Source organism: Grampus griseus (assembly GCF_964374135.1).
Source record: "Grampus griseus genome assembly, chromosome: 6".
In the NCBI taxonomy this organism is placed as follows: domain Eukaryota; kingdom Metazoa; phylum Chordata; class Mammalia; order Artiodactyla; family Delphinidae; genus Grampus; species Grampus griseus.
Genome location: NC_139000.1, coordinates 31879726 through 31951814, shown reverse-complemented (window position 1 = coordinate 31951814; position 72089 = coordinate 31879726). Strand labels below are relative to the sequence as shown.

General features: G+C 41.6%; 1 protein-coding gene and 1 pseudogene across 3 annotated transcripts; both read left to right on the top strand.

Moving 5' to 3' along the window:
- Positions 1-12311: 12311 nt before the first annotated feature.
- On the top strand, positions 12312-12982 carry LOC309824607 (transmembrane emp24 domain-containing protein 2-like; annotated as a pseudogene). The gene has a single exon. The product of its transcript is annotated as a transmembrane emp24 domain-containing protein 2-like (transcript).
- An 18670-nt stretch (positions 12983-31652) lies between these two features.
- NR4A3 (nuclear receptor subfamily 4 group A member 3) lies at positions 31653-71319 on the top strand. Of its 2 annotated transcripts, none has more exons than XM_082657367.1 (8): positions 31653-32161; positions 35399-35572; positions 37816-38780; positions 42391-42520; positions 42983-43155; positions 52801-53000; positions 55223-55401; positions 68070-71319. In XM_082657367.1, exons 3-8 carry the CDS (start codon positions 37818-37820, stop codon positions 68315-68317), a joined length of 1893 nt encoding a protein of 630 aa, XP_082513493.1. In that variant the 5' UTR covers positions 31653-32161; positions 35399-35572; positions 37816-37817; the 3' UTR covers positions 68318-71319. The 2 variants fall into 2 exon arrangements, with proteins under 2 accessions (XP_082513493.1, XP_082513494.1); XM_082657368.1 differs by lacking the exon at positions 31653-32161 and adding an exon at positions 36440-36511 and having other exon boundaries at positions 35404-35572.
- Positions 71320-72089: the final 770 nt, after the last annotated feature.

Sequence of the window (72089 nt, the reverse complement as noted above, 5' to 3'; positions counted from 1 at the left end):
CAATATTTCAGTGCTAAATACGATGCTGCTACAGGTGTTTTATAGATGCTCTTCAACAAGTTAAAGAAATTTCTTTCTATTCCTGATTTGCTGAGTCAAAAATTATTGAATTTTGTGAAATGCTCTTTCTGTATGTATTGAAAGGATTATATAGGTTTTCTCCTTTATTATGTTAAAATGTGAAATACATTAATTTTTGGGTTAAGCAATTTTGTTTCCTGGACTAATCCCCACTTGATCATGATGTATTAACATTTTTATACAGTCCTGGATTCAACCTGATGATATTTTTTAAGGATTTTTATTTCTGTTTTGGTATCTGGATAATACTCACCTCATAAAATGAGTTAAAAAATGTTCCCTCCTCTATTTTCTGAATTTGTTTAACATTCATATTATTGCTTCTTTAAATGTTTGATAGTATTCACCAGAGAGACCATCTGGGCCTGTAGTTTTCTTCACAGGAACGTTTTTTACCACACATTCAAAATTTTAAATACATATAGGGCTATTCAGATTTTCTATTCCATCTTGTATTAGCTTTAGTAAGTTGTGTTTTAAAGAAATTTCAAAACATCTAATTTCTTGAATTTACTGGCATCAAATTTCCATAATATTTCTTTATTAATCTTTCAATGTCAGTATGATCTATAGTGATATTCCTCTTTCATTCCTAATTACAGTAATTTCTGTTTTCTCTCCTTATCAGTCATGGTAAGAGTTCATCAATTTTATTGTACTTTCAAAGGAAAAACTTTTGGCTTTGTTAATTTTCTCTATTAATTGTCTCTTTTCTATTTTTCTATTTCTGCTCTTTATTGAGTTGCTTTGGGTTTAATTGGTCTTCTTTTTCTAATTTCTTAAGGAGGTTTGGAGACAGAGCAAGCTATGAACGAGATTTATGTGTGAAGGACACCAAATTCAAGCCTGAGTATCACTTTCTCTTGAAGTCTTGGAGACGACCTCCAGGTGGCAGACACACACACACACACACACACACACACACACACACACACACGATACTTGGTCTCTAGTAGCAGATATTCAGATGTTCTTCATCTTTGGACACAGATTGAGTGTTTCTGCATATTGCAGTACATCGTTTGTAATCCAGGGCCAATCAAAGTCCTGAAGGACCAGTTTGACTGCTTTGAACATGTCTGGACAGTCTACTGGTGCATCATCATGGCCCAGACTAACATAAGTCTGGACTTTCAGGCAAGGATAAGGTCCTAAAGTTTAAGCCTCTGTTTCGCATTTCTAAAGGTTTTCCTAGGAAACCAGTGAAATGAGAGTTGCCTCAGTATCACTGTCTACCTATATTTGAGTTCTTTATAGGTACCAGAATTATGAAGGTTATTTATTCTGGACTGTGGTCCCAGATATCTACAGCTACAATTTTTCAGGTTTTAGCACCCTGATAAACAAGTGATGTCAACCAATTTGAACTAATTAAAATTCTAAAACGTTATCAGGTTATCAGAGTGGTGGGAGAAAAGGTATATGCGAGGGTTGAAGTGAAAGAAAACAAGGGGAAAAGATTATTACAGTTTCAAATATAACTGACGATGTAAGCAAGAGGTTCAAAAACTGGAAACTAAGAGAATTAGATATGCTGCCCTCCAGGATGGAAGTCTGTGGAAGCCAGTGATTTCCAAGGAGGCTTTAGACCTAAAAAGTGGGTTGTTTGGGCTTTCTGGATATCTTCTACTTTCCTCAGATTATTTTCTCCTACCCCTTTCTAACAGTAAGTAGTATGTCTTCCTATGATCTGTTTATTTCCCTGATGAACTTAAATCTGTGGAAACTTTTCCATTGTGAAGTCATGAAATTGCAAAAGAACTTGGAAAAAATAACCAATCCCATTGGAGATAGACCTGCCTCCAACCCGGAGATCTCCTCCCGAATTTGTGGGGCATCCATTCAGTTTCTTTACCACCAGAGCTATATTCAGGGTAACTGAATAAATCTAGAAGTTGTGGGAGCTCTAATGTGGCAGTGGAGGTGAAGGTGGGGCCCACTTGCTAAGAACAGTCTGCTCTCATAAAACATTTAAAGCAAGGCAATATTTTTGCACATTTTTCTGTAATTGAATATCATTAAGATACTGAATATACAATGCATCTTGTTTTTTTTTATTCTTTCAAAAACTATTTATTGAATGCCTACTATATACCAGGCATTGGGCATTGTGCAAGGGATAGAGGGATACAATGGTGAGCAAAAAAACAGAGAAAAGAAAGCTAAAATACATTCATGAGTGGAAAGGGTAGGAATGGAGGTGGAATGTTGGTGTGCTCCTTTATTACCAAAGACTTTGCATATTCTTGGGTCCTTGAGTCAGAAAAAAGTAGTTACACTGGATCCCTCTGACATGTATAGCAAGGAGAGAGAGAGTGTGTGTGTGTTTGTGTGTGTGCTTGTGTGTGTGTATGTGTGGTGGTGGTGGTGGATTTTGGAGAAGATGAGGGACCATAAGGAGAATACCTCAATTTCTGCCCAATAGAAGTGGGAGGATGGAATCACTGATGTTCCAGAAGCTAAGAAAGGAAAAATGTAAATTATTTTCTTTACGCATGTGGTTTGCACAACATCCTCCAACATAAGACTCCCACTTGGGTCCTAAAGTTGGAAAAATCTAGGGAGTATGGAGATGGTGAACAGAGCAACAAGACTTGACATGGTATTCCAGGTGTCAGCACTAGTAGATCAACTCCGAGAGTGAGACCTTTGTAAGATATTCTTCAGGTTCATTAGCCATGTGCATTATAAATCTGGAATTAATGTCATTTACCTAAATTATAGAGATGTATTTCTCACGTAAGTCCCTATATGCAGGCAAGGTAGCAAAGAAGAGTTCTTTAAGTGGGGATAATGTGAAGAGCCCCTAAGAAGAATTCCCTACCCTAAATCGTATTTCCCATGTTGAATGAAATTCATTTTGTTCCACTGCTTAGAACCCATCTTTAATCATCTCTCTATAACCACAAAAGCAGTTATAACATAGTATAGTAAAGATTCTGAAATAAGATTGCCTTGTTCACTGTGGGCTTCACCACTAATTGCTCATGTGACTCTGGGGTATGTTTCTTAATAGCTAAGAATTACATTTATTGAGCATGCAATCACTTAGCAACTACAGAACCAAGCACTTTACATGTATTTACATGTGTCATGAATCCTCACAATACCCTATGAGGTATGAGGTAGGTAACATTATTATCATTATCATCATTATCAGATGAGGAAATTGAGGCAAGTATGTAACTTTCAGGTCCAAAACTAGTAAATTGAGGAGCTGAAATTCAAACTTAAGTAGTTTTAACTACTATACTACAGTTCCCTCACTTAAACCCTCTAAGCTACTATACCTACCTCAGACCATAGTTGTAAAGATTAAGTAAGATAGTGGTTGCAGACTTGATGGAGTGCAAAAAGTGTTCAACACTATTATTATTTCAGATAAATCGATTCTTTAAAAAAAAAACTGGAGCAATACCCAGCAAATCCAATTCTACCTTACTGAGCCTCTATTATGTATTAAGCTCTGTATTAGATGCTAAAGTGATATACTGATGTATAAGACTTGATTCCTGCCCTCAAGAAACTCACAGAATTTAAGGCTTACTCACATGTTCCCCACATAAAATCCTTCAGGAGTTCTAAGTTGCTTTCAGAAAGCTCATATCCCTACCTTGGCACAAAAGACCCATCAGGATTCTACCCCTTCTAGCCTCTCTGGCCTCATCTCCTGCCACTTCTCCCATCCACACTTCAGCCTAACTGAGCTACTTATCATTCTTCAGAAGTACAAGACATTTCATATCTCCATGACCTACAACATGCTGTCCAACTCAAATCTACCTGGAATCCCCATCCCCTGCTAGATTAGATGCTCCCTCTCTGTGCTCCCACAGAATCCTGCACACACTCGCTGCACTTATTACATTGTACTGCAACTGTCCTGCTCATCTGTCTCCTCCACTATACTGTAAGCTTCCTGAGGACAGACTGCAGTAGTGGTGTCCTATCCTAGCTCCCAAAACAACATAAATGTGGTAGGCATTCAATGAATGTGTATAGAATGAACACATTAGTAAACTATAATTAGTGCTCTAATGGAGGTATAACAATTTAATGGTAGAGTGAGTAAAGAGTGAAACACATTGGGAGGGTCTGCAGTGACTTCTTTAAAGAGGCAGCATCTGAATTGGCTCTTCATGGGAAGGTAATGCTTTGGCAACAAAACTGGGAATTTCAGAGAACCCAGATCATCAAATCTATTCTCAAGAAATTTTCAATTAAAAAAATCTTACTGCTGTACTATAAAACTCTTAGAGGAAAACATAGGAACGCTCTATGACATAAATCACAGCAAGATCCTTTTTGACCCACCTCCTAGAGAAATGGAAATAAAAACAAAAATAAACAAATGGGACCTAATGAAACTTTAAAGCTTTTGCACAGCAAAGGAAACCATAAACAAGACAAAAAGACAGCCCTCAGATGGGAGAAAATATTTGCTAACCAATCAAGTGATAAAGAATTAATCTCCCAAATATACAAGCAGCTCATGCAGCCCATATCAAAAAAACAAACAACCCAGTCCAAAAATGGGTGGAAGACCTATATAGACGCTTCTCCAAAGAAGATATACAGATTGCCAACAAACACATGAAAGGATGCTCAACATCACTAATCATTAGAGAAATGCAAATCAAAACCACAACGAGGTATCACCTCACACCAGTCAGAATGGCCATCATCAAAAAATCTACAAACAATAAATGCTGGAGAGGGTGTGGAGAAAAGAACCTTCTTGCACTGTTGGTGGGAATGTAAATTAATACAGCCACTATGGGAAACAGTATGGAAGTCCCTTAAAAAACTAAAAATAGAACTACCACATGACCAAGCAATCCCACTACTGGGCATATACCCTGAGAAAACCATAATTCAAAAAGAGACATGTACTACAATGATCATCAGAGCACTATTTACAATAGCCAGGACACGGAAGCAACCTAAGTGTCCACTGACAGATGAGTGGATAAAGAAGATGTGATACATATATACAATGGAATATAACTCAGCCATAAAAAGAAACAAAATTGAGTTATTTGTAGTGAGGTGGATGGACTTAAGAGTCTGTCATACAGAGTGAAGTCAGAAAGAGAAAAACAAATACCATATGCTAACACATATATATGGAATCTAAAAAAAAAAAAGTTTCTGATGAACCTAGGGGCAGGACAGCAACAAGACGCAGACGTAGAGAATGGACTTGAGGACACAGGGAGGGGGAAGGGTAAGCTGGGACGAAGTGAGAGAGTAGCATGGACATACGTACACTACCAAATGTAAAACAGATAGCTAGTGGGAAGCAGCCGCATAGCACAGGGAGATCAGCTCAGTGCTCTGTGACCACCTAGAGGGGTGGGAAAGGGAGGGTGGGAGGGAGGGGATATGGGGATATATGTATACATATAGCTGATTCACCTTGTTATACAGCAGAAACTAACACAACATTGTAAAGCAGTTATACTCCAATAAAGATGTTTAAAAAAAAAATCTTACTGCTGCAAGTAATGTTATCCACTCCCAGTTCTTCTATTTGCATTTCTTCTCATTCATTCATAACCAAACCATGATGATCACATCAAAAATACAGGGATGTGTACAAGGAGGATTGTAGCAAAAGGATAGAAATGGGGAAAGGAAAATAGTTTGAAAAGTAGGAGGAAACGGCACTAAAATTAAAATACCAAGCTGATAGGAGTGTCTCACCTGTATCAGATCAGGGACTATGTCATCAGCAGTTTGATTACTCTTACATTTATTTAACTTTATGTCATTTTTTTACTACATAAATTTCTATAACAGGCCCACACTAACTTATGATGCAGAGACAGTGATCCCTGAAGGCAACCAGTATCATTTTAGAAAGGAAACCTTTTGACCCATGTACTCTGCACTCCACCCAATAAGCCACTGACATTACTAAAGAGTCAGTGGATCTGATACAGTATTAAATACAGGCTGCATCATGCAACAAAATTCACAACCACTGTACTCATTGTATTCCCTGCTTTAAGCACCAACTCAATATTTAATGCACACCTGTTAATGGGAAAGACACTGTTGTTGGCACTGACAGGGATACCTGGATTAATCTGGTATGATCCAGACCCTTAAAGAATGCACAGAGTAGGTGAGCCAAATGTGTACATGATAATGCAATTCAGAGTGTCATAAATTTATGAAAAATGTAGCACGAAAGCAAAAAAGAAGCATTCATTAATCTTAACAGGAAAAATGGAGGAAGATTTCATGGCAGGGTTAACTGGGACTCCTATGAAAAGTTTTCATTGTATTTCTTTTTTTATTTTCATAATTTTTTAAAATTACAAAAGTGATATATGTTCATCATTAAAAAAATCAAAAAATACAGATAAGCAAAAACCACAAATAAACCACTATATTTTAGTATATGCCATTTAAAATTTTAATTTATTTATAAAAATAAGAAGATATTTTACATTCTTTTCAGGAAGCAGCTTTCTTCAGGCAACAATATATTACAACCATCTTTCCATGTTATTTACTATACTTCTGCAACTGACTTTTATATTTAAAAGGTGCATATCACAAAAAGAGTACACAGTAAAAGCATGTCTCCCTCCCACCCCACCCCCATTATCTTATAGTTTTAAACAGAAGCAACCACTGTTACCAGTTTCTTGTGATGGTTCCACAAGTAGTCTATGAATATATGAGCATAAGTGTATATATTTCTCTTTTTAAATAAATGGCAGCAATGCACTCAGCTTTGTACCTTGCTTTTCTCCCCTTAGGCAGTATACTTATCATTGCCTTGTTCCTCCTAATGGCTGCAAAGTGTTCCATTATACAGATATATAATAACTTATTCATCTAGTACCCTTTGATGGACATTCAGAATATTTCCAACCTCTTGCTATTAGAGTATTACTAGACATATCCTTAAAATGTAAACATGCACACATTTGTGAATACATCTGCAGAAAAATTGCTAGAAGTGGAGTTTTAAGGTCAAAGGATATGTATATTTTTAATTTCATAGATATTACCATAGTGTCCTCCATTCAGACGGTCCTAATTTCTACTCCTGCCAGTTACAAATGAGAATGCCTACCTGTGGCTATTCCCTACCTGTGGCTGCCCAGCAAGATACTATTTTCCATTCCCCTCCCTGACCACACACAGACAGGTGAGGTCACTTGTCTGGTAAATGGAATAAGGAATGTGAACAGAAATGTGTGTCATATCCAGGCCACAGAAACTGAGAAGAGAATATGCATTTTCCACCCTTTCTTTGCTTTTCTACCAGCTGGAAACAGAAGATTTCAAGGCCTTAGGGAAAGAGAGAGTCACATGATGCAAGGAACCCAAGTTCCTGAATCACCATATAGAGAAAAACTGTCTATCAACCAGAAACATCCACATTGGACTATTACATGAGGGCGAAATAAATTTCTATTGCATTAAGCTTCTAAAATGTTGGTGTTTGTTATAGTATCTTGCTTTATGCTAACTAATATACCAAGAAACCCCTTTTTATATAAAACACCAGATCCACAGTCCAGAGGAATACACATGGGAAATGCTGCTTAAGTATTTCAACGTTAAGTATGAAAATGCCTATTAAGAAAGTATCCTTCATTTCCTGGATTACCAAGAGCTGTTTTTTGTTTCTTCTTTTTTTTAAATCAAGAATGGGTATTGATTATCAAATACCTTTACAATGTCTGTGGAAATGACCCTAAGATTTTTTCCTTTTACCTATTAAAGTGAGATATTGCATTAATATTTCCTAATGTGGAAATAGCCTCACATTTCTAAAATAAATTGGGTTTACTTGGTTATGGTATTTTTATATGATATTGAATGCAAAAAATAACCAGAACAAAATAATATACTGGGAAATTCTTTAAACATGATTTATAAATTTTAAATTTCAATTAAGGAAGTAAAAAGTAGAAGAGACCTTTCTGAAGAACAAATTTGCTATCTGGAAAAGCAAGTGAATGAGTTAACACACTATCCAGGGCAAAAATAAAAAGAAATGGAATTCCTGAATGAAAAAAACAAAAAAAAAATAGAAACAGAAGGCAGGCCTAGAAGGCCTAAGCGGAAATAAAAGAAGTTCCAGAGGGAGAGCAAAGACCATACTGGAGAAAGCAATAATCAAAACACAGTACAACAGAATTAAAAAAAAAAACAAAAAAAAACCACACAATACAAGAAAACTACCCTCAGGAGGAGACTAGAGTTGTCAGAACAAAAGCATTCACTGATTGCCAGTCAGGATAATTGAAAAAAGGCATACATATAGATATATCCTCATGAAACTTCTGAAGTTTAAGAATAAAGAAAAAATATAAGCTTTCAGAAAGAAAGCACAGGTTACTTACAAATGAATGAGCACGAGGCTGGCAATGGGCACGGATAAGAACGTAGGCTCTGAAGTAAGACTACCTGGGTTCAGATCTTGGTGTGAACTTGGTCAAGTATTTAACTTCTTTGCGCTTCTGTAAAACAGGGATGATGATAGTACTTAGCTTCTAAGGTTGGTTGGAAGCAGTATTTGAGATAACACACAGAAGGTCTGGCACATCATTTGAGTCACCCAATTCCTATCTGTTAACACTGAAAGCTATATCAGAGACTCAAAACTCTGCACACTTTTGAGAGGACAAAAGCCTGCCCCCTCCCCAGAGCTTAATGTGTGGCACTAATGACCTGAAGAGCTGGCTGGACTAGCCCACCAGAATGCCTCTAGTGGTACCTGAGCTCCATGCTAGTGAGAAGTGAAATGATGGGCGAAAGGAATCCCACTGATTATTGTTTAATGTGAACAAAGCAATGACAACAGGTTTTTGGCCTAGAGCGAAGATTATCAGAGAAGAAAAAGTTGTAGCCTCTGTCAAAAGTAAATGGACTCACAGTGGAATCTCTTGAAGTCAGTGAGGACTCTCCTACAGTATTACTGTTATTCAGGACTCTACAAAAAGTGAAAAAGTATAGGACTTGTGGCTGCCTGATTTGGGTGTCATAAAAAGTTATTTCATTCATTCAGCAAATTCTTTGAGCACACCTATGTGTCAGGAACTACACTGGGGATCTAACTGTGAACAAGACACACCAAGCCCCTTCCTTTAAAGAGTTTACATACATGGGGACTTCCCTGGTGGCACAGTAGTTAAGAATCCGCCTGCCAACGCAGGGGACGTGGGTTCGACCCCTGGTCTGGGAAGATCCCACATGCCGTGGGGCAACTAAGCCCGTGTGCCACAGCTAGTAAGCCTGAGCTCTAGAGCCTGCGAGCCACAACTACTGAGCCCATGCACCACAACTACTGAAGCCCACACACCTAGAGCCTTTGCTCCACAACAAGAGAAACCACCACAATGAGAAGCCTGCACGCCACAACGAAGAGCAGACCCCACTGGTTGCAACTAGAGAAAGCCTGCACGGAGCAACAAAGACCCAACAGAGCCAAAAAAAATTTTTTAATTAAAAAAACAAGAAGAAATAGAAAATATGAACAGACCAATCACAAGTAATGAAATTGAAACTGTTATTAAATCTTCCAACAAACAAAGTCCAGGACCAGATGGCTTCACAGGTGAATTCTATCAAACATTTAGAGAACCGCTAACACCCATCCTTCTCAAACTCTTCCAAAAAATTGCAGAGGAAGGAACAGTCCCAAACTCATTCTATGAGGCCACCATCACCCTGATACCAAAACCAGAGATACTACAAAAAAAGAAAATTACAGACCAATAACACTGATAAATATAGATGCAAAAATCCTCAACAAAATAATAGCAAACAGAATCCAACAGCACAGTAAAAGGATCATACACCATGATCAAGTGGGATTTATCCCATGGATGCAAGAATTCTTTAATATACGCAAATCAATCAATGTGCTACACCATATTAACAAATTGAAGAATAAAAACCATATGATCATCTCAATAGATGCAGAAAAAGCTTTTGACAAAATTCAACACCCATTTATTACAAAAACTCTCCAGAAAGTGGGCATAGAGGGAACCTACCTCAACATAATAAAGGCCATATATGACAAATCCACAGCAAACATCATTCCCAATGGTGAAAAACTGAAAGTATTTCCTCAAATATCAGGAAAAAGACAAGGATGTCCACTCTCACCACTATTATTCAACATAGTTTTGGAAGTTCTAGCCATGGTAAACAGGGAAGAAAAAGAAATAAAAGGAATACAAATTGGAAAAGAAGTAAAACTGTCACTGTTTGCAGATGACATGATACCATGCATAGAGAATCCTAAAGATGCCACCAGAAAACTACTAGAGCTAATCAATGTATTTGGTAAAGTTGCAGGATACAAAATTAATGCAGAGAAATCTCTTGCATTCCTATACACTAACAATGAAAGATCAGAAAGAGAAATTAAGGAAACAATCCCACTCACCATTGCAACAAAATGAATAAAATGCCTAGGAATAAACCTACCTAAGGAGGTAAAAGACCTGTACTCAGAAAATTATAAGACACTGATGAAAGAAATCAAAGATGACACGAACAGATGGAGAGATATACTATGTTCTTGGATTAGAAGAATCAATATTGTGAAAATGACTATACTACTGAAGTAATCTACAGATTCAGTGCAATCCCTATCAAATTACCAGAGGCATTTTTTACAGAACTAGAACAAAAAATCTTAAAATCTGTATGGAGACACAAAGGACCCTGAATAGCCAAAGCAGTCTTGAGGGAAAAAAAGGAGCTGGAGGAATCAGACTCCCTGACTTCAGACTATACTACAAAGCTACAGTAATCAAGACAATATGGTACTGACACAAAGACAGAAATATAGATCAATGGAACAGGACAGAAAGCCCAGAGATAAACCCACGCACCTGTGGTCAACTAATCTATGACAAAGGAGGCCAGGATATACAATGGAGAAAAGACAGTCTCTTCAATTAGTGGTGCTGGGAAAACTGGACAGCTACATGTAAAAGAATGAAATTAGAACACTCCCTAACACCAGACACAAAAATAAACTCAAAATGGAGTAAAGACCTAAATGTAAGACCAGAAACTATCAAACTCTCAGAGGAAAACATAGGGAGAACTCTCTTTGACATAAATCACAGCAAGATCTTTTTTGACCCACCTCCTAGAGTAATGGAAATACAAACAAAAATAAACAAATGGGACCTAATGAAACTTCAAAGCTTTTGCACAGCAAAGAAAGCTATAAACAAAACGATAAGACAACCCTCAGAATGGGAGAAAATATTTGCAAACAAATCATCGGACCAAGGGTTAATCTCCAAAATATATAAACAGCTCATGCAGCTCAATATTAAAAAACAAACAACCCAATCCAAAAATGGGCAGAAGACCTAAATAGACATTTCTCCAAAGAAGACATACAGATGGCCAAGAAGCACATGAAAAGCTGCTCAACATCACTAATCATTAGAGAAATACAAATCAAAAGTACAATGAGGTATCACCTCACACCAGTTAGAATGGGCATCATAAGAAAATCTACAAACAACAAATGCTGGAGAGGGTGTGGAGAAAAGGGAACCGTCTTGCACTGTTGGTGGGAATGTAAATCGATACAGCCACTATGGAGAACGGTATGGAGGTTCCTTAAAAAACTAAAAATAGAATTACCATATGACCCAGCAATCCCACTACTGGGCATACACCCAGAGAAAACCATAATTCAAAAAGATACATGCACCCCAATGTTCATTGCAGCACTATTTACAATAGCCAGTCCATTTACTTTTGAAGCAACCTAAATGCCCATCGACAGAGGAATGGATGAAGAAGATGTGGTACCTATATATGATTGAATATTACCCAGCCATAAAAAGGAATGAAATTGTGTCATTTGCAGAGACGTGGATGGACCTAGAGACTGTCATACAGAGTGAAGTTAGTCAGAAAGAGAAAAGCAAATATCGTATATTAACGCATATATGTGGTATCTAGAAAAATGGTACAGATGAACCAGTGTGCAGGGCAGAAATAGAGACACAGATGTAGAGAACAAACGTATGGACACCAAGGGGGGAAAGTGTGGGCGGGGGGGATGAATTGGGAGATTGGGATTCACGTATATACACTAATATGTATAAAATAGATAACTAATAAGAACCTGCTGTATAAAATTTTTTTAATTAAAAAAAATGTGAAAAAAAAACCCCACAATATTGTGGAGAAGGCAGCAATGGCAGCAGCAACGGCAGCTCTGGAGATGCAGTCCCGGTCCTGGCTTCAGCCCCAGTCCCATCATGGTGGCACTCGCTGAGCTCCTGGCCGCCCTCGTGGCCACAGCCTCGGGCTACTTTGTCAGCATCGACGCACATGCCGACGAGTGCTTCTTTGAGCAGGTCACCTTGGGCACCAAGATGGGCCTCATCTTCGAGGTGGCTGAGGGCAGCTTCCTGGACATCGACATGGAGATTACAGGGCCTAATAATAAATGAATTTATAAAGGAGACTGGGAGTCCAGTTGGAAATACACATTTGCTGCTCACATGGATGGAACATATAAGTTTTGTTTTAGCAATAGAATGTCCAACATGACTCCAAAGATAGTGATGTTCACCGTTGATACTGGGGAGGCCCCAAAAGGACAAGACATGGAAACAGAAGCTCACCAGAACAAGCTAGAAGAAATGATTAATGAGCTCACAGTGGCAATGACAGCTGTAAAGCATGAACAGGAATACATGGAAGTTCGGGAGAGAATACACAGAGCAGTCAATGACAGCACAAACAGCAGAGTGGTCCTTTGGTCCTTCTTTGAAGCTCTTGTTCTAGTTGCCATGACATTGGGATGGATCTACTACCTGAAGAGATTTTTTGTAGTCCGGAGGGTTGTTTAAAAAGCCTTTTCCTGATGGTCCCAAACTCATAATTCACTGTTTACCAAATATCTTGGGCATAATAATGTCATTAGTTTCTATGTTTTTATTTTCTGAACTGTACATTCACAGCTTATGTTTCTTTGTGATTAATAGATATTGGGGAAAAACACTTTTTCAGGAAAATTATAGTGAAAATTTGATTGGCATAATTTCGTATTTGAATTCTTCCTCCATTATACAGGTCTTTCCAGAACTCAGACGCTGTAATTTGAATATAGGTGTATAGTCCTTATTATATCTTCTTTCCTTTTGCTTTCATAATAAAATACAGTTTGTTCAGGATAGTACTTTACTGATAGCACTTTACTAAAATGACTGCATTCTTGGGATCCCTAATCCTGCAGTTCAAGTAATTAAAGATTCATTTTGTTGAATCTTTATGAGAAACAACAATCTGAATCTTGACATTTTCTGTCCAGCCGAAAATGGCAGAGCCCTGTGACTTAGAGGATGCTACCAGGTGGTATTTTCATACTTTGTCTACCTTGTTTTTGCATTAAAGATAAGTCTTTAACCAACAACCTTTCCTCCCGCTAAAGTTTTACTCTGAACCTTAGAACTCAGTCACCTCCAGTTAAAATTGTTGACACAAGCAGCTAATAATCATTTTTTGGTTTCTGCCTAACCGTGTAAGAAGTCTCTATTAAAACCAATTCTCTAGGTGTTTCAGCGAACGGTAGCTCTTTTTCTTTCTGTGCTGGCACATCCACTTCTCCACTCTTGGCACGTAGGAGGTATGCATTCAGTACTAGGAAAAAATCTGGATTTCTGATGCCAAAGGGCTAAAGCCTCTTGGATTTCTTTGCAGTGATATACAGCCACTATTTCATTTTTGATCAGTGGCATTTTGGTCACTGTTTAATTAGGGTACTGAACATCACTGTCAGTACTAGGGTTTTTGTTTTTGTTTTTCTTGGGTCTTTCTATTTTTTGTTTTTCTTTCTTTCTTTTGTTTTACTTGGGTCTTTCTTTTCTTTTGAATTTTGTTTTGTATAAAACGAAATGACTTTCTCTGATGATGGGTTTAAAATTAAAAGAGCATCTAGTTTTGGTGTGGGGATGATCCGGAATTATGTTGTGACCGATGTATATTAGTTACTTGCGCTTTTTTTTTTTTTTTTTTGGATCTTTGCAAGGGGAAAACTACAAGTAATGAGTTTTATATCATTAATTTAAATTTGTTACAGGTTTTCATGTTCAGGATAAACAATTTTTCAACCTTGGGTGAAAATACTTGCAACAGTTTCAGGTGACTGTGTTTTACCTTAGGACAACTGTTGCATTCCAGTTTGTGTGCACGTGTGAAAACACTTCAAAATTGAGTTAAAAGATGTAAGTTTACAATTGGTTGTGTATCTAATCTGCCCCAGGTTCAGTAAATAAACAATTCTCTAAAAAAAAAAAGAATTTACATATATGGATCTTGACTTATATGACCCAAATGAGAATGCCCATGTAAAGTAAGAAACCTATCCTACTGATTTAAGCCATTACCAAAACATACACACACACCTTTTAGTCCAATTACACAAGAAACAAAAAAAGCTAACTTTTAATATTGTTAATCATGAATAGTCATATGCTACTTTAACTTAATTTAGTCCCTTTTTTTATAGTTCTGCAAATGCAAAGCTAGCATAACGATTTGGTGGAACTCGTGTTAATTAGTTCAATTCTAGTTACTAAGCACTTAACACCAACCAGAAATATTTTAAATGTTCCTCTTTGTACACTAGCTAAAAATTCCCTAGCCCATTTGCCCACCTTCAGACAGAAGATTATTTCTTCAATCCAAAAGGAAGATATTAAATTAAATGGCATACAATGAATATAGTGGGTTGAATTGGTGGTCCCTGAAAAGATAGGTACATGTCCTAATGCCTGGAAACTGTGAATGTTACCTTATTTGAATAAAGAGTCTTTGCAGGTGTAATTAAAGATCTTGAGATGAGGAAATCATCCTGGCTTACTAGGTGGGTCCTAAATCCAATAACAAGTGGAGTATTAAAGTCAGTCCTTATAAGAATCAGTCCTTATAAGAGTCCTTATAAGAGAAAGGCAAAGAGAGATTTGAGACAGACATAAGAGGAAAAGACACAGAATAGAGAAGGAGGAGGCTATGTGACCACAAAGGCAGAGACTGGAGTGAGGTGACCATAAACCAAGGAGTGCCAACAGCCATCAGAAGGTGAAAGAGGCAAAGAATGAATTCTCCCCTAGAGCCTCCAGAGGCAGTGAAGCCCTGACAACACCTTGATTTCAGACTTCTGGCCTCCAGAGCCATGAGAGAATAAATATCTGTTGTTTATGCCACCCAATTTGTGGCAATTTTTTACAGCAACCATAGGAAGCTAATACAGTGAACAAAGGCATTTTGGTAAGGAATCATGGGTTGAAGTCCCACTCCTGTCATTCAGTCCCTATTTGCTCTTTAGTAAGTTGGTTAGCCTCTCTGAGCCTCCATGACCTTATTTGTAAAAATGGGATAATCAAACCTGTGCTGCTATCCCCCAGGGTTCTGATAAGAATCAGATGAGATCATATAGGTGAAAACATTCAGAATACTGTAAAATCCTTTACAAATATGAATTATTATTCTTATACTTTATCTGGAATTTAATGAGGTTTGGAGCCCAGGCTCTTTATTCAAGCCCACTTGCTGCAACCCTTTACATAAATCAGCACTTGTCTAATTTTAGCAATGCCAACATTATATCAATTTTCTTTTTTCTTTTTTTTTTTTTTTTGGTACGCGGGTCTCTCACTGTTGTGGCCTCTCCCGTTGCGGAGCACAGGCTCCGGACGCGCAGGCTCAGTGGCCATGGCTCACGGGCCCAGCCGCTCAGCGGCATGTGGGATCCTCCTGGACAGGGGCACGAACCTATGTCCCCTGCATCGGCAGGCGGACTCTCAACCACTGCGCCACCAGGGAAGCCCTATATCAATCTTTAATATTAAATTTTATTTATAGAATTAAACTATCACTAATATACATAGTACCTCTTTAGTGTTAGGATTTAATGAAGGTCTAATTACCACTAACCTTATCCATTTCACTTCCCTCCATATATCTTCTACTACTGTCACACTTATTTAGAAAAGAGACCATCTAATTGGTTTATTGCCCCCATATACATTAACAAATCAGTTCTAACTGATCTGCCTTCAATAATATCTGTGAACTCACTTAACACAATCATAATTCTTTCTCTAGCTGACCTTAATTATTCCTTACTGAATTTTTCTTGGCTAAGAATGAATCATTAATAACCTCTTCCTCCTATTTTCTGGTTTTCCCCAATAGGTGGATCCTGATCTACTGCCAGACCTAGTTTCACCTTTCCTGAAATCAAGTATATTTATGAAGTATAACCATAAACTAAGGATATCATTCCACAAGTTATGCACAAAAGTTTTATAACTCTATAATCTCACTTTATCCATGTACGAGTTTATATTTTCTAGAGAATTTTTCCATTTTTACTTCACAAGAAACATCATCAAACATATTCCAAACTATTGAGAGTCTAGTTCTACTGCAAGCTTCAAATTTCTTTCCTTCAGGGGACTTTCCTGGTGACGCAGTGGTTGAGAATCCACCTGGCAATGCATGGGACACGGGTTCGAGCCCTGGTCCAGGAAGATTCCACATGCCACAGAGCAACTAAGCCTGTGCACCACAACTACTAAGCCTGCAATCCACAACTACTGAGACTGTGAGCCACAACTAATGAAGCCCATGTGCCCTAGAGCCCGTGCGCCACAACTACTGAGCCCACACGCCACAACTACTGAAACCCACGTGCTCTAGGGCCCATGCTCCGCCACAAGAGAAGTCACCGCAATGAGAAACCCATGCACCACCACGAAGAGTAGCCCCCACTCGCCGCAACTAGAGAAAGCCTGCATGCAGCAACAAAGACCCAACGCAACCAAAAAAAAACATTTCTTTCCTTCAGTGCAAGAGTTTGACATTAAAAATAAATAGTACTCTGATGATGCAGTCTTTATTTTCTTGTGCCATAATCATTCTTTTCTATATCAGAATTGAAAGATATTCAAATTTTCCTTAGATCTAACACAGAGTACCATAAACATTTTATTCTTTGAAATTTTGTCTCTTCAGAGTAACTTAAAAGAATTTTTCCCAAACAGAAGTTCAAAACAGTAAAACCTTGAATGGGCTTTTGAGATTTGTAAATGTAATAATCACTTGCAATTATTATTATCAATAACACACATCCTTAAGATGAGATGTCCTTTAGGTGTCCCTACCAAGCCACTGAATTGTGGGCAGTAAGTTATTTTAACATGCTTCACTACGTTTCCATAAGTAGAAATTAAATCACTTCCAAGATGTAAATTAAACACTTGGTTCTCAGGATCATCACTAAAAATTTCAAATCAAAAGTTACACTTAGGGGACTTCCCTGGTGGCGCAGTGGTTGAGAGTCCGCCTGCTGATGCAGGGGACACGGGTCCGTGCCCCGGTCTGGGAAGATCCCACATGCCGCGGAGTGGCTGGGCCCGTGAACCATGGCCGCTGAGCCTGTGCTCCGCAACGGGAGAGGCCACAACGGTGACAGGCCCGCATACCGCAAAAAAAAAAAAAAAGTTACACTTAGGAAATCCACAACCATTATTTTGTAGAAATACAGATGAATACTACTCTATGGCATTATCCATAACTTTAAATATAGGCTTTACCTGCCTACAAATGGGTTTATAAAGGTACCTACTATTATCACTTCAGATCAATAAGAAATTTACTAACAATGGTTTCCTAACTCTCTGGTCTCTAAATGACCTACATAAAAGTAAACTGCGAACCTCTTCCAACAACCGTTAGCCTCTACATTTTTCAGACAATCGGATCCCACGTGAGACTGCCAAAATACTACTAATTCTGTGAAATGTGCTAATCCTCCTGATCATGAAAACTGGAACTAACGATCTTCATTAAGAATTTTAACTCTGGATCCTCAGAATACTTCTTAAGAAACAAAAAACATCCTAAGAAGCTGTCCATTCCCCAGTCACCCATCTTAGCAACCAAGTGTAGAACCTGGCTCCTCGCCACTAGAGGGGGGTGTTTCTTCTATTGGTTTCTCTTTCGCCTAATTTGGCTTACCAGAATTTCTGGTTCAACTAGAAATTAGCCTCAAGATCAACATCCTGACCTTTATTTCCCCTTCATACTGTGTGGCCCTTTCTTTTTATTTCAGGCTGTAAGCCACCACTAAAATATCAACTTCAATCCCTGATTACCTGTACAATTATGTCCCATGTCCTATTTCATTGCCTTTTTACTAACAAACAAGATACACAGAACTGATTCTAGAGACTTTGACATTAGTTCATCTGAAAAAAATCAGAAAATGCAACCAACCTCGCTTATTCTTTTTCAGGAAAAAGGCTTTTTTTCATTTTCCATGTTCACATTATTTCATTTGAATCACAACAAAACTACAGAAAAGAATTGAACAATTAGTAACAAATTCCAAAGAAGAAACTCTATGTCTTTAAGTGACTTGCCCAAGATTTCAGGTAGCAAATAGTGAAGCCATAATGAAGACTCAACTGCCCTGACCCCTAGACATTTCTGGTGCTACCTGTTCAATAGGCACTAGATGAGAAAATGGACTGAGGACTGACCTACTCTTACTTTTGCCATACCAGTCTAGAGCAAACAGCTGTGTGACTACTTAACTCACTATTATTTCTGGCAAAGATTATACACGTCTTAGACTAGCCCCCACTGGCCATAAATTCACAAAGTGAGACAGGAGTAGATGAGAGAGATAAAGGAAAAGAGAGGCTCAGGGGAGAAGGAAGAGATGAAAATAAATCTATTAAACAATTTTGAGGCCAGGCATAAGATGCTAAGTATGCAAGAACAGGGACCAAGATGCATCGAGGAATCAGAATCAGGAAAAGAACAAATGAATGACAAAAAGAAGCAGTCACACCACCAGATAGTCAAATGATCCAAAAGGCTCCAGAAGAGGGACTTCTTTGGTGGTCCAGTGGTTAAGACTCCATGCTCCCAGTGCAGGGGGCCCAGGTTCGATCCCTGGTCAGGTAACTAGAACCCACATGCCGCAGCTAAGAGCCCGCATGCTGCAACTAAAGATCCTGCATGTAGCAACGAAGATCCCATGTGCTGCAACTAGGACCTGGTACAGCCAAATAAATAAATAAATGTTTTTTTTAAAAAAGGCTCCAGAAGAGATGATGGCGGCTGGCTGATTCCTTGCTGCTTTCTGTGAAGAACCCTGGTTCTTCTGTGAAGAACCTCTAAGGGCAGAAGCCCTTAGAGAAGACTGAAACAAGAATTGGCCAGTTAAAATCTGCACCCACTTTCTGAAGCCATAAGGGGAGGGAAGAGCCCCAATAAAAGGAAATCTATCATAATAAAATCAAAACCGTTTGACATGAATCTGCTTGGGACAAAGTGAGTATACCACTCAGAATGCTTTTCGCTGCAAGTGACAAAATCCCAGATAATGCTGGCTTACACAATAAGGAACTGTGTTATCTCACAGACCTGGAAGTTCAGAGGTAAGGCAGACCAAGTACAATACAATCAGAAGTTCAGTAAGGTCATCAAGAGCTCAGGTTTCCTCTCTCTGTTCTGCCATCTTCTAGATCAGCTTCCTCCAAAGCTAGTTTCTCTCATTACCCTAAGATGTCTTGAGCTTTTCTAGCTATCATATTCAGACATAACAGCATCAGAGGAAGAAGAGGCACCATCTCTTTCTTTTATCTCTTTTTAGGGTCAAGAAAACCTTTCCCAGAAGCACCCCGGCCCTCCACCAGGCTTCCCTTCACCTCTCATTGGCCAAAATAGGTTACAGGCCATTCCTAACCCTTCATTAGCAGAGGAAATGGGATTAACCATGACTGCTTAGACTCATCATCTAGGGTAGAATTAATGCTGGGTAGTCAATCACTATGACCATACCATGGGCAAGTTATAATGTTGAGTATTATTGTGACATTGTTTTCACTCCATAACAAACCTATAATTTATTATGTTGCTTCCAAGATTTTAACGATGAGGCATGTGCTTTGCCCAAAATTTAGATAATTACTCTTTGCTGACATTCCATATTTGCCATCATAAACTTTTTTATCAGTTATAAAACATTTTATTACAATTTTCTTGGCCAATCCACTATTTAAAAAAAAAAAACTTTAATGCAATATTTTAGAGCAAGAATGGTAAATAGGTTTGTCACAGCAACTCCAATAGGTACAGCTACTTAGAATCCCATTTCAAGAAAGATCCAAAGATGAGTTTGGATCCAATAAGTAATAGTGCCATGACTGATTAGTGATGTCTACCATGTACTCAGGTTTGCGCACAACACATAGCACATATCTGCCAACTCTGATGTAGAGAAAATCTATTTAAATAATTTCCCTCCAATGACAATGGATCTCTCTGCCTTATTTTTATTTTAGTCAGGAGCCAATCTAATTCCTACCCTCTCTTTATTATTCCCATCTAATTTATATATTTATACACATAATATACATCAAGTATGAACTCCAAAAATTATTCTATAGATAATCAGAGCGTTCCACAGGGACCCTTTTGTAAATATATAGAAAGGGTTGGCAGAATGGCTTAATTTACAAACTGTCTCACTTAAATAAAGCAGGGGGGGTGTCTTTGGGGCCCAGGCTAGTTGTGGATCTCAGCAGCCTTCAGGGACAGAAAGAAAAAGAGAATGGCAATCTATTCCCAATTAAAGTGGACTGGCCCACAGTTGCAGGTCAAAAGGGAGAAAGGAACCAAAGCCTAAACCTGGACAAAGGTGATTAATCAATAATTGGAGAATGCTTAAATAATGGCAGATTACAAACAGTATGCAGAGTTTATGTGTATAAAATGCATTTGAAAAGACAGAAAAGGACAACAGTGGTTATTCTTGGGTAAATTAATTTATGGCTTTTTTTCCTTTTGTCCTTCTACTCGTCTACATTTTTCTGACTGTCCTGTACTGCACATACACTGCCTTTTTAATGAGGGGAAAAAAAACAATAATGGAAACATGTTTTTATCTCATCCCTCAATGTTTTGGTTATTCCAATTAACCTCTTATTGCCTTGTAGTTAAGATCGAGTTTGTCCAAGTATGCTATTGTTGGGCAGCTAGGTTGTCTTAACCTTTTGGTATCACAAGCAACAAAGTACTCTTGTAGTTGAAAATTAATTTGAAATATAAAAGAAGAAAAATTAGAAAAATCTCTAGAAAATGGACCAAAAGTGTTTAAACACCCCATAATATACTAAAAGTATCACTACTCAAAAATTAATAACTTAGGATATTCACACCAAATAATTGTTTTAACCAAATTGTCCAGTTGACCAGTTTACTTTCAACTAAATTGTATTTGGACAAAATTGATTTTGGCCAAAATAACTTTAAGTCAAATTGGTATTGGACGGAGTATACTACCAGCATCAGAGGAAAGTCTAAATGCAGAGATAAGAAATAGCACTCCTCCCAAAAAAAAAAGGTTCAATAATAAGCAACAGGCAAGTCTGAAAGAGAAACATCACCTGGGGCAATGTTTCAAAGTAGAAGGAAGTGTTTATCAAGGAGCTATAAAACTAACCCAAGTAGCTTAGAAAGTGCTAGTAAGGATATCAAGTAAATTCAGTTTCAGCTGCCTGCTTGGACACTCTCCCCTAGGTAGAACAATGCTGGGTTTTCTCCAGGTTCCCTAGATGAAAAACTTAATCTGTTTGGAGTTCAAATTGAGGATGTATGTTCCCCAAATCATTCATCCACAATCACTTTCCCAGTAAATGAGGTTCTGGAGCTGGCCACTGCATGATGGGGAATCCAAACCACTTCTTGGGCATATTATGGTTCCCCACCCCAAATTATAGAGGGTAATATCCCATATTGTCAGACAAGCAGAGGTAGCAGATGATGTGAATTTGCACGGAAAGAAGCAATCTGAACTGGATTGCCGCAGGAGTAAAAGACCCAGGTAGTGGGTTTCAGCTTCTAGAATAGCTGGTTAGCATGGCCAGAGAGAGTTAGAAGACATCTCTGGCTTGAACAGTCTTCGAAGGAACCTGATTACAGTTAAGATTTCTTTTTAGCCCATTATTGCTCCATGGAAAATCCTGGAGAGTTTTCTGAGCAGCCTGTATTCATTCAAATATTAACTGGCTGTCAGGCTGCTGGTGTTGCTGAGGTAAGCAGAGAGGTAGCAGGGTAGAAGGCAAAGACGTCTGTGCCATTAAAGAAGGCATTCTATAGGAAGGAAAACAGAGAAATGCATTTATATTCAGTCACAGCAAAGAAGGTGTGAAAAAACAAGGTAGATGAATCAATTTGTTTCTACTAAAAAGCAAAACAATGTAGAGGGACTATTCACAAATGGTGTTGGGGCAACTGAGTAGCCATTTGGAAAATAATTAAATTTGGACCTATGTCTCACACCATACACTAAGAAAAATGCATCAAAAAACTTAAGTGTAAAATAGAAGCCATAAAAGTAGTAGTAAAAAAAAAAAAGTAGTAGTAGAATATGAGAGAATTCTTTTATAACCTTGTAGTGGGGCAGGCTTTTCTAACTATGACACAAAACCCAGAAGTCATAAAAGAGAAGACTGACAAATTCAACTACATTTTAGGGAAAATCTACATGGCAAAACACTATAAGCGAAGACAAATGACAAACTGGGGTCGGGGGGGATGATGCAACTCATTTTACAGAGGGCAAACCTCCATATTATAAACATCAGCTACAAGTTGATTTTCAAATGACCGCCCCCCCAAAAGAAGAAAAGAATATAAGAGATACTTCACAGAAAAGGAAATACAAATGGCTTTTAAACATATGAAAATATATTCAAACTCACTGTTAAAAAGAAATAAAAATTAAAACCACACTAAGATAACAATTTTCACCCACTGGATTGGAAAAAATCCAAAAGTTCAATAACGCATTTTGTTGGCAAGAACACGGGTAGTCAGGCACTCTTATACATTTCTGATGGGGGTATAAATTATACAGCCTCTATGAAGGGTAGGACCTGTAAAATCACTATGAGATACACTCTTTGACCACAATTCCACTTTTAGGAATTTACCCTACAAATATATTTGTACAAGTGTGAAATAATCTATGTAACAAAAGTATTTACTGCAGCATTGTTTCTAATAGCAAGAGATTGAAAATTTCCCAAATGTCTATCAATATGGTACTGATTAAATAAATGATGCTATAGCCACACAATGATGTGGAAGAGATCTCCAAGACATACTGTTAAAATGAAATATACCTCATATATTTTTCCACTGTTATGGAAAGAACACCAAAATACACTGTTGAGTGAAAAAGGCAGAATGGAAGCAGAAGCTTCCATTTGTATAAAAAAGGAAAGGAAAACAGAATTTATATTTGTATTGGCTTGGGTATGCATTTTAAAACTCTAGGAGGATAGGAACTGAGTAGATGGTGGACAGGAGTGGAAGGGAAACTTTTTTGTTTCTGAACATTTTGTTGTTTGAATCATGTGAATGCATTACCTTTTCAAAAGTTAAATTTTAAGATTTAATATATTAACTGTTTAGAAAATATAATTTGAGTTCCTAGATAATATTCTACATTTATGTCCCTCAGTCTATGGGTGATAGATTGTAGACAAGTGACAAGAGGCCTTGAACTGTAAAGCAAAGTGAGGGTTACAATAGGAAATCTGATGACTAGAAGTGAAGAACTTACCAATGAACAGGTTGTACAGACCCAGGGTAGAGACAGTAAAGAAAAGAGGGAAGGACACCATCTTGTGAAAGTATCAGAGCAAAAGTGCCACATCGAAATAAAGAGATAAGCCAGAGATTAACTCTTGAGGAGGTTTAGGATCAAAAGGTGATATAATTCCTTAGGATACTTGAATTCTTTAGTTCAAACACAGATATCACAGAGTGCTGTGACTCAGGGGTACTGCCCTCAATATGGACAACTAGATGTGTCTGTAGTCTAGTCGCAATGGAGAGACAGGCGGTTCAGAAGCAGCAGCACAGTGATGTACAGCAGGTCTTCTCTGCTGCTCTCTCATGCTGAACCCCTGAGTGAAACTCTCTCAGAAAAGTTAATAAGGCCACAAGGCTGGTTGTGATAAAGAAAATAGAATATTTTGAATAAAGCTTCTTGAAAACTGCTTTCATTCATTCATCAAATGTTTACAGAGCACCTATTCTGTGCCAAGAACTGCTCCATGGGCTCAGTAAATTCATCCTCCCAAATAAATATGTCCAAGATAATTTAAACAAAAAGGCATTTTAAAGGATTTTGAGATAAATAGAAGCTTCTCACACACAAAAAATTTAAATATAAAAAGTCGCTAAAAAGTTAACTGGCAACTATAAAGTGCCATGAAACTATGGTAAATGGACTTCAAATTGTATACAGGTTATCCTGTTGTTTTTAAAAAGTGAAATTAATGACTTAGCATGAATTTAAAATAAGACAATCATTTTCAGAAATTAGAAATAATGAGTAAAATTTAATAATTTTACTAAACTTAAAAAGTATCAATATAAATCTTTAAAATATGGCTTTCTATTCTCATCACTACAATTGATAAAACAGGAAAACATAACCGGAAAAGAGAACTAATTCAGAACAGATATCAGGGAAGAATTTTTCCAGTAGTGAACTATAAACATGAGTAACAAATAATGAAAAACGTATTATGGCAAAAAATTAGAATCAGTTACTAATTACATGATCTAAGTAAGAAAACAGATACCTAAATACGTAGAAGAGGCATTTAAAAAGTAGCCCTAAATTAATGGACAAACCATGTTTTTACTATCCAAACCTAACTCAGATAATACATAAATCTGCAATGTGTTAAGATTCGGGTATTTCCCAATGCCTATAAAGTCAGCTCTCATTTATCCATAAAAATGTATCCAACAGCAAACCAGCAAGTTTGCAAACAGAATTTATTGTATTCTTCCTGTTTGATTTGCTAACATATTTCCAACTTAATACCTACTTGGTACTTTCCTTTTGACCTGCCTTCTCAATATTTCACTTTCTCTATCTGTTTATACTCTAAAAGGATGTAAAGACTTACAAGCCCACCATCACCAGTCCTTTTCTAGGAAAAAGCAAAAAGGACAGTTCTGCCTCAGCTGCTACATTTAAGAAGAAATGATTCATGCTTAGCATGCAGTGAGAATCAGAAAAGAGCACGAGGAGCAAACAACAGTATCCATTCCAATGAAAGTTTATTAATTTGTATGAAGTCAATTTGTGACTCATCCACATTCAAATGAATGAACAAAAACAAATTCCAAAGCTAAATATAAAATGACTTTTGGACTATCCAGGTTTCTGCTTGTTTCCACTTTCTGGACAAGACAAGGCTGTGATGCTGGCAATACATTAACACTCTCAGGCCACCAAGATCCCACTCAGTGGCTACAGTTATTTATCAAGTAGGCCAAAGAAGTTTAATATAATATTACTACAAATTACAAATCTGTATACTATACAAATATTTGTATAGTATACAAAAGAGCTACTGAACCTCCTGACTACAGCAATCAAGTAGTGACAGGAGACCAGGCCAGAGCTGACTCATGATTTACATTTAACCAGCCTTAAAAAGCATTCAACTTTAGAACCTGAAAGGATCCTTAAAGATCATACAGTCAGCCCAACATTATCCTTTTACAGATGATATTTAGGCCCCCCGCAAAAGATTAATTAACTTACCCAAGGTTGGGCAGCTTCATGGCAGCAAAACCAGCCCCAGGCCTCTGAGAAGCAATCTAGTGCTTTCTGTAAAATACAGCATCCCACTCCTGGAGAATATGCTGAAGGAACTGATCTTGTACATGTGAGGCAATTTTTTTTTTTTCCACAGTTGGGTGATAGGAAAGGGCTATGTAGTTATATATGGAGAGATATTTACTTGCTCCATCAACCCTAACTAAAATGCAGATCTTATTTCATAGGCATAAATAATATCCTGAATTTATCACACATGCGTAATAACTTTTCTCTCCCAAATCACTGTGGCCTTCCAGAGTTTACCAACGACTGGGGGAAACAGGACTAAGAAATAAACTATCTTTTTAACCAGATTGCAAGCCTGTCCTGTTATTTATTAATGGATAGAAAAATATTATTTAATGAGATTAAAAAATAATATTAGCACTTATACTATTAAGTAATCTTTCCTTCTCTGGTTTTTACTCTTTTCTAAAATTTTCTGTAACACAGAAAGTCTTTCCTGATCTATTATTTACTTTTTCCTTGTTAAATATTAATATTCTAATTCACATGAGCCTTTTTCTAAAACTTCTAAGAAATCATAATTCCAAAATCTCTTTGCCTAGTTTACTTCTGCATATACGTAGTGTTATACAAATCTATTTAAACATATCTTAGAAAGGATAAGAAACTCAAGAATTTATGTGTTGAACTGGTTATACATAGGTGCCATGGTTCTCAATTTTTTAAACCTTAAGAAATTTTCCCAAAAGAAGTTGATATTAACATTTCCTAGCCTACAGCATCCCATTCTTCATTGAGAGGAAGCAGCATAAGTGAAAGTACACATAAAGGGGGAAAGACTGTAGAAAAGTCAAACCAAAAGTCTGTCAGGGAAAAAAAAAAAATCATAGCAAATCTTCCTACACGGCTATAATAGGTACAAGCCAAGTTGCAATTTCCTTGTATCACCATGTGGCTGGCTGGGCTTGTGGTGGGCACTATACTCAATCAGGAGTGTTAAAAGTTGAGGTAAAGAAAACAAACCACTCATGTCAAAAATATCCTAATCCATATAACTGGTTAACTTATATTATGCCTGTTCTCCTTCATATTCAAATTTAGATGGGAAATATTTTATGGATATTTACTATCTCTGTTAAACTTAGGTGCCACAGAAATTTCAAAGATATGTGAGACATGCTTTTGAAGCTTATAGTTCAACAGGGCAATAAGCTGTGGACACAAGAGCACAAAAAGAAGGCAGTAAAATAAGGACTTTATGAAAGACTAAAGCACAATCTGGGTTCATTTCTTGAACTAGTTTTAGAGGAAGGGTAAGATTTCAATAAGCAGAGAAGGGAATGCCATAAAAAGGAAAACTATGAACAAATGTGGAAGGGTAAAAGGATGTCTGAAGAAAAGTGAGGATAACAGTTTGACTAGGATAGGAAAATTCTGTGGAAATAAAGAGGCCAGGATGTGGAGGCTTTGGGGTTTTATTTTGGAGACATATCCAGCTGCTGAAGACTTTTGAGCCCAGGAGTGATATAACAAAAGCCGTATTTTAGGAAGAATAATCTGGCAATGATAGAATTGATAAGGAAGGGATAGTATGCAGGTAGGTCAGACAGAAAACTACTACCATTGTCCCATGTTCCTAAGCCCAGTAATTTAAGTGTATAAGTCAATGTCAGCCCAAGCTACCAAATTTTATATACATATCTTAAATGTAGTATAGAACTTCTATAGTGATTCAGGAAAACATGGACTTACACACAAGTCTTTTAATTTTCTTTCCTATCTTCACCTTAGGTAACAACTTCTGGCTTGGAATTTTCATTTCACCTTTCCTCACCCAATTTTTGTATCAGCAAGACTCATCATCATTCTTTACATATTAGCAAAATCAACAAGATTTATGTCAGTGATTAATCAGAAGAGTCTTTAAAGCAATTCTAAATCCCATTTTGTTAAAGTAACTGCTTTATATCACACACAATAAATTTCCCCCAAATTTATATTTTATTTTCCAAGAGAAAGAGCACTTTCTTTCTTGCAGACAGACTACACCTACAAAACCAAAACAAAATGAAAGATAATTATCAAGTGAATCTGTAATAGTTACTTCATAGAAAGAATTTTTAACAGATTGGCTGCCATAAGTATCATGAAAGCAGAAACTAACTGCTTTCTTTGCTTTGGGTGTAAACTAGGCCACACATGAATGTCCCTCTTCTAGAAAAAGGACCAAACCAGGTTAAGTTTTCCACATTTCACAGATTAAGATAGTCTTATTCTATTTGATTTCCCAAAAGAAGAGATTTAATTATAAAGTATTGTTTCATTTGTCATCAAAAAGGTATTTTATATTACTGAAATGGTCATATTACATAAGCCTTACAGAAAATTATGCCTGACTTTTAGTAAATCAGACTTTTGAAACAGTATAGAACAATAGATATTAATTTGAAAAAGAGAACGATTCACTTGGTTTGAGGTCACCTAAAGAACTGCATATGACTACAGCCCTAGGTTTAAGCAGAGGATGGTGTCCCAGTTTGTAAGAGAGCCTTGTCTCTGCTTCCATGACTTTCCATTTGAGTGCAAAAATGTTGCCACTTATCAGTGACCACTGGAACCTCTCCAACAGTCAGTCCAGCTTCCTACCCAGAGGAGTACTAAGCCAGCTGATTGGCTCAGTGCAATCAGACAACAGCCCTCAGCCTCACAGTAGTCAAGGAACAAAGATTGGTGACCCGATACTCAGGAAGAAAAGGACGTAAAAGGCAGAGGAGGGGAAAAAGAGGCGAGGGAAGCATATAATCAACATAAACGTCCAGAAAGTCACATTCACTCAAAGAGTCAAAGGGAGAAATGCTTTACCTGGAGATATTCAGACAGGGATGGAATTTTTTTTTTAATGTAACATAAATAAGGAAACCGGTTTGAAACGGTCACTGAGGAAACCCAATTCATATAAACAAACTTAGCTAGAAGCTTTATAAGTACCTTCAGTGGGCAAGGATCTTTTACATACTAACATTTAAAAATGTAGTTTACTCAACAAATTCACTGAAAGGTGTTCTGTTTCCTAAAAACTGTACCTAATAACTGTTCTTTTCAGTGATTCCAGTTCTGCACGCGATTTCAAATTGAAGGGGGAATGGGTGGGGTGCAGGACATAAGAAATTTTTACAGCATGGAAATAAAAGTATTTTTAAACCTTCTTGGGGGTGAAAAGTTAGGCAAGAAGTAATACGTGGAAACTGTCAAGTGCTTCTCTACACATCCACCCACCAGATACCATCGCAGCCGGCTAGGGGAGTCTCCCTCTTCTTGCCTGACAGCTTCACTTTCTTTGAGGTCTGGAGCTGGTGATCACACTGGCCCGTCATGGTATTTTCATTTAACAAAGCAGTTACTCAACAGGGGAAAAAGCCACAAAGGAGCAGAGCAACTGCTGCTGCACCCGTGATGCAAGTGCAAGATGAGCCCCGGGCCGCCACCGCCGCCTCGGCTCCTCCGTGACGTCCGGGAGGGGTATCCCCGGCTCTCAGGAAGTGGTGGCCGCGGGCGGCTCCGCCCCCACACGACTCGGGGCTGGCCGGGCCGCGGGGTGGCTGGACGGCCGGGCCTGCCGGCTGGCGGGGATCGCCGTCCCACACCCGCGCACGCCCCGTGGGCCGCGCGTCCCGGGCCCTCCCCCGCGCCACCACTGAGGGCAGGCGCCGCGCCCTGACTCGCCGTCCGCTCAAGTCACAGCCCGCGCGTCCCACTCTATCCCACAGCTCACACCCACTCACCCCGACCCCCTGCGCCGAGCCCGGCCCAGCGTCGCCGGTCACCAGACTGGGTCGAGCCGAGTCCAAGATGGCGACTCCGACCCCGCCCCCTCCGCACTCCCCGCGGGGTCTGGGCGCCCCCTCACGCGGCGAGCTGGCGCCCTAGGCCCGGCTAAAAATAGCCAGGCCCGACTATATTTGGTGCGGCCGGATCCCGGCGCGGCCGCGCGCACCCCGCCCCGCCCCGCGCGCACCCCGCCCCGCCCCGCCCCGCGCGCACCCCGCCCCGCCCCGCCCCGCCCCGCCCGGCCCGGCCGAGAGCTGCTCTGAATGGAGAAGGGGCGGGGGTGATCGAGGGGAACCTACTCCGCTATCTGCCGCGCGCGGCGGCGGCGGGGCCCGGCCAACCGCCGAATTTAGTAACATTGCCTGCGTCAATCACGCGCCTCGCGTGCGTCAGTGCCGCGCGGCTCCAGGTCCTGCTACCCCCACCCGCCCGCCTTTGAATGGATGCAATGTAGCAGCGCCCTCCTTCTTTGTGAGACTGGATTGGAACCCGTGGCAGTGCAGAGGCACTGTTCCTGTCCGCTAGGTCAACTTTCGTAGTACCCTTCCAGGTCTTCTCCACACCACCCTGTCTGAAGCGGAAGTGGAGGCGAAGAAATATACCCATAGCATATGTATAATTCTAGTTTTGTTTCCAAGTTTCTTGTGGTAGCTCGAACCTTCAATTCTGAGTTGTGTGCTCCGCCCCACACACACACGCAAAGATTGTAACAGGTCAAAGACATAAATGTCACGTCTGATTCAAGCGGACCACATGGGGACCATGTCTGTCTGCATTGTTTCACTCAAATACTTTCTCCTTCTCAAAAAAATCATTTTTAAAAGAGGTTGTTTTCACCCAGCTGCAACCTTTGGAACTAGGAGACTTTAATTCTGATAAAATTTTGTTTTTGTTTTCAGCAAGAAATTCACACTTAAATTCATCACTTCCAGGAAGAAATTGCTCTCCCTAACAGAATCGCCCAGGCTTTCAGCTCACCATTTCATAACAAATGTGTCCCAGGAGACCAGAGCAAATCCCGTAGCGAGGGACTGACTAATAAATCCTGTTGACTGATTTCGAAATGTTTAATTTGGGAGGTGGGAGGGTAGGCCCGTCTACAACCATCAAAAAGTGAAAGTGCGAGCTGAGAGTTACATTTCTGATGGGAGGGGGGTGATTTGCAAGTCAGACCCGCTCAGCTGTTCAACACGTGTGTTTGTTTTACACACAATAAGTAGCTTCTGCTGCAGCGCGCGCGGATGACGGATGTGCACTTAGTTGGGTTATAAAGTCCAGTTAGGAAACCCACATTTAAGTGTAAAGAAATAAAACCTTATCTTCCCAGAGCCATCGGTATCCCTGTGCAAAACACGCACCCAGCAAATGATGGGAGGAGGAGAGAGATTAGCCTAGGCGCAGGGAGCCAGAGAGACGTAAACAGCTTTAGAACTGTTGCTTGGGGAAAGAGCAGCACCTCGGGGAGTCTTCGGACTGGTGCCTGACTCCTGCACCCGCTGCCAGGTCACTCGGAGAAGCTGGCTGGCTGAGCCTTCCCTTTCGGAAGAGCTGTCCTCTCTCTTACCCCCTCGCCCTGGCTCCCTGCCTCGGGGCAGCCTCGGAGGCGCGCCAGTAGCACTCCTCCAACTCTACTCCACCCGAGTCTGACAGCTGGGCGGTCCCGCCTGACCCGCGGGCGGGCCGCTGCACCCTCTTACAGAATAGGGCCCGGGCAAGCAGCGCGGTTGCAAACGGGTTGGCAGCGCGGGTCCGAAAGGCCCCCGGGCCGGGACTGGCCGCGCGGCATAGTTTCCATTGCGCTACCCTGCAAATGGCCGGGGAACGCGCGCGCGCGCGCACACATGCACACACACCCCCTCCCTCGCACACGCGGAACCGGCTGGGCCAGGGGAGGGAGGAGGAGGGTGACGTAGCGTCCCATGGCGTCACATTGACGTCTCGCATTCCAGGCACTCTATGGAGAGGCCGCTAGGGCTCCTGTGGCATAAATGACGTGCCGAGAGAGAGAGCGAACGCGCAGCCGGGAGAGCGGAGTCTCCTGCCTCCCGCCCCCCACCCCTCCAGCTCCTGCTCCTCCTCCGCTCCCCACACACAGACAAGCTCACACCCGCTCCCTCACTCGCACACACAGACACACGCGCGCACACACGCTCCTCACACACACTCCACTCTCTCCCGCGCGCTCACACCCCTCTCACCCTGCGCCCTCGCGGGTGCAGCGCTGCGCGGCAGGCGGACGCCCCTCCCGGTCTCACTTTGCAACGCTGACAGCGCCGGCGGTGGCTGTGGAGGTGGGAACAGAAGCGGCATCCTACCCCCTGGTCGCGGCCCGAGCCAGGACGCCCGCGGAACCCCTCGGCGGCGCTCTCCCATGAATCGGGATCGCAGCATCCCCTGCCAGCAGCTCACTGCCTCTGGGAGCCGCTGGACTTCTACACCGCAGCCCTTCCGGGACAGCAACTGTGACTCCCACCCCCCCCGCCGCCCCCAGTGCAGATTTCGGGGCAGCTTTCTAGAAACTCGCTCTAAAGACGGAACCGCCACAGCACTCAAGTACGTATGAGATTCGCTCAGTTAATAGGGGGACTTGCTAAAAAGTTGGCGCGCTGGGAAGCTTAGCTTCTGAAATTGACAACTTTGAGTGTGGGGTTTTCCCCCCTCGCCTCCTCGCTCAGGCTTTGCTCGCGGAATCGCCGGTGGGTTCTGATCTGAAACTTTTCCCCCGTAGCGGGCCTGCGGGGATCTCTGGAGCTTGTGGGATTCCTCTCCCTACCCAAAGAGGCGAAAAGCCTCTAACAAAGAGGAGGACCGGGATTTGTGCAGTAGCAGCTCCAGCGATGTAATTCAGGGTATTTCGGCTCTAGTTGTCATGGTAATGATGCTCTAGGCGGCGGCAGCGGCAGGGAGTTGCAGCTCCGGTGATGAACGGCAGTAATTTTCCTGCCTTTTAACTAGGATTGAAAATAGGGGCTCCGGTGGGTCCAAGTTAATATGCCTAATGGTGACTCCGAGACGGTTGACTGGGAGGAAGCTTGGGAGGGAAGGGGCCTGGTCAGCAGCGGCCGGAGTTTGCAGCGGCGCTCCGAGGATCTCAGGAAAGAGGGCGTAATTGTAGGAATGTGGCTTATTGTATTGAAATGAGCCTGGGGCTCCACCAGGCACGTCTGCCTGGCGTCGCCGACTTGCCCGTTTACACTTTTCCCTTCGGAGGTAATCGGGTGTAATTGCCGACCCCAGTGCCCCGACACGCGTGGGAACGGTGTCCCTCTCCTCCGGGCCTTGAGTCGGTATGGGAGAGGCGTGTTTTACTCTTAACTGACAGAACTCGCGCTTTTGGAGAAGTTGCTCGTAGTGTTTTACTCTTCATAGAAATGAAAGTTCTCGGTGGTGAGAGGAGAGCGGTCAAGCGGGCGCAGCCTGCGGAGGCTGACTTCCAAAGGCACCTCTCGAACCTGTTGGAAGCTTGGGTCAGTCGTGAGGGAGAAAGCATTTGTCCCTTCGTTCCAAAGAACGTTCTTGGAGATTGTCATTTATTTATTATGCCCACGGATTCTCCAGAGGGAAGAGCTGCAAGGAGTTGGGTAATCAGAAATCTCGGGCTATTATCCCAGAGCCCTAGGGTGCCAGGAGAGAGGTACAGGGCGCCCTTCAGTCATTTCATCGCGAATCCAATCCTGAATCTTCTTTTCCCACGACGGAGAAATATTTTATAGAACTGAGCTAGGGAAAGGAACAGCTGCCTAACGCGGCTGCTGAGCACAATGAATGAAGTTTGAGTTTATTCGAGTTCTCTTATCCGAGCAAGACGCTCGTAATGTGAATATCAAAGACCTCTTAGGCCACAGCAGCCTCCACACCCGCTCCCTGCCCCCGCACCCCCACCCCCCCACCCCCACCCCCGCTTCCCTGGGACCGTGCGCTCGCAGAAATTCTCCCCCGCGGTTTGTCTCCTCTCCCTCTGTCTTTCTGAGAATCTCTGTCTTTGCCTTTCTGTCGGTCTCTTCTCCACTCCTCCTGCCCCCGCCCAACCTCCGCCCCCGCTCCCCAGGGTTGGAAACTCCGTGGAGGAGCCCCGGTCACAATGGTGCGTTTCACGGTTTCCTTCACACACTTCACCACGGGGAGGGGAACACGGGGGTGTTCCTTTCGTCTGCCCACGAGAAAGAAAGGGGCTTTGACAGAGGTAGTTATTTCTTCCTAATTTACAACCCCGAGGCTCCGTGCTCCCGGCCGCGGCGGCCGCGAGCGGGAGCGGAGCAACGTGTTTCCAGGCTCTGAGGCTTTGCCTAGGTAACCGGTCGTTTCGGGGCGGGGGGGTGGGGGGGCGGAGAGAGCCGAGGGGCGCTCGGCTCGGCGGCTGTAGGAAGTGCGGTGTGGCTCTTCCCCGTGAACGCCGGGCGCTCGAGGGGAGCCCCTTCCTTGGGAAGACGCTACCCTCGCCCACCCCAGTCAGAGGCCTATCCTTGGAGAAAGACTCCGCTTGAAAGGCCGCGGTGAAGGGCGGGAATGCGGGCACCTGGAGGAGGTGGTCGGAGGTTGCCAGAGACTCCCACTGAAGATGCGGGAGGGACGGGAAGCGCAAGCTACAGCCGTGGGAAGATCCGCCCTTGACTGCGCTAGGGCGAGCGCAGGCTTTCTGTAGTATCAGCTGGGGCTGGGGTTGGGGATGGCAAGGGAATCCCCCATTTCCTGGCCGTCGAGGGCTCCCCGGATCTGGGAGCTCCGATACCCTCTTTCCTTTCAGGCAAGCCCAGGGGCGGCGGGAGACGAAACTTATCCGACACCCGCGGCCCGCGCACCCCCGAGGTTTTTGGAATTTTGGTAGTTTGGGGTTTTTTTATTTTTCGAGTCCCCGTTCCCATCCGTTAAGCTGCGAGTGGGTGCAGGCAAAGGGGGCGCTATAGGCCGGAGTTTGGGGCCGTGGGATTCTTACCCGAGGCCCGCCGAAATGAGCTTCTAGCTACAAAGTTTCGCTAAGGCTTTGCGCAGAGACGCTCACCCCAGAGCCGCTCTCGGCGCCCTCCGGAATGTGCCCCCCTCCGGGTCGCCGGATGGCCCCGAGCCTCGAAGTCGCCCACCCTCTGGGATACCGCCCGCTGGGCGCAGGGGGCCTCCCTCCCCTCTCACCACCAGCGGCAAACGCCAACCGCCTTGTGCCTCGTTTCCAGCGCCGGCCTATTTCCACTGTGTCCTTTTGTTTGCTTGACCCCTGGCCCCCGAAACTCGCGGCTAATAGAGGCGAAGCTCCATTAGCATTTAGAATGAAAAGCGCAGACTTTCTTAATTCCTCGGGGCATTCATGCATTCGTTCCGTACCCTGTGCCTTTCCTATGCAACGTGTAAAATTTGTATTTGAGTGGTGGGGGCGGGTGAAGTTGGAAAATATTTTCCGCTCGTGCACACTCACAGACTCCGATTCGGGCGGAACTCCTTCCTCAAGTGTTCTCCATTCTTCGGTTTTCATGACATCGTTAGCTTGGAACCAATTGTGGGGGCAGATAGATTAATTTCTGGGCGACGACTGGCTGCGCGTTTTTTTAGCCTCGGTTCGGGAACCACAAAACCGCGGTGAGCGCGGGCAGCCTTTCCTCGGCTCCCCCAAGGCGCTGTGATGCTTGCTGCCCGGGGACTCCGGTCACCTTAAGCACTGCTTTCTTACCCTTCTAATTCTTTTGTAATTAATGCATTTCTAGAGATCTATTCAACCCTCACCGCCGTACGCCCAGTCCAGGCCGCGGTGACCCAGCGTGGTCTCACTGTGACCTTTGTCTTCTCTCCTGGTGCCCGCAGAGCCCACTGCGGAAGAGCGCAGCCCGGCAAGCCCCAGCCCTGAGACTGGACCCTCAGCGGAGCCGGGCAGCACCTCCGCCGCTTCGCCCCGCCGGACGTCCCCGCCTCCTCCACTCTCAGCCTCCGCTGGAGAGACCCCCAGCCCCACCATTCAGCGCGCAAGATATCCTCCAGGTAGGTCTGAAGGCACGACCCCTTATTCCTCCCGGGCTGGGATATGTGGGTGGGGGAGCCACATACCCAGCAAGCAGGCTGGTCGACTTGCCCAGCGCCAGGACAGCGAGTGACTGCTGGCCGCGAATTTCACGGCACAGGTGGCTTCCTTGCACGAATCTCCTCTGGATACCACACCCTGTTGCTACCTAGTGGAGCAGCCAAATTAAATTAATCGTATTGCTCAAAGATATTTTTCCTGAGAAAAATGCAAATACACCAACAGATTTGGATCTTTTATACATTTTAATGTCTTCATATTTGCTCTATTTTTAATGCTAATGCATTTAAGTTATGGGATCATTTCGAACAATGCAAAGCATTTTTGTTTGTATAAAACGCAAATCATTTGGGTGCAGACATTTGGATTATTGAAGCTCAAAGGGAAAGAGAGAAAGCATTTGAGCTGAAAACCAAGGAGTAAATTTGATTTGGGCAAAAGAAAGGATTGCAGGTTTGGCTTGTAATACCTCTTTATGCATTTGGTAAAGGGATACCAGGTGCCTGGCCAAAGAGATGCAGATAAATAGAACTCAGTCCCAGCAAGCTCATCTTCTATCTGGAAACCTCAGAAAGACAAAAAGAAGAGCAATAGGTAGGGATTGGCAAAGAAGAATGATAGAAAAGACTCATGGAGAAATTCAAGGGAGGAGAACAAATGAAACATCAGGCAGTGTTCTTTCTTTTAAATGACTAGCCTTTCATTTTACCCCAACAACTGGACAGCAGGATAAGTGCTCTTTTAACTTCAAACTAATGAGTGTTTGTAGGGCGCTCGGAAAATAAAGGCTTGAACTGGCCTCTCCTCATCACTGCTTCTTCCACCAGGCCTTCAACACCTTTCTACAAGTCAAGATTTCATCCCATACATGTATGACTCAATCAGATTTGGAAATGTGGGTAAGAGAAAGATGTCAAAGGAGATGTTAAGTATTCACTTTTCTATTAGTCACACCTTTTACACCATAGACTCCAAAGACACGTTAAGCACGTGGTTTTCCTTTGGCTCAGAAAAACCAACCACCAGAAACTGCCCAGTTTACTATTTATATTTAGCCATAAAGAAAGGGAAATAATTAGATAAATTATCCACTAGATCCAATATTTCTTAGGGCTTTCTCATCCAGTTCAACCTCTCTGAACAATAGTAAGCACTCCAGATATCATTGCTTTGGGGGCTGAGAGAAACTAAACCTATTAAGAAACTGCTTTCTTTTCTAGGGGTGCTAATTCTTCTGTCATAAGAAAATATGTAGATAACTAACCTATTATGACAACTGTAAACTACTGTTATAAAGCAGCCACTGATATATTTTATTTCTTAGAATGGGGGGGAAATACACACACACACACACACATATATATATAGCATACATGGCAGAGAGCAGGTTTGGTGGGTGTTCTGTTGCAGCTGCTGATCTTTTTCTTTGCAGATGGTGCAAACTCCCCCGAGTCCATTTCCTGGACCTACGTTCCTACCTCACCACCTAGCTGGCTGAAATCATCAACAGGGGTCCAGTTTGAGCAGGCTGCTAGCCTTTCTTGGAGGAGTAGGGAGAGGGTGGGAGAAAGCAGCCACAATGTGTGTGGGTAGCCTCAGTTGGCACTGATAAAATGTTAGAATGTCACTGGGCCAGTAAGTCCCATGTAGGACACCTTTTTTTTTTTTTCTTTCTTTTACTAACTCATAGGTTTACAAATCAAAGCGTGTGACTTGGGGGATGAGTAGTCTCTTTCACCCAAAAGAAACCAACACAGCATTCACTGGATTTCTTCTTGTCCTCCCAATTTGTGGCCGAGGTCACTTCATTTAATCTCTAGGGCTAAAAACCACTTTTAAAAACACGACTGGGCTTATGAGGGAAGACATCAAAATTCACAGATATAGTGGAGGACAGGGCAAGGGAGGGAAGGTGAGCACAGAAATCCTCAGGAGGCTGGGTTTTGGCAACCTGTGGCCCCTTTGGCAGTTTGTCAGGGATTCAACTTTCTTCCCAGGGGAAGAAGGAAGGAAGGAAGGGAGGAAGGAAGGAAGGGAGGGAGGGAGGAAGGAAGGACGGACTCTAAGTCTATGATACTAGAAGGTGAAAAGAATGTCACTTCCTCTCTATTTCCCATATTGGAGAGCGACAAGTCCATTGCTACCTATTAGCTAGCAAGAGTGCCGACTTGCTTCTGAGAGACCTTTTTCCTCTCCCTTGCAGATATGCCCTGTGTGCAAGCCCAGTATAGCCCTTCACCGCCAGGTTCCAGTTATGCAGCACAGACATATGGCTCGGAATACACCACGGAGATCATGAATCCTGATTACTCCAAGCTGACCATGGACCTCGGCAGCACCGAGATCACGGCCACGGCTACCACGTCCCTGCCCAGCTTCAGTACCTTCATGGAGGGCTACTCGAGCAACTACGAACTCAAGCCCTCCTGCCTGTACCAGATGCAGCCGTCGGGGCCCCGGCCTTTGATCAAGATGGAGGAGGGCCGCGCGCACGGCTACCACCATCACCACCATGACCACCACCACCACCACCACCACCAGCAGCAGCCATCCATTCCACCACCCTCCGGCCCAGAGGACGAGGTGCTGCCCAGCACCTCCATGTACTTTAAGCAGTCCCCGCCGTCCACCCCCACCACGCCGGGCTTCCCCCAGCAGGCAGGGGCGATGTGGGAGGACACGCTGTCCTCGGCACAGGGCTGCATCGCATCCGGCCCGTTGCTCGACCAGCCGATGAAGGCGGTGCCCACGGTGGCAGGCGCGCGCTTCCCGCTCTTCCCCTTCAAGCCCTCGCCGCCGCACCCGCCCGCGCCCAGCCCCGCAGGCGGCCACCACCTCGGATACGACCCGACGGCCGCCGCCGCGCTGAGCCTGCCGCTGGGAGCCGCCGCCGCCGCCGCCGCCGCCGCGGGCAGCCAGGCAGCTGCGCTCGAGGGCCACCCGTATGGGCTGCCGCTGGCCAAGAGGGCGGCCGCGCTGGCCTTCCCGCCGCTCGGCCTCACGGCCTCCCCCACCGCATCCAACCTGCTGGGCGAGAGCCCCAGCCTGCCGTCGCCGCCCAACAGGAGCTCGGCGTCGGGCGAGGGCACGTGCGCTGTGTGCGGGGACAACGCCGCCTGCCAGCACTACGGTGTGCGCACCTGCGAGGGCTGCAAGGGCTTCTTCAAGGTGAGCACTCGCCCCTCCGGCTCCCTCTCCCCTCAGCAGCCAGCCTCCCCAGACACCCGCTCGAGTGAGCGAGTGAGCGTCTAAGCGGGCCCTTCCCGGTTTGAGAGGTGTACTGGTTATACTGTGCATTTCAGAAGCCTTTCCTAGCACCCTCACACCCACTTTCTCAGGGCTTTTTAACTTGACGTCCATTACAGGAGGCCCAGACGGGCTTGAGGGGGCTGTGAACTTCCTGACTTGGCGTTACCTCCTGCTTATTTTTCTGGAGAGAGCTTTCAGCAGATTCGCAAAGGGATCTGTGACCTCAAAAATGCAAACACCTCACTGTGTTCCTCTTCTGTCCATCCAGGATGTCTGAGGGAATAGGGTCTGTGTGCCAGGCCCTGGGTATTTGTATCTCATTTAATCCTCCTAGGAAGAGCTAGGACTCTAGACTCAAACAGAACTGACATTGAATTTTGGTCACCCACTAGCTATTTTTACTAACAGCGTCTTGAATGTTTAATTATCCTTGTTTCATAGATGAGGAAATGGAGGCTCAGGGAGGTTAACTGCCCCTGGACACACACTCAGAGAGTGAGATGGAGGCAGGATGCCAACTCATGTTTGCATGACCTCAACGTGCATGCCCTCTTCACAGCTCTGCAGCTGCAGAATAGACAGGGGCAGCTGATGGATGCAGTTTGGGGCAGCTTGCTCTGTAGAAGATAGTAGCTGGGGTCTCATCTTCTGTACCACACAGAGTGGGGACACTCTTCATTATCTCAGAGACCCAAAGGAGAATTTTATAGCGGGAGGGTCTTCAGCCTCCCCCTTATTTTGCCCAGGAGGATACTGAAGTCTAGAGAGGTGATTTAGTTGCACATGGGGACAGTTCCAGCTGGTTTCTCCTGACTCTTGAGTTCAGTGCTCTTCTCACCACTCAGGGGGAACAGGCCTTGTTCTCTTGCAGCTCTGTTTTTGCTACTGACTCCCAGACTTCTTCAGACACTTAATTCTGTGCCACCCTCCCCACTCCTCACTCCCCTGGCTATTATGTCAGGCATTTGCAAACCCCTGAATGCTCAATAATCACTTCCTAGCCTTCAGTGCTGGGCAGGGTGGAGGGAGAGGAGAAGCTGGATGCTGATTGGATAATGAGGATTTGGGAGGCCAATAGGATGTATCTGGGAGCATGCTGGAATTGGAGTCAGAACACTCAAATAGGAGTCCTTGATCTGTCACCTACCAATTTTATGATGTTGGGCATGACACTTCCTTCCAGGCCTCAGTTTCCCTATCAGGTGAATAAATTTCAGAGAAAGGCTGTGAGTATTAAATGAGAGAAATGTTTATGAAAGCACTTTATAAGCTTTAAAGGGCCATAAAAGAATAGTTCATTATAAATGAAAATAGAAACATTTATTTAAAAAATGCACATGTGTGCATTGGTATACATACCAACAAGCAACAGTTATTTTTGATCTGGAGATAGGAATTATGTGATTAATTTCTGCAGATAAATGAGAAAATGCTTGTGGAAGGATTTTGCAGTATGTTAAATGCCATACAGGAGGTATGCAGGATTATGATGTTTTAAATGTAGAACCATCGGTTTAGCCGTTTTTTTTCTGTCTTAACTACTCAAGCTTTACTTTCAAGTAACTGCATTCCTTTAGCAGATTTGCTTTTTACAGCATTTCAGCGGAAATGCTGAAAGGCAGTGAAATGGGCAGCTGAAAGGGGAAAAAGAAAGACAAACAAGAGAAGTATAAGTAATCCACAAATATAATCACCCCTGAATTGACCAAAATACAGGAGTGGTGATACATTCCTCGTCTACAAATGTCAATTAAGTGTTCCCCAACAGCATCCTTCTTCAGCAGCAATATCTTGAAAACAAATCTATACTAGAAAGGGTAGGGGTAGGATAAGGGAGAACCACCCCACAGATCTGTTAATTAAGGGAACGGGAGCAGGTTTTACCCAGTGGCTTTCTACCATTAAATTGAATTCTTTAAAAATGTGACATGAAGTGCAGTTAATGATGGGAATTCAGTGATTGAACCATAACGATCTCTCCCTGTCCTTAAACTATTGTGCAGGCATACACAAATGTGAGGAAGGTTTGAGGTTATTGGGAAAACGTATACCTGAAGCAAAATGCCACCAGCACTGAAACTGGGATATCTTTGAGGACGATGGCAAGAAATAGAGTTTTTTTAATTACTTCATGTTCAATGAAAGAGAGCTTCATTTAGGAAACACAAGTCTCCTACCCTTACAAACTGCTGCGAATTTAAATGGTGGAAACCTCAGAAGTATGTTTGTGTTTTGGAAATTTTGCATTTTAAACTAAAATCACCTACTAAAGCAGGGAAAATGTATCTGGCTTTAAATTTTATATAAGCAGTTTAGGAATGATCTCTTAAAATGAAATTAAAAGGTGATAGAGTGAAAACTGATACAAGGGGGTTGAGAACTGCTGAAAATTAAAAAAGATAGAAAGTAAATCTATTTAGAATTTTAGACACAAAATAGATCACCAGTCCCAAATTACCTGGATTTCTTTTTTTTATGCAGCCCAGGCTTACCAAATAAATTCCAACTTTCTGCTCTATTTGGAGTTGAATAGATTCAGGTAATTCCTGAATGAGTGGTAAATACACATCCATTTGCACAAATGTTTTTAATTTTTTTTAAAAAATCAAGCATTCTCTTATATTTGGAGCATAAAATATCCTTTATTATTTCTTCATGTTTCATTTTAAAATTATACATGATTCTGAAGAATACAACATTATTTTATAACCAGGCCCAAGTTTTATGATACGTCTTTTACAGTATGGCTATTTTGATGTCTGTGTCAATAGTCATTTATGAAATAACCAATTAATGGGAATTTTCATTGAAAATATATGGCTCTCATATTCCTTCTTTTATCTCATTCTTTTTGTTTGTTTGGTATTTTTTTTTCTTTCTTGGATGTGATAGCGGTTTTTAGTATCCCGTTTTACGATTTTGCTTTCAAAAATGAGAAATGGACAGTTTACCATTCTTTTAAAAATAAAATACACTATACAAGCTGATTAAGTGATTTTTTTGCATTAAAACATTATTTCCTATATGTTATAACTAGACAAGTCCTCGTTTTTGCTTTTTATGATTTCATCTCTATTGGGGAACAAAGCCAGTTTCTGTGATATTTGACTTACAATAGTGATATCCAGCAAAGTACATCCCAGATCATTTTGATTTTATTTTAATAAGGTCAGCAATAATCAGGGGAGTGGAACAAGTAGAAAATTGTTCCCAAAGGGATATTAAAAGTGAAGATAATCTAATCCTCCAAGGTATGATATGTTGACCTGGTAATTTCAGATATGATTTTATCATTCAGACTTGGGTGTCTCCTGAGACTTGCTTCAGAACAATCCGAGATGATTTTCATTGTCAGCAGCTAACACTAATAAAATTGTTTTTCCTGCAGGCTAGCGTGTTAGGAAATTAAATTTATCTAATTATACAAATTGCACTGTCGCTTTTCACATTGTAATTAAAATACATCTTGTCAGGTCCTACCTCTTTCCAGAAACTATTAGTTGACTATCTCTGTATTGTATTTCCTCAGAGAACAGTGCAGAAAAATGCAAAATATGTTTGCCTGGCAAATAAAAACTGCCCTGTAGACAAGAGACGTCGAAACCGATGTCAGTACTGTCGATTTCAGAAGTGTCTCAGTGTCGGAATGGTTAAAGAAGGTATGGATATAATGCTTTTTGTCCAGCTTGCTTATAAATATTCTCAGATATCACTGAAAAAGTTAATGTTTACATTAGAATGGTGAAGTTTCCTAGTTTCCCTTTCTTTTCAACATTTTATTTTTATGGTGTGTATTTACATTCAAAAATAGCTGAGGTCTACTTATTCTAATTTCTCAAAATCAATAGAGAGCCTGTGTACATACATCTTTGTTCTATTTGAGAAGGAGACTTTTAGGGCTAATTCATTACCAAATGTAAGTATGGGGTGGCTTTTATGCTGCTCGTTTCAACTCTCATTAAATCATTGTGTGGCTATTACTCCAAACTTATTGCCACTTTTAAATGGTTGGTATCATTAATGATTTGCTCAACTGTAAAGTGTTTTGATTCCTTTTCGTGATTTATGGCTGTTCATGGATATCTTTGAAGACATTTTTTGTTTGTTTCTCTCGGTATCAGTCGTCCGTACAGATAGTCTGAAAGGGAGGAGAGGTCGGCTGCCTTCCAAACCAAAGAGCCCATTACAGCAGGAAGCCTCTCAGCCCTCTCCACCTTCTCCTCCAATCTGTATGATGAATGCCCTCGTCCGAGCTTTAACAGACTCAACGCCCAGAGATCTCGATTATTCCAGAGTAAGTTTTATGATGTCTTGCTCTTGAATGAATGATCAGGGTCTCTGTTCATGATAATAGTAATAAGAGTGGATTGAATGACTTTGTGCCTGGCACTGTGCTCAACCGTTTTCATACCTTTTCTCTATTTTTCACTTCACTTAACAATTCCAGTGCATCCATTGCACCAAATAATTTTTGCCTTATTGAATCTCTAAATGCCTTAACAAATGACCCTGACAGTGCTGCACCTGTCATACCCATTGTTGCAGGATTCCTGATGGTTGTGCCAACGAAAATTTGCACAGGTGAATTACAATTTGTACATTTCTTTCATGCTTTAGACAAAGTGACTACTTTTTTTTTCCATATTGTGACCAAACCATCTGGGTAAGCTTCAAGTTATCCTTAAACATTTTACCCAATTGCACCGGCATTGACTGACCTAGTGCTTATACTGAGGGATTAAACCATTGATGGAGAGGAGCAAACACTGGCCTTGACATCGGGAGGTGTCAGGAGGACTGGGATGGAATGCTGCCTCTGCTGCTTCCTGCCTGTGTCACCTGGCTCCTGCTCTTGGCTTTCTCATCCTTACAGTGGAGATGATTACAATATTTAACCTCAGAGGGATGTTTTGAACATCAGTCACACAGGAATGACGGTTGAGAAAACATTTGAAAATTGTAAATGATTACCAGTGTTGTTATTTAAGCCAACCAAAATGTATTAACACTTTTATTTCATATGGGATATAGTAAAATATCATCAGTTTAAACCCTGCAATTTCCCAGAAATTTGGATAACACAAAGAATGATGAGGAAGGATTTTCGGAGCAAAGGTATAAATATTACTGGAAGGCAGTTTTAAAAGAGACTTAGAAAAGCAGACTTCTAGTAAGACAGGGTCTCACCCAAGAAGAAAAGAAAGGAAAAAGATCTCAATTATTGAGCAATTTCTATGTGCTAGGCATTGTGGTACTTTGTCTCATCTAACCATTGAAAGAAGCATGAACTGTACGAATGGTTAATCCCACCGTAAGACAAGAAAACTTAGAAACACAGTTTACACACAGATAAGAGAGATACCAGTCCAGGGATCCCCAGTTGGTTGATTTGGCTTGGCAGCAGCTACCAGATTGCCCTCTCCAGGTCCAATCAGTATTTCAAACTTCTGGTTGAAGAGCTGGCCAAGAGTGTGAGAGTGTCTGCCATATGCCCTTCTTTTAGGCTGCAGTGTTGACGAAAGTGAAGGGGTGATTTGTATATCTGCTGTGATCTTCCTTCCCTCATCCCCTCCCTCATTTTAGGTTGTGAAGCCTCCTCTCCACACTTGAGCACAAGACTTCATATGAGAAGCATGGTAGACCCTTAGCATCAAAGGTTGAGGACTCTTACTCTGATTACAAGTAGCATCTCTTGACTGAAGTCAAGTCTCAAATAATAGTCTAACAGAATAATGCAGTGATTAAGGGCTTAGGTTTTGGAACCATGCAGGCCTCGATTAAAATCCCAACACCATCATGTACTAGCTGGGTGATCTTGAGCAACTGATTAAATCTTTTAATGCATCAGTTTCCTAATCTGTGTTGTGGCGTAATAATAATAATATCTACTTCCCAGGGTTTAACTTCCCAGGGAAGTTTAAATAAGATGATACTTGTCAAAGCTTTAGCACAGTGCCCTGTATGTTATCTCCTTGACCAAAACTTCTTATTCTATCCTTTGTTGAATGTTCTAATGAGTATAAACACTACACATGTCAGGTGCTATGTAGCAAAACCACTAAGGTAAGTGTTATGATCTCTCATAGATGAGATTAAAACTGAGAAAGGCTAAAGGACTGACTTGCCCAAGGTCACCTAGTAATATGTATCAGAGATAGAATTAGAAGCCAAGTGGGCCCAATTTGGCCCCCAAAGTCTGTGCTCTTAAAACCATAATTCCTTGCATCTCTGGTTTCAGTGAGAGTGGGTGAGAGAAAAGCATTTGGGAATAAAAACTTTTCCATGAGCCAACTCTGGCCTTCCCTTATGCAGTTCATCTGAATTAATGAAGCTTCTTGGCACTGCCTTCACTGAGGCTACAGCACACAATCTGACCTTGTTCTGGGGCATTTGAAATCACTATTGATGGCCAGTCCAGAGGTTTAGTCCACGAAGTGATTTGGTGGGTTGGGGGGGCCCAAATTATCCAATTATTGGTCTACATGGCCTAATTAGTTATTCAGCAGCAAACCGTACCCCGTACTTTGAGTTGTCCCAGATGGGAACTGCCTCACCGTGAAAAATCAATCCACTGTGTTTGCTTGCTTCTGCACCATTCAGGGTGTTAGGCTAGAGTCATCATCCTCATCAACAAACATTTATCCAATTTAATTGTTAGCTTTGCCCAAAATAACAGATTGACCATGCCAGAGTCTGGGTCACACTGATACTACCTTTGGGGCCTGGCTCAATTTTGTAAAGCGTATTTATTTTAATTGCATTGTTTTGGAATTGGGTTGAACCTCATAGCTTGGATTCTCCTGCTTTTAGATAGCTTTACAAAATTATCAAAAATTGGACCCAAATCAATTAAATTAAAAGTCTTTTTTTAATAAAATACAGTGAGTTTTCATCAAAAACTTGGATGAAGGCAGAGAAGGCATGCTGATCACATTTGCAGATGACAGAAAGCTGGGAGGGATCGCTAATATGATGGATGTCAGTGTCAACATTCAGAGTGATTTCGACAAGCTGGAACAGGATGGGCTGAAACCATCGTGAAGAAAGGTCACAAAAATAAGTGTGAAGCTCAGCATTTAGAATATTTTTAAATGGGAGAGCCTTGGCCTGTCAGTGGTTCATGTTAAGAAGATCTCAGGAGTTTATTCCATACACATTCAGTAAGAACCAACCAAGTGTGCAGTGGAAGGGAGGGATGCAAAATTAGCTTAGGCCTCAGTAGTAGAAGCATGGAACTAGAGCCAAGTTGATGGTGTCCCACGGACTCTGTCAGTCCACACTTCAAGGGTGGAGTTCAGTTCCAAGCTGGGATTTAAGAGGATGCAGTGTATGTGGATACACTGTTTCTGGAAACTCGAAAAGGATGGTTGGAGGAAATGGAAATACGTAGACAGAAAGGGAGAAGATTCGGCAGGATTAGGTCACACTTTGGCCCTGTTGCCAAGAGGACTGTTGCTCCCTAGGGCAGAACTAGATAGTGAAGGAGGGGGCCCTTCCAGCTCACTCTGAGGACAAGGAAGAGCTCTCCTTGCTACAAGAGCTGCTGTGGAAGCGTGAGTTCATCAACACAAGAAGAAACTAAGGAGAACACATAACAGGGTTCCTCACAAGGAGAGAGGTTATTTTGACTGATAATAATTTCCTTCCAATGCTAAGATTTTATGATTCTAGGGTTTACCTTACTGTCCCTAAATGCAAGTGAATATATATACATATACATATAAGAATATGTGTTGTTAAACAACTTGTTACTTCACAAGATTGAATTTGCTTCATTCTCTTTAAAAAAAAAAATTAACATAAAATGAATGAAGCAAAATGAATTTATTGAATGCCTACTTTGAGCCAGGCACCATCACGTACATTCTTACATAATTTCACTTAAACCCAGTTTATGTGGTACAATTTATGGTTTCAGTCATTTTTTTAATGTCATTCATTGAAATTCAATTTTCATATTACCTTCTCCTTAAAGTTTTTTATTTATTAATTCATAGAACTGGAGGTGATCTTGAGGTCATCTAATCCAAAACCCATATTTCAGAAGAGTAAATAAAGGCTTAAAAAGGCTAAGTGGCTTGCCTAAGGTCAGTAGCAGAGCTAGGGTTAGACCCAAATCTCATCACTCAAAGTAATATGTTTCTCTTTCACCATACTGCCACTTCTGTTTAATAGCAATATACTAGGTTTTTTTTAATAGAAGCTTTATTAGATTTTAAAAATTACAATAAGAGTAATTTATAAAAGGCAGACCATTTAGAAGTGAAAAATGAAAGTCTCTTCTTCATTTATTCCTGCCTAGTCTATATCATAGTGGTATACATAATTTTACCTTTTAAAGAAGAATATGCCCTGTCAGTTTTGAGTCAGACAATTGGCTTGACCAAAACAATTTATTAAAGATGCTACCTTCCCCCAGTGAATCAGAGAAATGAGAAAATGTTTTCCAGGCAGGTATGTTCTAATCTTGTACCTGCCTATGTGCCTTTAAGGTAGTAAGTGAGCATTTTCCTCGTTTGTGGGAAAGGGAGGTGAGGAGTTGTTCCAAGTCACAGAGGGAAGGGGGTTTTCAAGGCCAGAAAGAGGGCTCTTCACTCTGTGAAGCGTTCCTGGCTCTGGGAACTTTTCTTCTCCTTTGGGCCAAACTTCTCTCCTTCAAAAGTGAGCTCAGATCATTGTATATCAGTGCAGTCAAAACACGTCACATTTGATTTGTTTCTCCTTGAAATGTTGCTATTCTGTACCCCACAGTTGCCTTTAATGGAGCATTACAAGTATATATAGATACTGGGCTTGTCTTCAGAGCCTGCATAATTACTAATGAGAAAATGCACTTCCCATCCTCATTAGTTGGTCATTTCAAGTATTTTCCAGCAAACTAGGATGTTTTCTGGTAATGGGTGTCACTTAGTATAGTAACAGACTCCAAATACAAGAGATACTGCCCAGATAAAACCAGGCACCAGCAAGTGGCATTTAAATATGTTAACAAGATAGCCTAAGAAACAACATGGTTGACACGTGTTAAACCTACAAAATAAACAACATGAAGATTCTGCAAAGAGGGTGCTTTCATGAAGCTACTCAGAAGACCCTCTCAAATTGCCACCAACTCACTAGATGATTTCAGGCAAGTTCTGCCCCGCTGTAGGCCTCAGTTTTCTCATCTGAAGGCCGAGGAGATTGGACTAAATGCACTGCCATGATCCCTTCCAGCCTTCTCCTTCCCTGACCCTCTGATTCCCCTATGAGTACAGGTCTGCATTTCCCAAAGTGTGGTGCGCAGACTGCATGTATCAGAAGGAGTCAGGGTGTTTGCTTCAAATGCAGATTCTCGGGGCCACAGGCAGGCCTACTGACTCAGAATTGGGGGACGGGGGAAGGCAGGCAGGAATCTGTATTCTGAAGAGGACCTTGGAGGATTCTTTGGCACACTAAGCCTTGAGAACGATCGATATGGTTTAATAAGAACAATTCCATTTTACCTCGTATCTCCTGTATCCCAACTTTCTTGGGGTTGAGAAGGAATGAGCAATAGAGATAAGTTTAACAGAAAGTCATTGATTCATTTAACAATTCTTCCAGAGCAGTGGACACGTTATTGAACAAGATGCAGCTCCTGCCCTCATGGAGCTTACAGGCAAGTGAAGGAGACAGAAAGTAAACAAATATATAACTGCAGTGATGCCATTGACGGGAGGAGAGGAGGGTTTTTTGGTTTTGGTTTGGTTTTTTAGAGAGGGGAGGCAATTAGATCAGAAAAGAAAAAATTGGGGATAAAATATATTCATTGCCACTTTTTAAAGTGTCACTTTTTAAAGTGTAAGAACCTAAGAATATGTATACATAGTTTGGCTCATAGAATGATAACATCTAAAATATAAAGAAATATAAGGACCCAGGGAAAAGTTACATTCTAAGTGGAAACAAAGTGTTCTTAGGACATTTTACATATTTAGCCTGGACTGACACCGAGGAAGAGTAAATAGCAGATTCCACTCTGTGAAATGCGATGAAACATCACATTGCTAAATTTTAGGGCTGGTGTTCACCAAGGGTCTCACGTAATTCCCAAATAACTTATTTTAGGCCTAGGTTGTGGCTGAAATCTGACCTGTATAGCCATGGTATTGCCATTTGAAATGTGCCAACTCAATTTAGTTTAAATAGTATTCATTGTTTTTTGCAGCTCTAGCTTCTCAATCTAAGTGCTTCGGAGAAATCTGCATTAGACATTAGCTATCAGTAAATGCAATATTGTGTCTTTGACTAGTGGTAAAACCTGATTATTGATTATTCATATAGGCTGGAATAAAAAGCATAAATAGGAAAAAAAGATTCATTTTTAAAGTCTTTCTCTATTGGGCCTATGTCTGATGAGAATGGTCAATAAACAAGTATTTCTAGATTTTTCTTTGGTGAACCCCAAAGCTGCTTATCCCAGAGACAGAGGGATGTAGGGGAGCACAGAAGCAGAGATGGGGGTCTGGTTCTTCCAACTCCACGTACAGTATTCCTTAGCGAGGTGTTTATAAATTGCTAGTCCAGGCAGAGAAAGACTCTAAAATGTTTTGTTCCGTTTCTTTAAATCTTATGTTCAGTAGAGGGGATACTTGATTTGTCTTTTCCCCCCAGCAGTTGATGCTGACCCTCCAGTCACCCCCAAGTTACTGGTGGCTCAGGCTGAATCCAGTTTGGCTCCAGAATTCTGAAACATGAACCAGAATCGCTGCAGGTGAAGCTCAGAGGGTCTGGCTGGAGTCTGGCACACAGGGCCTGCTGGCTTTCCTCCCTGCTGGACTCTATCAGAGAAAACAGCACACACAGGCAGCAACTGCATTTCCCTGTGTGCAGGATGCATGAAATGTGAGCCCAGCAGGGGTGGAGGCCTGCAGAGGACCCTGGGGGAAAGCTAAGTGCTCTGGAGGATTCTGAGCAAATATTGGAAGCAGGGAGATTATTGAGTTGTGAGCCATGGTTTCAGGGACTTCAGTGCAGGAGAGAGCTGTTAGGTCCCATTCCTTGACATTCTTTAGTCTTTTTTTCTCCATTTAACACACTATTTTAAAACAACAATGCTGAATCAGTATCAAATTCTAGGCAATACCGTCACACCTGGTGTGATTAGCAACATTTAGAATCATCAAATGCAAAAGCCATCACATGGAACATTCACCAGGATAGATGATGATCTGGGCCATAAAACACACCTTAACACATTTAAAAGAATAGAAATCATACAGTGTCTGCCATCAATCCCACAAAGGAATTAAACTAGAAATCAGTAACAGAAAGATAGCTGAATGCAAGAGCCAGAAGGAATCAGCTAGTCTAGTCACTTCCAGCTTCAGAGGCAGAAACAAACCCAGAGAAGTTAAGTGCCTTGTCTAGGGCTGCACAGCAAGTCAGTGCCAGAGTCTGGAGGAGGTCCCCATGACCTACCGCCTGATCCAACATTCTTTCCTCAACTCTGAATTACCTGGGAGTTTCACATGTAGTGCTGTCAACTTTCTAAAGGTGGTACTGCCCTGAATTTCATCCTGCCCCTGGAGAGCATATGGAATTAGATTCATATAAGAAGAGAAAGTTTAAAAATAAAATCTTTTTTTTTCCACTCTCCTCCAGTTAATAGTATGTGTGCTGGAAGGAACTGGTGGGGAGTGTCTATGACACCAGTATCATGCTGTCATCCTTGAATATCTGTGGGAAGGATGACTGCTTCCTTCTCCTGGACTTTGCTTCCATGGTCCATTACAACACAGAACATCCAGGGCTTCACAGAATCCAGGCCCTGGGTAGATTATTGGGAACAGAGGAGCCAGGGATTTGAACTGGACCTGATATTATGGGATCCTAGAAAAAGTCAGGGCTGAAAATTAGAAACCTTCCAATTCAACCCCTTCCCCCATTTTATAAATATGGAAGCTGAGGGACAGTGATAACTCCAAGTATCAAAACTGTTATCAGTATCATCACTGTCGTCATGTGTTAAACACGTTCTATGCGTCAGGTCCTCTGCATGTATTATCACATTTAATCATCACAACAAAATGTTAAGGAAGATATTATCCCCATTTTACAGAGGAGAAAACTGAGGCTCAGAAAAATGAAGTAATTTACCCCAGATAACTATAGCAGCAGAGCTACATTATTTCACAAATTAGGAGGCTAGACAAATCTAGGATCAAAGTAGCTTGGCTCCTTGTCTGATGTTTCTTTTGTTATTTCATGATGCCTCTTGGGAAAACACAAAGGAAAAAAAGACCCAATTAAGACAAGTGCCTCATTTCCTCACACCTGTGTAGTTCTACAGTGAGCACCTGGCTGCTTATTGGCCGTTTGTCCTCCAGCCAGGTTAGAGTATTGTTGCAAACCTAGGCACTCCCCTGACTGTTCTTTCATGGAACAATATTCAACAACAGTTTATTGAGCGTCAATTATGTGCCAGTCACTGTGTTGACAAAATATGGGACCAAATGAATACATACATGGAGAACTCCAATTAAAGCAAAGCAAAATCCTTTTTAAAACTATCCTACAGGCCACCAGCTAGTAACATCAGACCTATTAACAGCTAGGAGGTGTAGGACTGGAAATCACAGAGCCATGTTTAAGTCTTGGCTGTACCACTGTTGGTTATGTAACTTGGGAAAGTGTATTAACCTTTCCAAGCTTCTTTGAGCCTCAGTTTCCTCATCTGTAAAATAAGGATTAAAATCCATGCCCTTTGAGGATATCAACGGAGACACAAAAGCACACTCAGCTGTTTTCGTGTGAAGGCAATGACGTGCATATTTATATGAATGTTTTTGCACATCTCCTAAGTCTCTGTGTTGTTGGTTGTCCCTTGATTATTATCTCGCTGTATCCATCTTTCCCGCCTGACTCCAGTGACTCAAGCAAAACCCAGACTCTACCAGCATATCTAAAAGCCGTGTCAAGACTTTATCCCTGTTTGTACCTTTCTTCTCCCGGGGCCCTCTAGATCAATGATGTCCAATAGGGTGTTCTGCTGTGATGGAAGTGTTCTAAACACATGTGACTATTGAGCACTTGAAATATGGCCAGTGTGACTGAAGAACTGGATTTTAAATTGCATTTAATTTTGATTAATTTTAGTAGCCGCGAGCCCTGAGTCTGATGGCACACAGCTGCCTGGGCCCTGCCAAGGACACACTCCTCCCCGACCCCTTCCTTGTCTGTTTTATCTCTCAGAAATCCACCTGCAGCAAGCATCCATCTTCTCGTATTGGTTAATTCCGTGATTCTCAAACTTCACTGTGCATGAGGATTCACCTGGAGATCTTGATAAAACAGTTTCTTGGGCCTACCCTCAGAGCTTCTGGTTCTGTAGGTCTGGGGCAGAGCTGGAGATTTTCATTTCTAACACATTCCCAGGTGTTGCTGATGCTGCTGGGCCAGGGGCCACAGTTTGAGAACCAGGGGTTAATTAAGCATCTTGTTTGGAGACAGCTGTGCCTTAGGGAATCTGTGGATGCTGGAGGCCCATGCAGACACAAACCCCTGGGGTAATGGTTCTCAACACAGCAGCCCTTTGGAATCACCTGGGGAGCTTTTAAAATTCCTGATGACCAGTCCCGATCCCAGACCAGTTAAATTAGAATCTCTGTGGATATGACCCAGACATGAGTGTTTTTTTAAAGCTCCCCAGATGATTGCAGTCAGGATTGAAAACCACCGCACTAATGGGACTTAAGCAAATTTCATTGCCTATTAAGTGGTAACAGAATCCACTCTATCTATGTCACAGGGCTATTGTGAGAATCCGATGAGACTGTGAATGCAAAAAGGTTTTATAAACTGTGGCACCTAAAAGTAAGGATTTAGGTGTTGAAAATCTTGGAAGAGCCAAGCTGCAAATGATGCTGTTATCCCTGTTGGATTGAGATAACGCCGCTATCTGTGGTTTGCATTCTAGTACTGTCCCACTGACCAGGCCGCTGCAGGCACAGATGCCGAGCACGTACAACAGTTCTACAACCTTCTAACAGCCTCCATTGACGTATCTAGAAGCTGGGCAGAAAAGATTCCCGGATTTACTGATCTCCCCAAAGAAGATCAGACATTACTTATAGAATCAGCCTTTTTGGAGCTGTTTGTTCTCAGACTTTCCATCAGGTAATTACTTTTATTTTATCTTCCTCAGTCCACTCCTTCCTTTGAAGAAGTTTGAAACCTGCTGTGTTTGTAACTAAGTCAGCAGTGAAAAGTTTGCTCAAGGTGGACATATGAAATATGACCAGGCATTAAAAAACTGAGCAGTGGGTGGAGCCCTGGGCTGGCAGCCGGGACTCCTGGGTTCTAGTGTCAGTTTTAATACAGACTTGCTCTAAGACCCTGAGCAGGTCACTTGCTTCACCAGAAGTTTAGTTTCCTTCTTTGTAAAATGAGAATGTTAGATTTGGTGTTCTCTGAAGCCCCTTGTAGCTCACATTCTGTGATTCCAGGAAGATTCTCATGGTGCATAAAGTATTTCCTGGGAGCAAGTATTTGCTTTGAACATTGCATTTACCTCCCAAGTTTCTATTTAACAAGTTGCTGTTCTCATACACCAGATGGGGCGCTGAAGAGTTCCCACAGCTTCTCAGCCCCCAGTGTTTACTCCAAGAGAATAGCTTCTGGATCAAAAGATTTGGTTCAGCTTATGACACTCAATGACACCAAACACAAAAAGGAACTGATTTTTCTAAAAGCTAGAACCTGGGATCTAAGCTTCTCTCTTAAAGTCCACATTAGCATTTTAAATTTCATCTTCCTTGCTTCCTTTTAGTTATATATTTATAGGAGATGGTACCAACACGTTACCAATTTTATAGGAAAAATCATCACCTTTCCCCTCTTTGTCTTCCCTACCACCCCCTCCCCAGTTTCATACCATACTACCAGAAACTCTCACTTAAAGTGCAAATTCCCATGCCTCATTCCCAGCTATTTCGGTTTGGATCTACCTTGAAGGAAGTCCAGAAATCTGCATTTTTAAGTCATGCTCCAGCGATTCTCATGCTGGTGTTCTGAGGTCTGGGTTTTAAACCCTGAGGGTGAATCATTCGGCTCCCATGTGTCCCTCTGTGGAGGGATCTGTGGGAGAGACTGAGGTGGAGTTACTACTAGACTGCCAGTGGTTAGCATAGTTACAGTCCTGTGTGTGCAGGAGCCACGCTGAGCCAGCAATGTGACTACCATCTATTAGGCAGGCAGCAAAGGATTAAGTAGGTGATAAGCTCCATGAGAGCAGGCACCATAGAGGCCCTATTTACCAGGTGTTCTCCAGTGTCTGGCTAAGGAACGGCACAGGCTTTGTGCTCAGGAAATACTTCCTGAGTGAATGAACGAATAAAGCTGTTCATCCAAGAAGCACAATTAAAGAGACATTAACTTGTTAATGAAGAAGGCCAAGAGAGAGAAATATGTGGCAAGAGATTTGAAAATTAAAGGAATTTATGAGTAAGGTAAGGACCACCTAGAATTCAGAACTAGTTATACCTAACACTCATTGGCCTCTTGTATACCAGGCATTGTGCATGAGCTTTCAAATCCTTTATTTCATTCAATTCCCACAACACTCTTTGGAGGTAGCAATTATAATTCCTGTTTGATAGATAAGGAAGAGGAAACTCAGAAAGATTAAAGGAGTGCCCAAGGCCCCACAGCGAAGTGGTGCTCACTAGAAGTTCCAGGGCACCTTTCATTAGAAAAGAATGGGATGGCTATGGACATAATATAAACTATCTGGATGGGTTGAGAAATAACCCTCTACAGCCCCACTGTTTAAAGCAGAGAATGTAATACAAAATAAGGACTGTTTTTATTTTAGACCACTGTTAGTTTGTCATTGATTTCTGGCGCTTGCAGGAACTTGGTGTTTTTAGAGTCTGCACAATGGAATTTTAGTGTCTAGCCTCGGGCCTTATCAGTTTTTGACATTTAAGGAAATGAAAGGGAAGTTGAAGGAGCGAAGTGCGAAGGAGCACTGAAGGGAACAGTCTCGTGTTCACTGCAGAGAGTACTGGGCACTGGGCTTCACTCCCACCATCCATGAGTCCCAGGATGAGCCAGCAGCTGCTTGTAGCAATAAGAGAGCAGACGCCCTACCCTGAGCATCCCCAGGGCTGAGGCTCCCCAGGGAAGTCAGCAGGCACCTGGTGGTGGTTGTTTATCCCAGGAGCACAGTCTTGTTCATGGAGGGCGTCTGGGCAGGTTTCACAGCACCACGCTGGGTTTTGGACGCTGCCCCAAGACTGTGTGGGTGCCTGTGTGTTATGATGTTATCCCACTGGACAGACTGAACAGACCTATTTAATGTGTCTCTGTCCCTCACCCACCACGACTTTCTCTCGTAGGTCAAACACTGCTGAAGATAAGTTTGTGTTCTGCAATGGACTTGTCCTGCATCGACTTCAGTGCCTTCGTGGATTTGGGGAGTGGCTCGACTCCATTAAAGACTTTTCTTTAAGTTTGCAGAGCCTGAACCTTGATATCCAAGCCTTAGCCTGCCTGTCAGCACTGAGCATGATCACAGGTAAGCACCACCCTGCCGTGACTTGAAGGGACTTTGTCCCCCTCTCTCTCCTTTCCTGGCTTATGGTAGATTCTGGCTTTGGCTGTCACACACACAAGAAATTAGGAAACTGATTGCCACTTTGCTGAAATCTGCTGTTTACCCTAGTTTAAAACAAGAGACAGGGACTTCCCTGGTGGCGCAGTGATTAAGAATCCGCCTGCTAATGCAGGGAACACGGGTTCGAGCCCTGGTCCGGGAAGATCCCACATGCCGCGGAGCAACTAAGCCCATGCGCCACAACTACTGAGCCTGTGCTCTAGAGTCCGCGAGTCACAACTACCAAAGCCCATGCGCCTAGAGCCTGTGCTCCGCAACAAGAGAAAGCCCGTGCACAACAATGAAGACCCAACGCAGCCAAAAATAAATTAATTAATTAATTTAAAAAAAAACAAGAGACATACACCTGCAACTTATTGTCATGAACTTCTAGGAAAGAGGATTCCCAGTCTATTTGGTTATTGTCAACAAACCCAATATATCAAAATCTAAGTTTCCACAGGACCTCTGTGGGCAGTTGGACTCTCTGCTTCAGGGTTATTTTTACAGGGAGTTTTGAAGGAAGATTACCTTAACCAGCCTGTTCCTGTGGGGCAGAGGGGCGAGTCTTCCCCTTTCCCCAGTCCTTGGCTAGTAACCCAAAGTAAAACCAAAGAACTGCACGCACATAAAATACACCTTTATTTATTTACAGCTTTATTTAGCAACTTTGATTGGCAGAGGACTGAGGAAAATGGATATTCATATAAAGCAAAAATGGTTTAACTCAACGATTTTGAAGGGTTAAAAGCAGAAGCCTAAAATATATTCAACTTCTTTGTTATGCCGTTCTCCCCCTATGTGTCTCTCCCTCTCTATCCTTTGGGAGATAAAGGATTCCAAGGCAGAATGAGAGAGAAAGAGAAAGGCACAGTGGGTAAGAGAGGGGATACCATCTCCCTGTGGCTGCTGGAGGCTGCAGGCCCCAGCTCCCCTTTGCCCCTTTACCCTTTCAGAGTTTCCTGTTCGATCTCATCCTTCTTGATCAAACGGGGGCCTGGTGAGACAGTGACAGTAGATGGAGGCCCCAGAAGAGGCTAGCCAGACCAGGGGTGCACCTCCCATCCTTTTCGTCAGACCCCAGTACGGGCTAGGCCGTTGGACTGAGGATTAAATTTCAGATTCTTGCTACACTCTTGGCCGTGGAAAACATGTTTTTCAGGCAGGTGATGAGTTTCACAGAGGACCAGATGCATCCTGTGGCACAGATGGGCCTTCTTTCTGATGCATTGTCTATATGCACCTTCTTGGGACATCCGTTAGCTAAAGTGAGATGTGTCTGAGTACCTTAAGAGGCTAAGCTGGTTCATCATTTAATGGTTTACGTGAAGGTCAAGAAGAGTAAAAGCATGCGCTGTGGGAGGAATAGGACACTAGCATGTTCCCTTAGTATTCCAAGTGGAACCTGACTCCTCCTGGTCTTTGATGCTAGATGAGAAACTCCCTTCTTTTGTGAGGGTTCCAGAGACTTCCAAGGGAGCCATTAACAAAACAAAAAGAAACTCTGTCTCCAAGAGTATGGATTTGATTAAGGGGGCTTTCAAATGGCAACGTAAGGGAGCACCTGAAGAAAATAAACCCATTTAAAGCACAGACATATTTCTCCAGCAGTACTGAAATGAAATTGGCTCAAAGGCTACCTTTCAACTAAAGGTCTTCAGTTCAATTTTAAAACCATTCACCTCTTCCTAGGACAGTTAAACCTTCAAAACTAGAAAGTATGAAATTTAGTTAATTTAGAAAAACAGACACAAAAAGTAGAGCCAACCTTTGCTTTCTGTGAATAAAGCCAGCACATTGCCATGTCTCTATGGAAATGGGTTTTGAGTCTAGTATATCAACAAGTGTCCCCTGATCTAGGTACTCTGCTGCAAGTCAGTGGGCTTTCAGAGATGATAACACATCCCTAGAGGAGATAGAATATGCAAAAGAATCCATGTGATACAAGGTGCTGAGTGCTATGGTGGGGATGTGAGAGTGGGTACAAAGTGCTAAGAGACCCATGGTAGGGGGTGGTCTTCTCAAAAGAGGTAACATAAAAGAGTCTAAAAAAAGAGTGGATATATGTATATGTATAACCGATTTGCTTTGCTCTACACCTGAAACTAACACAACACTGTAAATCAACTATACTCCAATAAAAATTTTTTAAAAAGAAGTAAATATGTCCAAACCGGGGGAAAAAAAAAGAGGTAATGTGAGCTGGTCTTTGATAAAAGCTTAGGATGTCTCCAGGCTAAAATGGAAGGAGTGAGAATTCTAGGCATAAATAAAAATGTGCTAAAGCCATTGAAAATACGGCTGTCATACATTTCAGGAAGGAAATGTGTAAAAAAATAGAGTGATGGGAAATGAGACTGGTGTGATAGGTTAGGGTGGGGCAGGGCATGAAGAAGCTTTTACACTTAGGTGAGAAGATTGGGGGTTATCTTGAGAGCAGTGGGGGATCCACAGAGATGAGCGTCATGGCCAGGCTTGCATTTTAGAGAGGTCTACCCTGACGGCTGGTTTTGAGCACAGATTTTAGCAGGAAAGAGACTAAGAGGGAAAAGGCCAGTCCAGGTGTGAGAGTTGTGGTTTAAGAGGAGGGCCCGAGGCCTACATCTTTTTTTGTTTTACCCTTTAAGTAGAAATTAATAGACAACAGTGAGGTCACAGCATGCGGGTGGGTGCCAGGCAATCCCAACCTGGAGAGATCGGCAGTTCAGTGCACAGAATACAAACTAGGAATTAGGAGAAGGTGGTTGCTAGTCTTGTCTCTGCCTCCAGTTTACTGTGTGTCCGGCAGTTATAGCTGCTCATCCACTGCCTATCTATGTAGAGGCATGCTCAGGGAGGAAGCAGTTTGGCATGGCAGAAATTGCAAGGATTTTGGAGACCACCATCCCCAGGTTAGAATCTGGGATCGCGTATTTAATAAGTACGTACTATTGAGAAATGCATTTCTCTGAACTTCAGTTCCCCCATCTGTAAAATGGGGGGAATAATATCTATTGCCTCTGGTGGCAGTAAGGATTACAGAAAATTAGGTTTGTGATGTAGCTAAACTGGATTCAGAATAAGCACTCTTATCCACTTACCCACTATCCACTTATCCACTTATCCACTACCCTGGAGGGATGGTAACAGGGACTCCCTCAAATGAGGCACACGCCTGCCCCTTCTGCAAACCCTAGGTGGTCCAAAATCAAACTCAGTGTCATGAGGAATCAGGTGGTGGCCTTAGAAGCAGTGTGTTTGGTGAATATCTCTTCGGATGCTTGAGAGAGGCTCAAAGAAGGACAGCGATATTAAAGGAATTCAGCTGCAGTTACTGGGCACTTACAATGGGCCCGGTCCTTGATGGGCTGTATCCAGATCCTGTGCTCAGTCCTGCAGCCTGTGCGGAGCTGGGTGTTACAGGTGCTGTGGTTATAACACACAAGAAAAAGAAGGCCTCTTCTCTCATTTCTGGATCTCGCAGAACTCTCTTTGTGATTTGCTGGTTCGGAGGGGGTTTGAAATGTGTGAAAGCATCAGGAAATGGCAGCAAAGGCAATGCCTGAGCAACAGCAGTGCACATTGTTGTGGATATTAATTTTCATTTGAATATGGGCTACCCTGAAATCTTGACTTCTAAATAAGCTCCATTGACCATAAAGGGTGCTTGTCAAATATCAGTTGGGCTATTGACAGCAGAAAATTCATCCCAAAATCTTCTGCTCCAAACCACACAGAACTCATGAAAAGGAAATGGGGTCTTAGACATTTAACCAGTCTTGCTTTCCAGGAAGGTTCTGAGAATCTGGACAGTATTGGTAGTTTGTACAAACATGACTTTGTTTCCTAATTCTTTTTTTTCCTCTTCCTCCACCTCTCTTTATGTGCCCTGGTGAAAAACTAGGTGGTGAGGTGGGGCAGGAAATGGTTTCTTTCAGATCACTCTCCTTTCGCACAGTGAAAGGGAATTCCCCACAGTTGTGGCTGTCAAATGTTTTTAGGTCCCCAGTTCATCTACCCTTTTCCAGTGACATATTCCTGACATAGCAGTAATGGAAATGCTTTGCTTCTGATGGAATATCAATGAGGTGGTATCTAGTTGCAGTTAATTATGTATAACAAGTAAGAAGCCCCCCAGATAGAAAGTTAGTGTGGAATTACTATATTATAAGTATCCATTCACTGAGTAAATACTGAAGACCTACTATTTGTGGGGCATGGTGGCAGTCCCTAGGGATGCAAAGATGAGTCATGTGTGAATTCTGCTGTCAGAAAGTGTATGGTCTACTAGGAAGTCATATATGATGATGATGTAGTGAACTCAGTGTGTGGTGGTGAGTGCTCAGGTCCTTAAAAGTGCAGGGGAAGTTCAGACTACTGCTAGCACTTTGCAGGTGAAGAAAAGTGGAGGTGCTGGTCATGAATAGCTTCCCAAGGAGGTGGTATCAAGAAATGAGACCATTTAGAGGAAGGACATTCCAGACGGAGGAAACAGCATAGCAAGGGCATGGCAGTGGAACACTTCAACACATTTTGGGGAAAAGCAAGTAGGGTGGAGTTGCATTATGTATCTTTTAAATCCTATATATAATCTCAGTAGAAAGAACAGAAAAATTAAAAGAGTACAAGTTATTACATTTGATGATTTTATGTCTTTGAATGAGCGTGAGAGAGAAGACATGAATCCACTGTGGGCCATGGTCTCTCTGCTTCTGGTGGTGAGAGCTGAGAGTGTGTCCTGCACTTTGGGGAAATGTAAAGAATTTTCAGGAGAAAATATTGATTCTATGTAATATTTATCTTATGGCCTAGAATTATGACCTAACCTCAGAGTAAAATGCATTTCCCATATAGTAAAAAGGGAAATAAGATTGGAAAGGCAATTTTGGACCAGATGGTGGAGGGAACTTGAGTGCCCAAATGCCATTTTGCAAAACACTACACTAAAAGAATGTTCCCCGTGGCTTTCTTTCCCTACTCATGTCTTCCGTCAGGTAGAAAATGCTCTTTTCTTTCTGTAGTCTTTTTCTTTGTCTTATTGGAACATGAATTCTGAGACTGAGGAGGAGGCAGAAAGCAATGAAACAGTGACATGGCAGACCCTGGCAGGTGGCTGACCCTGCCACACCCTCTACCACCTGTCTTCCCAGAGCTCCACTGTTCTCTCTAAATGGTTACCTGGTTACTCTGTTTTTATATCACATATAGCCATCGGCTACATTGCAAGGAAAACTAAGTGTAAAACTTGGCAGGGCCATACTGTTTTTTTTAAAAGGTAGTGGAGAAAGGTTATCATGAGATTTGGAGATTGGAGAGCTGAGTTCAAGTCTTCACCCTGCTTACTTCCTAGCTCTGCAAGTTTGGGCAAGTTCCTTACCCTCTCTGAATCTCAGTTTTGTCGTTTTTCACAGGGATGATAATGTCTACTTGTAGGTTTCTTGTAAAGATTGAATGAGCTAATGTATACTTTGCAGAAAAAAAGATTAGACAAACCTTTATTATTATTATCCTAAATGGTAGGAGTTTTACTTCCAGGAAGAGCTAGCTGTTCTATGAATCCATAAAAATGTTGATGAATCCCTACAATTGTTTACGCACATCACATTAAGCAATTTCTTTGTGTCTTTCTTTTCCAGCTAGACCCAGGGTTTCTTAAGGGCAGGGAGAGCCTTACTCATCTTTAAAATTACTTTAGCGTTGAAAGGTGTCTGGCACAAAGCAAATATTGGTTGAATGAATGGGTTAATTGTGAATAGCAGAAAGTTTCCCAAATTAGGAAAATCTGAATTATTTATTTTTAGCCCACCACTTTGTTAGTAGAAAATAGTTAGAATTCCTGAGAACTACCTTATTTCAATTCAGATTGACTCAGTAATATTTAATGAGCATCTTCTATGTGCCAGGCATAAAATCCCTTACCCTCCAAGAGTTTGTGGTCTCCCTGGGGAGACAGACACCTGCTCTAATAGATCAGAGACAGACAGACTGACTGAAAAGCACTATCACAGCCTGAGCACAGGTTGCTGACCGACTTGTGGTTTCCTGATCAGCGTGGGCTCAGTGTCTCTGGGACTGCCTGTCAGTAGAGGATGTTATTATGACATGAGAAGTAGCAGTGAGATGACTTCCCAGAGAAAGAAGTAGAGCTCCGAGCAGGAAGTTCTGTTTGTTAGTTGGTGTTTGAGTTACACACACATCTCTCCCCAGTTGCTCGCCTCTCCTTCTCCTTTGGCTGGACCTGTATTATTGCTGTTGCTGGGTTGGCCTGTGTGGAGACCTGCTCAAAATCAAAAGTTGCTTTTCCTTATTGAGGCTCCTGATGGTATCATCACCCCTTTCCTCATCCCCTGATCCTTGCCGTGAGGAAGAGGATTTGGCATTTCTTGTGTGGGTCTAAGAGGCAGACCTGGAAACTGTAGGAAGGCAAAATTTAGCTCAACATAAGAAAAACTTTCTAAAAGACAGAACTATTTGAAATTGGAATAAGCAGCCATGGACAGTGAGTTCCTGCCTTGGGGAGTGAGGTTTACAAAACAGAGACTAAATGAACGTTAGTTGTAGACTGGGTCAAACATCTTATGGGGACTGGGGTTGACTATAACAGACCTTCTCCAGCTTTCACGTGCATGCAAATCACTGGACATCTTGTTAAATTGAGGATTCTGATTAGGTAGTCTCTGCAAGGCCTGAGACTCTAACAAGCTCCCAGGTGATGTTGGTGCTGCTGATCTAGGGACCACACTTGGGTAGCAAAGACAAGGGAATCTACTGGTAATTAGGATTCCATGAAATTAACAATAACTACCATTTTATAATACTCAGTGCGAGGCACTGTGCCAAGGCCTCTGCCTGTGTTATCTGTTTAATGTTCTTTAGTAAATAGATTTGGAAGGACCTGAGATGGGTTACAGCAGAGATGGGAAGCAGAGAGACCAGTCAAAAGCTATTAAAACAACATAGGTAACAGATATTGAAAACCTGGTCCAGAGGCAGTGAGACTGAGAGAAGATAGGTGCAAGGAACATTGCAGAGATAATAATCAGAGTTCTTGCAGTGGATTAAATATGAGCCGGGGAGAAAAATTGTTAGAGATGATTGTGAGAGTGACGGGGAGGATTGTGGAATCATTAGTAGGCCAACTCAGAAGTGGCTGATTTGAAGGAAAGTTGAAGGGAAAGTTGAGCTGGGGATGTGGAAGATACTTGCTAATATTTATTAAGTACTTACTGTATGCCAGGCATTGTTCCAAATACTTCACATATCCTAATTCATCTAATTTTCACAACGACTCATGAGGCAGTTACCATTATTAGCTCTATTTTATGAATGTGGAAACAGACCCAAAGTCACCCAGCGAATAAGTGATAGAGCAAGGCTTTACATCCAGGAAACCTGGTTCCAAAGCTTCTGATGTGGTAGGTTTTAGAGTTTGTTAAGTTCTTTCCTGTTGTTAGCTTCTTAATAACTCCCAGCTTGCATATTTATTCTGAGCAACCCACCTGTTTAGTATTCATTTAATATAGTTTACGGGTCCCTCCATTAACATATGCACTTAACAGGTATTTATTGGGTATCTCCTATGTAGTAGGCTTGGTGCTGGAGATACAATGATGAGCAAGTACAGTCTATGCCCCCATGGAGCTTACATTTAATGGAGGAGGAGGCAATTGTCGCAAAAATATCTGATTTCAACCTGATATCATTCAAAGGGAAAAAATAGAGAAAATGCCATAGGAGAACATGATCTAGACTGGGAGTAAAAAGGGAAGCTTCCCTGAAGAATTATTTGATCTGCAATCTAAAGGATGAATAGATGTTAACTAGGTGAAGAGGGAAGAACATGAACACAAACCTAAATAGCTTTATTATTTCACTCAATCAGTCCCTCCCCCTCTCTCTCCATCTCTCTCTCTCTGTTTCCTCCCTTCTCCCTCCCTTCCTCCCGTCTCTCCTCCTCCCCCCTGCCTGCCTTCCTCTCTCTCCTAGCAGAGATGTCTATGGCCTGGATAGCCAGAATGAACAGGAACCCAGCAGTGTCTTTAGATACTAACACCACGCAGGGTAGGAGTGCGGTCTGTTGTCTGTCTGCTTTGTTCACTGCTCTAACCCCAGTGGCTGTAACATTGCTTGGCACAGAATACATACTCAAATATTTGTGGAAAGAAGCAATTAGTCAATTAGCTAATTACGTACACGGAAAGTAGAAGGGAGTTACAGGGAGGCTGAGTTAATCTCAGGAAGAGGAGGAACATTCTAACAGTGTTCAAGGCAACCAGGTACAATAGAAATATCTCTGGACTTGGTGTGAAGGAAATTAGCCACTTGTTCATTTTGACCAATGGGCAAATCACTTAACTCTCTGTGCCTTAGCCTTCTTACTCATTAAATAAAGATCATCTTTGTCCTGCCTAATTCACAGGGTTATTGTGAGGGTGCAGTAAAATAATCTAGGTAAAAATGTAATGTAAAGTGCTATTAAATATATTTTTATTATCAGGGTGTAATAGTGAACTGCCAGTCCAGCTGGTGCCAGGTACTGTCTTTGTGGTATCTCATAGTGGGAATTCTTGTCTTAGGAGAAAGTTTGAACTAAATAACTCAAATTCTTTCCAATTCATGTATTCTACGGTTATGACATATAAATCCATTATGTAACCATTTCTATAAGTTGTATTTTAAAGTTTTGAGTGCATAAAGCTGAGTTAAAATACTGAAGTATTGGGTAAAAATGTTGTAGATCAAAATGCAAAAAATACTGAGAAGTTTGTTTTATTTAGTGGTGGACAAAGATCTTAAGCTGAAATCTGTATGTAATTCTCTAGGGAGGGGGAAAATCCGAATGTCTGATTTCCCCTAGAATTTATGAACTCTCTGTATGTCAGCTCTGCAGCCATGTTTACCAAGCTGCAAGATGAAAGGGGGTCCCTTAAACTAAAATGCCAGTGATTGGGGTTTTAAGGAATTTCAAATTACTCAGAAGGTCCCAGACACTTAGTGACTCCCAAGAGATTTGAAAATCTTGCTGACTGCTGGCAGTGGTTTGCCTGGAGACTGAATTTTATCTCAGCCCTTTTGAAAGAGTAAAGAAGCCACAAATCCAGTAGCTGTTCAAAACAACAAAGAAGGTGCCCTTGGCTTCTAACAGGAGTGTCTCTGAATTCCTCAAGGAATTCCAGGCCTAGGCTTGATCCAGCTGGCAGGAGGTATCGATCTCCACTTGAATTCACTGAATAAATAATGGTTGCCATAGTTATCGAGCAGTCACAACTGGTTGGAGAGCAGGGAAAACTCCGAGGCACCTTCTGTGAGTTTGGCCATGAGAAAGTCTGGTTACAAGGTTCCATAATCAACCCCCTCCTGAAATCCAGCCCACACATTGCTCAGTTTCTTTATCCTGATAATGAATATGGGATCTTGAATATAGTGCAAGGCATGAGGCACAGAAAGGAAGGGAAAGCTTAAATCAATGGATCGGTATTTTATTCTGGGAAAAGCATCTCTCCCTGCATATGAACCTAATTTGATATATTTCAGTATTTAATAGAATTTGCTATCAGCAAGATGACTGTCTGATCGTGTTACAGCAACTAGAGGGGTTCTCAGAGGACCAAATCCCAGTTTGTTCTATTTTAACATTGTTTATTATACCAATAGCATTAACCTGGATATTTAAAAGAAAGGAAAAGAGTTATCTGACAATCTCATGAATATTTTCACTTTTCTGTTTCCTTTCATCCTTCTCTACATGCAGAAATACTTTTTACATGGATGGAATCACAGCTTAGATACCATTTTATATTCTAATCTTTATTTAATGTGATATTATATATTTTGCCATGTCGCTTCACAGCCTTCATATTTGTCCTTTTTGATGTCTACAGAATCTTCTATTATGAGAACATACCATTTTTCACTTAACAGTTCCCCTATTCTTCTTCCCTTTATCTTTTTCCATTTTTTAAAATAGGTAATGCTACCCCAAATGTCTTCATGCATATAGTCTTATTCTTCTGTTCAGTGTTTTCTTCAGATAAATTCCCAAGAATGGGATTACTTGGTCAGAGGCTACGAACATTTTATAGCTCTTGAAATTTACTGCCAAATTTGCAGCCAGCTTTTTTGCTTTTGGGGGAAAATAAAACTTTAGGCAGAGCACCATTGCAGTTGAAGTTCACTCTTGAGTGCTTCTTCTGAGACTAAAACAAGGGGACTATGTATTTAGTAAAGATAAACCATAGAGGACAGCTTTGCACCTGGCCTGATTAGTTAATAGCTTCCTAGGGGAAAGCAAAATCCTGCACTGCAAACCTTGGGAGTCAGGGGACTTTATCTCCTTTGTTTGACCCTGCAGCTGCCAGCCATTTACCATGTGTCAGGTATTGTCTTAGGGGCTGACTGTGCCACGCATGTAGCACTCTACAGTTGGCAGAACACTTTTATGTAGCATCTTCTTAGCTGAACCTCACAATAAACCATGGAGGCGAGCTTTATTATAATCATACTTTTTCTTTCAATTCATTGTGTAATATTTAAGAAACACAGAAAAGAATGAAGAAGACTACAACAAAGACTTGTGTATCTACCACCCTTTAATCCCCATTTTCCTAGGAGGATGTTGAGCCGTAGAGCAATTAGGTCACATGACTAGTAAGTAACAGAACCAAAAATGGAACGCAGGTCTGTCTGACTCCAAGTTCAGTCACCTTTTCTCTATATTATGTTGCATTGAGATGAGAAACCTGTAAGTTACAGCCCACTGAGATGCTGCTGGCAATTTTCATGGTTGTACTTTAATATAATTACAAATATATACAAATGTGCATCAGAGCTGGAAGGGACCTTAGAGGTCATTAAATCCAATCTCTTCCTTTTCATAGGGGCTCTAGAGAGGAAGGCGCTCCCCAAGTCATACACAACTAGCCAAGCTGGGGAAGAATGCAGATCTCCTGGTTCCTGGGCCTCCTTTTATTTAGGGCAAGAGAAAAAAAAAGTGTCTAGATAGTTGCTTCATTTTTCCGATGATTTGGGGAATTAACTTTTCTAACAAAAATATTCCCAACTAAAAAAAAAATTAATGTAGGAAAAATTAAAAACTAGTACTTGATTTCCCATTGGATGGAGATCTTCCATCTCTCAAGAATTATTATTTTACATGTAAATATACCAAGAGATGAAAACTTTGACTAAGATAACAGGGGCCAAGCTCTTCTCTCCTTCTCTTCTCTCAGAAAGAGACTCTGATACCTACATGCTGAGGGAGAGCAAATTGATTTGTACTGGATGTCATGCTCCTTTCTGTTTGCAAGGAGATGCAACATTGCTCTGGAGCAAGAGGACAGAGTCTGCCTCAGAAGACTGGGTTCAAATCCCAGCTTTTAGCAGCTGTGTGACTTTGGGAAAACCATTTAACCTTATTTACAAAATAAGAGATCATAATATTTAACATGGGGATTATTTATATATTATTTTATAAAATATAAGATACTGGTGTTCATGTATGCCACATTATAAAATGCTTGCACCACCTCCTCTGGGCCTCCTCTCTTCTCTTTGACTTTTCCGTCTCCACAGCAGAGGAACGTGTGTTTTGTACCAGGTGTAGGTCAGGTGTAGGTGTGTGCCAGGTGTAGGTCAATAGGCGTATGGGGCTGGGAGAACAAAGAAAAGAAAATCTGGATTCTTCTCCAGCTGGTTAGCATGAAAATACAAGAATGCGCTTTGTATCAGGTCTTGCAGGGCAGCCTTTGCATTAACAAATGGAAATTACAGCCACACTTACCAACCCAGCGTGTCAAGATGGGAACATTTTTTCATTTGCCTGGATGTGTTTCCATTTCACTCTGAAAAAGAGTTGCTTCCTGATGGGGCTTTTGTAAGACCTCAGTCAGATAATGTGTGCAAAATAGTAACCACTCTGTTACTCACTCAATGTGGCTCTGTGACGGGAACTGTGTACTTCATCTGCATTATACGCCCAAGCTGATCCTCCCAGAAACCCTGAATTGGGTATGATTATTATCTTCATTTTATAAGGAAACTGGGGCTCAGAAGTTAAGAGACTTACTCAAGGGGACACAGTGAGTAAGTGACAGGACTGGGATTCAATCCCTGTTGTTGTTTAATACCAAAGGCCATGAACTACCTCTAAGAGGGAGGGCACTTTGACTGTAAAATGCCATCCCAACTGGCAGAACAGGACACAGGCCTCCATTAGGGATTCAGGGTTTGTTTGTTTGGTTTTTTTTAAAATTTATTTTTGGCTGTGTTGGGTCTTTGTTGCTGCACGTGGGCTTTCTCTCGTTGTGTTGAGCAGGGGCTACTCTTCGTTGCGGTGTGTGGGCTTCTCATTGCGGTGGCTTCTCTTGTTGCGGAGCACAGGCTCTAGGTGCGCGGGCTTCAGTAGTTGTGGCACACGGGCTCAGTAGTTGTGGCTCACAGGCTTAGTTACTCCACGGCATGTGGGATCTTCCTGGACCAGGGCTCGAACCTGTGTCCCCAGAATTGACAGGCAGATTCTTAACCACTGCGCCACCAGGGAAGTCCAGGGATTCCGGGTTTTTTAAGATGTAACTGCCTCCTAAATTTTTCTATCCTTTTCTAACCCTGTGCAGAACGACATGGGTTAAAAGAACCAAAGAGAGTGGAGGAGCTATGCAACAAGATCACAAGCAGCTTAAAAGAGCATCAGAGTAAGGGACAAGCTTTGGAGCCCACTGAGCCCAAGGTCCTACGTGCCCTGGTAGAACTGCGGAAGATCTGCACCCTGGGCCTCCAGCGCATCTTCTACCTGAAGTTGGAAGACTTGGTGTCTCCACCTTCCATCATCGACAAGCTCTTCCTGGATACCCTGCCTTTCTGAACAGGAGCAGCCTGAGCAGGGAGCTGCCTCATCCGCTAGCAGCCGCTTGCTAAGCAGCGGAGGGATGGGTCTGGACACCTACCATTTTCTGTCCTTCCTTAAGAGAAAAAGCAAGCTCCTGTAGAAATGAAAGACTTTTTTTTTTTTTCTGGCACTTTTCCTTACAACTGAAAGCCAGAAAACTTGCAGAGTATTGTGTTGGGGTTGTGTTTTATATTTAGGCTTTGGGGTTGGGGTGTGGCGGGTTATAGTTCATGAGGGTTTTCTAAGAAATTGCTAACAAAGCACTTTTGGACAATGCTATCCCAGCAGGAAAAAAATAATAATAATAATAACTGTTTTAAAACTCTTTCTGGGGAATACAATTATAGTTGGTTTGTATTTAAAAACAAGAACAACCAAGGGTTGTTCGCCAGGGTAGGATGTGTCTTGAGATTGATCCCTTTAGAGTACACTTCTTGTATCAAGGGTACGTATGTGGTGCAAACAAAGCAGAAATTCCCTCTTCCTAATTTCTTTCTTCCTTATTTTATTTTAACAAATGGTGAAAGATGGAGGATTACCTATAAATCAGACATAGCAAAATTATAATGGCTGTTCGCTTCCATATACAAGTGCAATTTTTAAAGTGCTGTCTTACTAAGTCTTGTTTATTAACTCTCCTTTATTTTATATGGAAATTGAAAGGAGGCAGTCATGTTAGCAAATGACACATTTTCCTAGTAGAGGCTTTGTCCACCTGCCCTTTAGAACCCTTCTGAGGTATGGTCCATCCAAGAATTTAGGCCATTCTTGATGGATACAGATCCCTGCCCTGACTGTCCAACTGTCCTAAAGGAGGCTCAGATTATAAGATGGATTGAATACAGCTTTTTTTTGTCATGTTCGGTAAATCCAGCCGGAGTTCCCTAAACTTTCTTCAATTATAGAAACCGACTGACACATTCATTCAGAAGGCCCAGGAGCATTCAATGAGTTTTAAGCGTTTGAACCCTAGATGAGAACATGCAAATGAGTAGGAATGGATCATACAGGGTAAGCACCAGGGATAATAAGGTTTTTAAAATATATATAATTTAATTTTTGTTATCGGTTAAAGAGACAATTTTGGAGAACAAGCAAGTCTTATTATAAAAAAAAAATTGTGTGAATGTAAGTACTTAGAAAGGATTAGTGGGCTGCGTTTCAACATTCCGTGTTCGTACTCCCTTTTGTATGTTTATACTGTTAACGCCATATTATTATGAGATAATTTGTTGCATAGTGTCCTTATTTGTATAAACATTTGTATGCACGTTATATTGTAATAGCTTTGCCTGTATTTATTGCAAGACCACCAGCTCCTGGAAGCTGAGTTACAGAATACTTAAATGGGGTGTTCACAGTGAACTTGGATACACCAATTAGAAATTAAATAAACAAATATATATATAAATATAGCAGGTTACATATATATATTTATAATGTGTCTTTTTATTAACCATTTGTACAATAAATGTTACTTCCCATGCGGTTATTTTATGGTTCATTTGCAGTGACTTTTAAGGCAGTACTGTTTAGCACTTTGATATTAAAATTTTGCTTATGTTTTGCTAAATTCAAATAACGTTTGAAGATTTTTAGGTCTAAAAGTCTTTATATTATATACTCTGTATCAAGTCAAAATATCTTTGGCCATTTTGCTAAGAAACAAACTTTGAATGTCAAACTGATGTCACAGTAGTTTTTGTTAGCTTTAAATCATTTTTGCTTTAGTCTTTTTAAAGGAAAAAGAACAAAACGATGCTGTTTATATTGTCATTAAATTATACAATCAAACAAATGCCAAATGAATTGCCTAATTGCTGCACAGGATAGCCGAGATAGCAAATCATATATGTTTTTTTTCCAAGAGTCATTCTGATATTTGATCATGTATTATGTTTGTGTGAGCTTTTGTGAGAGATTATTATTTTTATATCAAGATGATAGGATTTGGAATGTTAGGATCTTGGAATGTTAGACTTAGAAGGGGCCTGACTTGTCAACTAGTCCACCCACCCTGAAATTCATAGAGGAGAAAACTGGGGCCCAGCAAAGGGCAAAGAGTTACCCAAGTCAGACAGCTGGTAACAGAATCGAGACTAGGACCTAATTCTTCTTTCCATGGTCTTTTTACTTAATTTACTGCACCTATAGGGAAACAGGCTTTTAGAAATAACCACTAATATTTATTTACATTTTACCATGAAAAAGTAGTACTTTTGCAGTAATTTTTTTAGCTTATATGCAAACATAAAAAACATTATTAAATATCAGGAAAGCTAACATTTCATACAAGGTAGCTTCAGACCAAATTCAAAATGAATTTGGATAAATTAGAAATACTGTGCATACATATAACCCTTTTGTGCACTGTTAGTCTTGGAATGTTAATCCTTGTTTTTTTGTCATGTCTGTAAAGGAAAAACAAAACAAAACAAAAAAACAGAGCCCTAGAGAAATGCTGTCACTTTTCATTTTTACACCCATCAGATTTAAGGAAAAGACTTTTTAGCTGATATTGATTGGTTGGAAGGAATGAAGGTTTTTAGTTATAGGTCCAGACACTAGTGCTGAAAATAAAGATTATAGCTAGTGTTCTTCTGTCTTCCATAGTTATTACAACTATGAGAGCCCTCCACCAAGTCATCTGTCAATTCAAGTCTCTTTTTTTACCTTAATGTTGACACACAAGTTCATACAGAGTGGATGACCAAACTAGCTCAGATGAGGACAGCAAGAATTAAAGCAGGTGATTCTTCCCTTGTGGGAGAGCTCTCTCAGTGCGAACATGCCTTCTGTGGGCGGAAATCAGGAATCCACCAGCTGTTAATGGAGAGTGCCTTGCTTTCATTTCAGAGAGCAGAGTTTTCCAAAGTTTCTCTGCTCCTCTAACAGCATTGCTCTTTAGTGTGTGTTAACCTGTGTTTGAAAGAAATGCTCTTGTACATTAACGATGTAAAGTTAAATGATTAAATTAAATTACATTTTATCAATGGCTGCTGGTGTGTTGAATAAGCACGCTTCATTTAACAGTATTTTCTTAACCATTTATATAATGGTATTTGCTGTGAACTCTTAAACATATCCCAAATGGATTTTTTAAAAGGCTTACTAATACTGAAAAATTAATAGGCATTCTGAATTGGAAACATATTAAACCTCACTGATTGGGAAGAAAGACATTCTAAATTCAATAACCATTTATTGACTACTTCCTGCAGGCAAAGCACAGTTGGGTGCTTTGAGGAGATACAAACATGCACAGTGTATGAAGTTTTTGCTTTCAACTGTATATAACATAAGTGGAGCTAACAATCTGTTGCCTAAACTTATCATTTAGGGGTATGAAGGATTTATTTCTATATCAAGATGACAGGATATCAGTTGTTTGTGAACCAGAATTTACAAGAATCAGTGAAAGAGTTCGCAAAGATTGATTGGTACTCTCTGCCTTTTTGCTGAAGCCATTACTACTACATTGCTTAGAAACCCCTCTGTGGGCAATGCAAATACAACTTTTATTCAGCTCTACCCCAAACACATATTCCAAGTTAGTACAAATATTTTTTTGTGTGTGCACTGATAGCTCAAAACTAGAAACGTGGGAGCTCTCATGATTTTCTTCATTAGTTCATGCATAAAGTATTTTCTAAGTGCTGTGTGTGGTCTAGGAGCCAAACCCTTCTCCCTGCTTCTTGCCAGTGCCTTCATTTCCTCAACTATAAAATACAGTAAGAAGAGAATGAGA

Excerpts from the sequence above, each read along its gene's own strand:
- NR4A3 (XM_082657368.1), top strand. The coding sequence starts at position 36,481 with ATGTATGACTCAATCAGATTTGGAAATGTGG. Across the intron at positions 36,512-37,815 it reads AATCAGATTTGGAAATGTGG|ATATGCCCTGTGTGCAAGCC; the intron begins GTAAGAGAAAGA and ends TCTCCCTTGCAG. Across the intron at positions 55,402-68,069 it reads AGCACTGAGCATGATCACAG|AACGACATGGGTTAAAAGAA; the intron begins GTAAGCACCACC and ends AACCCTGTGCAG.